The sequence below is a fragment of the Lycium ferocissimum genome, chromosome 11 (assembly GCF_029784015.1).
Source record: "Lycium ferocissimum isolate CSIRO_LF1 chromosome 11, AGI_CSIRO_Lferr_CH_V1, whole genome shotgun sequence".
Taxonomy (NCBI): Eukaryota; Viridiplantae; Streptophyta; class Magnoliopsida; order Solanales; family Solanaceae; genus Lycium; species Lycium ferocissimum.
The window spans coordinates 48,139,980-48,207,025 of NC_081352.1; the positions used below are offsets into that span (position 1 = coordinate 48,139,980).

The window sequence follows — 67,046 nt, forward strand, 5'->3', positions numbered from 1 at the left end:
TACTAATTCGTTAGGATTCATCTAAGTTAAGAAAATAAAATAAGATAAGGTTAGTCATACAAAGCCAAATCAAAATATACCCAACAATAGAATAAAGTAGAGGGGGAGAAAATTAAATGAATCTGGCCCATTTTCAGGCCCAACAGCCGCGAACTGTTCACGTTATTGGGCTTAGGCCCAGTGAATTTTCTTTATATTGCTGCTGCGAATTGTTCCTGTTCATTTAGGCTTTGACCCAGAATTTTGTTTTCTATTTGTTGCGGACAGAACTGATGGGAAATGATCCAAGGAGACTGCGTTGGGCTTTCAGCCCCACGCCGAATGCGGAAGAAGAACGAGTTTCCTCGGACTCGTATGCGGTGGTCATGCGAAAAAAAAAACGAAAGGAAAAGGATTAGTATCTAATCGATAAATATGGCTAAACATATAAGATACAGACTCGAAACGGACAATGATAAAAAAACATAAGCCGTATTTGTGTATATTTAAGTATATGTACACCACTCGGCCAACACATACTCATGACATACGAACAAGGCAACACTCAAATATAGGCAAATCAAGGAATAATCGACCTTACGATAGAATACGACTATTATTGGACTAAGTATTTACGTATAACGGTGGACACTAAAAAAATCAAAGTATCGATTATATAAAAAGAAACATTTAATCGGAACGGAGAAGATTGAAACTTGAGACGATTTGTTTGAAACCAAAGTAGACTATTCTTTTCAAGAGTAGACAAACATAACACAAAGAGGACAAACACCAATAGCTGAACACATTAAACATCTCGGCAAGTGCGGGTTTACTAATCCCACAATTCAATAGACTAGGGAAATCATTTGAAAGCCCTTATCATTTACGGTTCCAAAAACTTCATCGGTATACTTGCAACATTTTGAATTCATATAAATCCTAACCAAACATATTGGCATATTCTTGTAGACATGAAACCAAATAAGGTACACTGGCGGCATGCAAACATGTACAGATCTAAGGCAAGGCAAATTAGTAATATTAAGCATTTAGGCAAGATGTATGTCATGCATCATTTTGGGAGAGCCTGGAGCCACAACAATCAAGCAACAAGATATGTGAAGTCAAGTACATTTATGCAAGCTAGAACTATTCCTATATGGTATCTATAATTATTCTTACAAAGCTAAAACAAGGGAGTACACGAATAGGCAAAGCACCACGATGAGTTTAAGCATGAAACCAGTACTAGGTATCATACCAATATCAAAGGCTTAAACATCCCAACAAAACGAAGGAACTGGGAAACCAAACTAAGAGTAAGCATGATGGTCCCAACAAACAAAGTGACGAACATCACGGCAAACAACGGATTGACTAAGAGACAAGATAGACATATCTAACAATATAACTAAGCATGGTGGAATAAGAAACGGAATCCAGAAGCAAGCAATATTAAGCACATCTTGGACTAAGCTAGGGAAACCAAATCAACTAGACATTCTATTAGGCATGTTGGACTAGGCTAAATAAAAAACAAATAAGCATGGACATTGTATTAGGTACGGCGAACTAGATCACGAGAGAATAACGGATCGACCTTATAACTTAATCATGAGGAATCTTAACAAACGAAATTACAGGAAACAAACATTATGCTAAATAACCAAACTAAACAACTTGGCCAAACAAAGAGACACGCATCCACACTATGTCTAACATAATATTCACCTAGCCAACAAGAAGTTAATACTATACTAAACATGATAACTAAAGCAACCGAACTAGCCAAACATATATATCGAGGTTTCATCCAATCCGACATATGAACTAACGACATACTTAGAGACTAATCACGATAACGATAATTAAAACTAACATCAAATCTTGGAACCGGGCTTCACCCAAAGTAATCATGCACTAGCCATACAAGTAGATGACATTATATTAAACTAAAACGAAACGGACTTAGAGTATTAAACCATATACAATACTAAACTAACCATTGATTTTAACAACTAATCGCAAATGTTAGCGACCACATGATAGACATGAAATAAAACACACACATAAACAAACTGAAGCAAGCTAATCTAACCACCAAACAAAATAGACCCGAATGTAAGCACAATGGTTTAAAGAAAGGGGAATTACCTTCTTCGGGTGCAGCGAAGTGAGGCGTCGAATCTCCGATATACCTCGAAACTCAAATTCGTGCGGTCTCGGACTCAAACGAACACTCAAAATTTAAAACAGAACAGGATTTAGCCTTTTAGACGATATTGGAAGATATTATCAATTAATATTTTAGGGGAATTTAAGCAGCCAAGAACTCTTGTTTTGAGGCGATTTCAAACTTTGATTTCTAGGGGGATTTCTGCCGCTCCAAAGAAGGCTCCTTCAAAATGACTCAAGAAAAGATTATTTATAGGGATCAACTAGGGTTTCTTGGGTTTTAAAAATTTGGGCGGGATTCGAGTTGACTACAAAACGTTGGGTTCTGTTTTGTTCAGAATACCCAGAAGAAGAAAACAACGTCCATTAAACCCCGCCGTACCCGAAAATAAAAAAAGATGATCAACAAACAATTTGGTTCATGAACCGACAAAAACCCATTAAAGATTCCAGATGCGAACAGAATCGGAAGAAGAAGCAAACAAACTTTGACCCCTTTTTCATGGTTGAATCCAGACAGGGGGTACAGGGCATTAATTACCTTTTCTTGTAATAGCCATACACGGCCTGATGAAGGTGAAAGACTACTGCGACTTTACTATCTTGGTCGAGGAACGTGGAGGAGCGTGAGGGAAGAGAGAGAAGGGGAAAGAGAGAGAAAGAGGAAAGAGATAGGGAGGGAGGCGGCGTGGTGAAGAGAAAGAGAAAGAGTAAGGGTTAGGTTTTAGGAAATAAGGGGAAATGGGTTGGGCCGGTCGGGTCGGGTGGAAAATGGGTTGTCCGAATTGAAATGGTAGTGGCTTTGTCCGATTCAAACATTGAAATGGGCTTCAAATTGGTCCGAAAATATGGGCTCTTTTCTCTTCATTTAAATTATTTTGGGCTTCTAATTTAACAACTAGCACAATATATACTATGTTAATTAATGATTAATATGTAGAAAAATAAAGGACTTGGTAAAGTATAATTAATTTAACGAAAATAAAGTGATGACGAACCCCTTTTTGAAATTCGTGATAAAGTAATGCTAGTAATTTTTATAGTAAAATAGTGAAAATGAATAATAGTGAAAATAAAGTGCTTAGCTCGTCAATAAATTTAGAAGCCCGAGTAAATAAAAATAAAGGAGGGACAAAATTGGGTGTCAACAAACCTGGTCTCTTTAAGTCTCCTTTCAATCTCAAGGTAAGTCTTACTATCCTCCCTCTCTTGTTTTCTCCAAGGCATGTTTATCCATTTTTTCATTTGGCTGTTTAGCAAGGCGTTATCTCTAGACAATTCCTCAACTTGTTTCCTTAGATCCATTATAGTGACTGCCATACCATCTCTTGCTTGCTCTAAGTTAACAACTTCCTCATCTAGAGAGTTTTTCTCATTTGTGAGACTATGATATGCATCAATTAATTCATTTGCAAGAGATATTAACTTCTTTCGAGAGTAAATTTTTAGATTTCTTTGAACATCAAGAAGATTTACCTCACTTTTACTCTCATCTTCAGATTTTGCCACAAGTGCAAATAAGGAGTCACATTGTGAAGATTCCCCAGTATTATTTTCATCATCTGAGGTATCTTCCCAACCAGCCAGAGCCTCTTCTACCATGATGTCAGCAGCAGTTTTTGAATTGAACTCCTCGACCGGGACCTGGTTCTTTTCCTTTCCTTCTTGAGCATTTCTACTGAAGCATCCTATTTTTGAAAATTTCTCAGTAATAAGAGTTAATTCGGATTCCTCATTTCCCAGGTTATTTTTGTCCTCATTCTTGGCAACTTTCCTTTCTAGCTCATACGCCTTGAGATCGTCTATAAGTTTATCAAGAGTTATTTTGGCCAGATCTTCAGATTCAACGATGGAACATACTTTCTCCTCCCATGCTTTATATTATCCGTGTATTTTGCGGTTAAGGGATTCTTCTCATATTCTTTACCCGAGCAAAGCTCATCGGTGATTGAGAAAATATGGCATACATGTCAAAAATTGACTCACCATCCTTCAGTTTGAAGAACTCATATTCAGTAGTAAGCATCTCAATCTTTGACAATCTTGTCTTCCAACGTTCATAATATCTTGGTGGCCTATTGATATATTCTTCTTCTTCACGGTTTGGTGGATCAGACATAGCGTGAGATCCTTTCTAGGTGTTACCCTTTTAGAAAGCACCTGCTCTAATACCAATTGATAGAACCTATGAGTCCACCCTTTTAGTTCGCCACACAAAGTTCACTAAAAGCAGGATCTAAAGGACCCGGTCCCTAAGTACATTTTACTAGATAATGATGGAAAGTAAATAATGCAAGATATTTACGTGGAAAACTCCTTGCTCAAGGGATTAAAACCACGACCTTCCCCAGTAGGATTTCCAACTTCACTAAACTGAGCAAAGTGTAAGATTACAAGTTTTTGTCCTCGGAATTAGTTCCTAATTCCACCCCTCACAACACTGATATTGTAGGTGAATCTAGACCACAAATCTCCCCCACAAACAACTCCGCAACCTTCACCCCTTTTACTTCTCTAGGCCGAGAAACTAATACACCTAGAATATAGTACATTCCTAGTGTACCACTCAAAGGCACCCCTTAAGATTTCAAACCACAACGACTAACTCTAGCCAAGGTGTTAACACACTGTTTGAAAACAAGGAGCAAGAAAATACCTACAAACAACCCTTCTTAAAGGAATGTAGGTTTACAATGTAGAGATCATAAAGACTAGACAATTCTAGGACTCAAAACATCTTCCATTGTTGAGATGCCAAATGGCTTGTTCTTGAAAGCCCCAAGGAGAATTGTGGCGGCTGCACTTGTATAAGTCTAATCTTTTTAGGTTTTCAAGTGTTAGTTTGAGTAATGCTCAACATGTTGCATAAATATGAGACCAATAGAGAGAGCATGTGACCTTGGACACACATACAGCTGTGCTGCTACAGTTCTGCCAGACCGTGTAGCAGCTTTACAAACTATTAAGTGCCGTGCAGTGCTCCCAGGGGACCTAATGGAGAACCTGGTCCTTTGCCCGTTTATCAAATTATCAAAACTATGAAATTCTATAACTCATCATAAACCTAAAAAAATTTATTGTAACAAGACACTTTAACAATAATAGTAAGTTAAATTTATAGTGAGAATTAATAACGAGTGAACAAAAAAGAATGAAAAATAAATATTAAATCGTAACTCATAAAATAAATTATTCTTATTTAACATTACACATAAAAATAATTATTAATTGTTTAACATTACAACATAGAGTTATATTGTCAAATATATCTACAGAAGCTCCCTATATAACAATATTTCATTATAATATGCAAGTTCTTTTTGGAACTAATTTTATATGTTATATTCTATCTCCTTGTAGCGAACTTTTTTACCTAAAACAATAAGATGTTGTTAGGATCGAAATAGCAAGGTGTCATGCGAGATAAAACAAACTTTGGACGACAATGAATTAAAAATAAAAGAAAGATATATTAAAAGATAATATCATAATATTGTTAGTTCAATTGATCTATATATGAGAAAACTAATAATAAAGAAAAATTATAAAATTATCGACGTAATAATTACCCTATAAACATGACCTTTTTTAAGGATTACATCATGGATTCTGTTGATTTATTGTACGAAGGAAAGATACTCAATTTATAAAAGTCCAAAGTCCCTTTTTCTCCAAGTAAAAGATAGTTCTTCTTTTATAAGTAAAACGCAATTATGGTTAAGGAAATCCTAATAAGGAAAGAAAATAAAGACAAGCCTCAACACTTGCATCAATATAATGATACACTTTTTGTATTATCTCTCTATAACAACCTTACCCAAGTATTTATGTATTTATTTTTTTATAATAACCAAAAAAATAATATACTCCCTCCGTTCACTTTTACTTGCCCAGTATTCTAAAAATAGATTTTCACTTTTACTTGTCATTTTTAGCATATCAATAAAAGACAATTTCTTTTTTCCTATTTTACCTATAGTATTAATTACTCATTTCAAATTCATTAAAAATATGCCCCAATTAATATGGGTATCGTAGTAAATTATGCACTTCATTTATTATTTGTTAAGAGGTATGCAAAGTCCATAGTGGACAAGTAAAAGTGAACGGAGAGAGTATCAATTATATTCTATCGTAGACATAACTTTGATAAATTTTTTAAGTTCCAACAAGTAAGGTGAAACATTAAAACTCTTGTCAATTCGAAAAAAAAAAAATTAAGAAAGTTGCGGACTCAAGGTGGAATTACGTGGCTTTTGGTGAAATATAACACATATTACAGTTGAAAAATAAAATTAAAAAAATTAAAAAATAAATATTCTTCAAGTTGAGGCGTGAATATCTTGTTTTCTTTAAGGAGATTCAAGCCCATTGCGGTATTATATTCTTCACCGGTCCAACAAAAGATAACTCTGACCTGTCCCCTCCAAGATACAACAGTCTGTGAACGTCGTATGACTCAAATAACTCCGAACTAGTTGAAGTGTCCAAAGCTCCAGCATAAGAACACCTTCCTTCAACATAAAGCCACTCTCTTTTGCAGTGAATGAGTTGGAGACTTAGAATATTTTTCTTTATCTCAACTCTCTCTCTCTCTCTCTCTCTCTTTCCACTAACCTCAAAATATAAACACAACATAATAATTTTATCCACTCCTCATCTACTTTTTTCCCATACAACACAAGGATGAAAGCATCCTTTATATGTATAAGATTTCTTCCACAAGTAAATGTCAAGAAAGTGGAAGGTCATTTGAGGTTTAGTGGGGTAATTAGTAGGAGATAAATGTGGGAGAACATGCTAGAATGGTTACAAGAATAATGACACCACTTTCTCCACTTTATGACCACTAATAAGACATGCACTTTAATATAATATAGATTTTATAATATTAAAATGTTCATAAATCCAACAATCCCCCACTCATTTTAATATTAAACTAAGAAAGTTCACCAATATAAGGGAGACTATTATGCATAATGAATGTGTGCTCTGCATTGAACCTCTACTTAGTAAAATAACGATCTCTACTCTAGAGTCAGTAGTGTGCTCCGCATTGAACAATGACTGCTTAGGGGAAATAAAGTATCACTGATTAATTACACATATTAATCAAAGTGTTGAGTTTTAATAGCCAACACATTACGGCCTTGTGCTATCCCGATTTTCATGAGTGCTTTTGACAACGAATCCAATTCTCATAAGAAACGGCTTACCTCCACACTCACATAGGTGAAATTCTGTCGAGGATGCTCTTGTAACTTTAACACCCCATTCATACAAGCTACAGATTTTCATTAAGAGTTCTTAGAGCCAACCTCCACAAATTATTACAGGATAAATGCACTCACACCACAGGGAGGGAATAAAATAATATAATTGTGCATTTCAGAACAAGTCATCATCTGATTCGTTTTTTCCATTGAACCTGGTTATAGGATCTCTAGTCCCCAGGTTGGGTTTCCTCATATATGACTCAGGAATTTTTTGCGCTTCAATCTTATCCCCCTCGATGTGCTCCAGACCTGTTGTTCTTGTTAAGGCCTTAGTCAGTGAATCTGCAAGATTATCACAAAATTTGACATAGTCAGCGTTATGGTACCACTTGTCAAATATGATCTCACAATATAATATTTTCTCCTCATAGGTCTGGATTCACTGTTGTAATAACGGTTTATACTCTACCAAAAATCATGGTGCTTTCATAATAAATTAAAATTAGAGGAATTGGTTTCTCAAGTAAGATATTTGATTTAATAAATCTCTAAACTAATTCACTTTTTCGTGAGCTGAAGTTAATTAAAGCAATTAGTTCAGCCTCTATGGTAGAGTTAGAAATTATTATTTTTAATCTCCAATAATAGTACCAACTGTTCTCATCTACATAAAAAAATGCCTTTGAGTATGACTAGATAATTTTTATAAAACAAGTCATAAACTTTCATACCAAGTAAATATACCTTGCTTGCTTGTATATGCTAAGTACTTCATACACAACATCAGGCCAAGTGCAATCAATCACATATCTCATTTTTTCTCTTAAGCTAGCATATTCTTTTTTTACTTATCACACAATTTTCACACATTTGAATTAAAAGGAGTTGCAAAATTGTACTTTCCAAATTCTCAACATAATGTGACTGAACAAGTAATTTTTTTCGCATATTTTATGATATTTTTTCATTCCAAGAATGAAAATTATCTCACCAAATCTATCTTCTGTTATTAAAAGCAGAGGAAGAAGCACCACATTTAGTCAAGTGGCATAAGCAGATTAAGACATGTGTATATTCAAGACAAAGCTCCAAAAGTTTTGGAGTTTGAAAATATTAAAAAGATAATAAGTATTTCACACTCATGATTTCACCTCTTCTAGCCACGTTCAATGAAAAATCAAAGCTATCTGCTCTACTATAGAGCTGGTAAAATTTAGAAAATTAGGAATTTATATTTATTTATTTTTTAAAAAAGGAAAAAATTGAGACAGTTTTAATCGTGCTTTAACCCCCTGTTTGGATGGTTGTTGCCCGTGGTTCATTAATGTATGGTTTTCTATGAAACCATGTTTGTATCCATTGTTCTTAAAATTACGTGGTATGGTGTTGTAAACCCGTTGTAATTCCATAATTATATAACCATGAAAAAGTTCAATTTTTGTAACCACGGATTTGGTGATTTTTGCGTGGTTACGTATTTTATTTCTCCATTATATCTCCACCCTCCACCACCCCTACCACTCACCCAACACCACCCCAACTATCCCACCCCTCTGCCACCCATCACCCCAACCACCACTCACCCCCACCTTACCACCCACTACCCCCACCCTCATCCCATAACCACCCACCCCACCCACTAACCAACCCCACCCCACAACCACTCACCCCACCCTACTACCACCCACTACCCCACCCTCATCTCAAAACCACCCACCTCACACCAAACACCCTTCCACCCCCCGCCCAAATGACCACCCCACCCACCACCTCGCTTATTTTTTAAAGTTTCTATTTTATCCTTTACCTGAGTTTTATTGATATATATATAAACTAATTACTAATAAGAGTTAAGGGTATTTTAGTAAACTTACAAGTTATTATACAGTACCATACAATCAAACCAAACAATACAAATGTTATTAAACCACAACAAACGATACAGTCCATCCAAACATTGTGTTCATTAATCCAGTACAATACAATACAAAACCATACTGTACCATACCATACTGTACATTAATGAACCACGAGAAACAACCATCCAAATAGGGTGTCTCCACACGTTCTCCCATAATTGTATAGGGAAAATGACTTTGAAAGGTGATAAGTTTTTGGGCATAATTGCTGGTATTATTGGCATCTTTAAAATTTCACCGCATGTTTTTTCTACTCATGAAGTTCTCAACCCAGCATTTGAATGCAAGAGTTAGATTTCACTTACTCTGAAGGCCCAACTTTGCCTCAAAAAGGTAATTTCTTATTCTAAGTATTTGTTTTCAGGATCTTTTTTGTTTTGAATTGGTATGATTATGTTGTTTTTTGGGTTCTATATTTCTTACCTAGGGTTCTAAATTTGGGATGTCAGAAATTAGAATGGTGTAAATAAGCAAAGAAGCTTTATAATCGGATTCAAAATGTAAAATCTACAGTCAAAAAGTGATATTACTGGATAACTTCTCCTACCTATCCAATGGTTTCAGCAATATTGAGTTAGAGTTACTTAACTTATCATTTCAATTATTTTGAGTTTACACCATACCATTTCGGGGTGCACAATTGGTCTCTTTCTTTTTTGATATAAATGTTGCTAAAAAGTGTTGAATGCCAAAGATTTGAGTAATTGAATATGATTGTTTCTTTGGATAAATTTGCTATCTCTTAGGCTTACTACTTACATGTAGGTTGTTTTAGGAGACTTATTTTGGTGAAAAGACATTTAAACAGGTGATTGAGATTCTGTAAGGAAGCGAGAAAGTAATTTAGATTCCATATGGCTTTTTTAAAGGAAATAATGCAAGACATTAAGCCTAACATTTTGGATGTTTGAATACTCTTGACATGATATTTTCTTATTCTTGAGTGTTTGTGTAAATAATATGTGATAACAAATCCAATACGCTAATTAGTTAAGCTCATTTGTAACAATAAAGTGATATAACTTGTGTGAAGTTTATTCTCAGTTTTTTTAAAGTTTTGTATAGTTTGAACATTATTATTTCTTTTTCTCGGCAAAAGGTTGAGATAAAAGTGTAAACGCAGTCTGATGGATGCAGAAGAATAGTCAATGATGTCGTTAAGATAACCAGTTTTCTCACACCGGCATATTTGGTTTCACAAAGTATGCAATTTGCTTCTCCCTTTTTCCTTCTAAGTAACTTTTTGTATCAAGATCTACTTCTATTTAATTATTGTTCCTACTATCGAAATTTAAGAAAACTAACAACATAAAGTTGTGAATTTGGTAAGGTTTCTAAACAATAGTAACTTTCTTAATGGTAAATATTTTATTGTTACAATTCATTCACACCCTATGTTTACACCAACTAAATTTGAATATAATATTCTTTTAAAATAATCTTTTAGCACTTAATTATCAGTAGAGCTTTGAGGTGGAAAGTAGACAAACACATATTACTCTGGCGATTGTTTGGCTGATCTTATTTGATTTGATTTTGTGATAAAGTGACTTGGTGTTGATTTGTGTCAAAGTTTCAAAACACAAGCATCAAGGTAGATTGGTGGTAGTGACTGGTGGCTCTGCCCCTACTCCTTCCATTGAGGTTTGTCCATCTTTTTGTTTGGATAATTGCGTAATATCTGTAGTTTTGATTTTTCCTGAATCGATTAGTTAATATATTTACGAATTGTATAAGGGTCACAAATCCGCCACCACGTGTTGTATCGCCTCCCATAAAGCACTGTTGTTATTGCTAGGAGATGGAAGTGCACTATTTTTTCCTTTGGTCATCAAGTAGCTATTATATCACTTTAATTATTTCCCATAAGAATTAAGCCTTCTGGATGTTTTAACATTTGAGCTACTTAATTTTGATTGTTGTGATTGAAAAGCTATAAACTTCATTGAATCTGTAGTATATTTGACAATTTCTTATTTATTATTTGACCGGTTGATATGTTGTTTATATGTACGAATTTGATAATCAAGTGCTTATTTTCCATCTTTTTGTGCTTATTTGCCATCTTTTTAAGTCTTTCCAATCATCTGCATAGTGGCAGCATCATGCTATGAAATATCCATTTACTTTATGTTGCATTTGGCTCCATTTAGTTTTTATTCTTTATGGCTGACAGATAAGAAGAGTTTTGGTTTGCATTTTCTGATTTATTTTTTCCTTTGTGATGTCGCAATTCACTGGATCATTCTCAACTTCCGTCTCAAAGGGATCAAACATGGTGGCATTGACTGCTAAGCCTAAATGGAATATGTCAATAGTTCTATTAGTCGTAAAAATGGTTGCCCATTAAATGTCTAAATTTCGTTAGTCTTTATATGTGGGTGGTTTACCACCTTTGTGATGAACGTTGTTGCCTTTTGTTTTGCTTTATGGTGTAGTTGTAAGTCAAAGTAGAGGTAGAAGAGCTAGCAAATGATTTTCTTCTTGAGATTATTGAAAACGCCTTTGAGAAACTTGAAAATGATATTGCCATTCCTTTCAAATATTGTTGTTTTTAGCTTGGTATTTACAAGGTTCTGCTCTTGAGTATATACATGCCACTGTTTGCTTAATTGGAGAAAACGAGATATAGAAACGAAAGCAAAAAGAGGAGGAAGATGATAGTTCTAACCAAGATTTAGAGAATTGGCGTTGGGATCCCTCTCTATTTAGCATAGGTTCTAGGATCATGTTTGTCAGGTCCGTTAGCCTTTCTTAGCTAATAGCTTGGTGACAAAATAAAGGTCTATGACAAATGACTTTGAATAGCTTGAAGGGCTATCACATTTTGGTTAAAAACTCTTGGCTACTTTTATTCAATTGCTTCCAGTTTAGTTATTTGTCATTAGATTTAGGGTCAGGGTAATTCTTATCTTTTATAGTCGTAATGTATGGGTATTGTTGATATTTTGCATTTCTTATTAATAGATCAACTATATTTCTTATCCTAATGAAAATCATCTGAAAATAGCAGTAGTTAACTTTTACTGTTCCTTTATGAGTTTTAGCAATGACGTGATAGGAAGTAGTACTCATGAAGCTCCAAAGCTTTGGTTGTACCTAATCGTGATACTTTTTGTTTTGTGGATAAAAGACATAGAAAAATGAATCTTGGTGTTCAAGTTTTCACAATAACTAAGTTGGATTTATTTCTCTTTTAGAATTCAGCTTCTATACTATTCATTTGATGCAAAGCTTTATTGAGTACGCATCAACAAGATATTTTCCCTTTCTCAAACTTCAATTTAAATTTTCCTTTATGTTAGAATCCTATGATTCTACTATTTATAGTTACATTCCTCAAATTTATATTTGAAAATGAAAATCCCGTTGCAAATGATGTTGGCTTTCCTGAAATTTTATGAAAGTTTCAGTCTGAAGGTCAAGCCTTTTCTCCCTTGAATTTCTCTCATCTCCATTAGTATTTTTATTGCTTCATTATTCAGTATTTTCATTCCTGATAGTTAATTTTTTAAGCATGTGGGACAGTTGAATTGATCTCTCTTTCCTTCAGCTTATCCCATTCATGGTCTGAGCAGTATAACAATGGAAGATATCAATGGAGTTGAAGGTGACATCTCAAGAAAGGATTTTGTAGTTCTCAACTCATTAACTTTGAGTATTATTTGAATTAGTAGCAATTAAACAATTTTTCTTTGTATTTTTTCAATGTCAGAACAATTTTATTGGCTACAGATGTATTATTGATCTTTGTGTAAGTTATTTAGTATGATTATATATCAACTAAATTCAAAATTTTGGCTTATTTGAATTGTTTGTTCTTTTAAGAAAAGATATCAAGGGTGGGTTTGTACTGCATTTTCATTTTATGTAATTTGGGTTAGAACTCTATTATATACAAAAAGAATTTGGGAAGTTGAGTACTCAAATAGTAGTAAATTCTAAACTTTGAGAAGATATTTGAGTTGAGAGTAACTCACCTTTGATAAGTTTAAAAATTGGTTAAAAATAATTTTAAGTTGGTAAAAGTAATAAACTTTATTATTGAAAATAATGGTAATGATATGACTAAAAATTATATTTTCAATTACAATTATAACTCTTTACATGAATTCACATTTAGAGGAAATTTGATAAAATCTAAATGAATACGCGTTTAGGTGAAGAATTTTAATTCATTCCATCTTTGTAAGAGATACATTCGATATTACACAAGAAAATGTTGCAAATCATTACCAATTTGATGAATTGAATTTCGGTAAATGTGGCCTCCTATATCTATTTATGTAAAACTGAAATAGTATAACCTATTCATATATATATATATATATATAATTCCTTAGAGGCCTTGGATATACTGCAACATTCTTATTTCGTCATCAAAGGATAAAGTTTTTATGCTAAAAAGGCATTTTCATGGAATAAAATTTTATCCTCTTTGGTTAAGGTTTGAAACTAAAAGGTTCTCTTTTTAGTAGTTAAATTATAAGTCTTCCTATTCCGGAGAATAATTTTTCTTTCCTTGAAGAATCTAAAATATTATTCACAAAAATATAATGAGATAGCGGGAATAGCTTAAGATATAATTATTCATATATTTCTATTCAACAACCCGAATAAACTTTTCTCTTATCGTGTATCAAATGGTTTAAATTTCCAAAATATGAACTTTTCTCTTATCAAATCTTTCTATTCAACAATCTGATAAAATAATTAATATGATCAAGCAAATAAGATATAATTTTATAATATTTTTTCTCTAACACTTTCCGCGCATCGCGTGGGTATTTATACTAGTATTTTATGTCAAAATGACTTTTACACATATTTTTAGGTTATTTAGCAACACCAACATTAGAGCCAAATATCAACATTGAGCAAAAATAACATGTGACTTATTCCAAGGTGAATATAAGCACTTGTCACACTTTTTAAAACATTCTCAAAGATGTAGAAATCACTTTTCGTGATAAATATTTTTCTCACTTCTTTAGCCCCCACTATTTTGAGAATTTAAATAACAATTTATAGTCATGAAAAGTAGTTTCACTTTGTTCATATAAATATAAGGTAAAAAAGTTTTTGACCTTTCCTCCGCTTGAGTTGAGTAAGTAGGAAAAAATACCCTTCCACCTCTTAAAGAGATCTAGCGACGTTGAAAAGGAATGAAGTTGTGATCACCTATCTTGATATCCGCAATTTTTCAAACTGTAACAAAGGTGAATCTCCTTAAAATTGTTGGTGAAATATACCACATATTACAGTTGAAGAATAAAATAATAAAATGAAGAAAAACAAAAAAATATTCTTCAAGCTGAGGCTTGGATATCTCGCTCTCTTTAAGGAGATTCAGGCCCACTGCGATATCATGTTCTTCACCGGTCCAACAGTATAACTCTGACTTGTCCCCTCTAGGAAACAACAGTCCGTCAACGTCGTGTGACTCAAACAACTCCGAACTAGTTGAAGAGTCCAAAGCTCCAGCATAAGAACACCTTCCTTCAACATAAAAGTACTTTCTTTTGCAGTGAATTAGTTGGAGACTTAGAATATTTTTCTTTGTCTCAACTCTCTCTCTCTACACTAACCTCAAAATATAAACAAAACATAATGATTTTATCCACTCCTCATCTATTTTTTTTTCAATACAACACAAGGATGAAAGCATCCTTTATATAGGTATAAGATTTCTTCCACAAGTAAATGTCAAAAAAGTGGATGGTCATTTGAGGTTTAGCGAGGGTAATTAGTAGGAGATAATGTGGGAGAACATGGAGTCCGGAACCAAAATGACCCATTAAAAGACCAAGTGAACTAAAATACCCAGAAAAAAAAGGTACAAAAGTACCTTTAACGCAGTAATTTACTACGCTAAAGGATATTTGCCTCTTTCCTTTAGCAATATCCTTTAGCGCAGTAAAATACTGCGCTATAGGCCCCAACATAAACCCCCAACGGGTTCTACCACTGGTCCCCTCCACCGGAATTTTTTTTTCAAAAACGCCATTAGAGGGCTTTTTAAGGTGGACCCCACTTAAAATAATGTCGTTTTCTATTAATTTTCATCGGGAAATTTTAGATTCTAGGTATATTCAAGTCAAGGAGCAAGGTTTTAAGCTCGAATTTTGGAAAAAAGCGGCGTACAACTCGATTAAAACAACCCTACAACAATCTTCAATTAAGGTTTTCTACTATGAACTTTTGTTATTATTTTGTTAAATACATTATATTCTAAGCATGTTTAACATTTAATCATCGTGAATTTTGAAAAAAAAAATCATTTTTTTTTATCGGGCTGGGCAGTAGCATTTTGCTATTGTTCCTGATTTTTTTTTTTGGCTAATTTATTATTTGTTATATGTTTATGAATTGTTAATTTGTTAAATGTTTATGAATTGTTAATTTGTTATATGTTTATGAATTGTTAATTTGTTAAATGTTTATGAATTGTTAATTTGTCAATTGTTTATGAATTGTTAATTTGTTAATTGTTTATGAATTTTTTAATATAGTAATGTACTATTATTTGTAAAATATGCCATTATTAATTAATTAGTTGTTAATTGTTTATGAATTAATATTTTGTTAATTGATTATGAAATGTTAAATCTATATATTTTAAAAGCATGAATATATATGTTAGCTATTCTATTCTATGTCAACTAGGTAACATATTAAAACCAAAAATATTAACTACTAAACCTAAATTTGAGAGAACTCGATGAAGCTGTGGTTAAGAACACGATATTTAGATAATTCTGTTCTAGGTCAACTAGGTAACATACAAAATAAATAAATAAAAAAGATTATCTACTAAACTTAAAAAAGAATAGTTAAATTTCTTATTTTAATAAATATGTTCACGAAATAAAAATTATTATGAATTTCATAAATAGATACGTTAACCATAAAATGTAAAGTTTCTAGAAAAATATGTGGTCGACGAATATACTCTTTTGGTCTAATTTTATCGACGAATATACTCTTTTAGTCTAATTTTATCATATTTGTGTTGGCTATTTTGGTCAACTAAAAAATATCACATATTCAAAATAGAGTTCTAAGCAAATACTACTTCTGAATTTCGATTCCCGAACTAATTAACTAAAAAGTCTTTGCCATTACATAATTCAAATCCTCGTGTCCTTACTATCACATATTAAATTTACTGCACATTTAATATGACGAAAGTTATTTTGAAAAATAATTATTTTCAAAAATAATTATTTTCTTCCAATATTTGGTTAGAGAGTGAAAATAATTTTTGGAAAAAACTATCTACTAAAGATTGCTAATAAAATTACCAAATCAAATATTCAGAATCGTGTGAGGCAGAAAATATTTGATTTTTATAGATTCAAAATGAATATTGTATTCAAGATAATAATTAGATATTATTTTTTCAAGTTGCTTATCAATAGAATATAAATAATATTATAATAATCGACAAGAAATATTCGTACAACGCACGTACATAGAGACTTGTTACAAAAAATATAGTAATCTCCTATTATTTGTTAATTATGGCATTGTTACGTTATTTATTTGTGAAATTGTTTATCCCATGTTAATTATTCACAAGATATAATACAACATAATTCACATATTCCCTATAAATGATTAATTAGTTAATATAATTTCTCTTTAATTTCAAGAATAATGAATAATTGAGTTTCTACAGACCCAACTTTTTCATGGATCCGAATGTTCACCCGGGACCCGTTGTTCACCCTAGGCCCGATGATAGATCAATATTGTCTTTGCAAGATAATCATAGGTCAGAGTTATTATGGACTGGTGCTATAGGGATATCGACTAGGCTCTGTCCCCGTAGGCTGCAGAGAGCGCGGACTCTTTTACGCGAGCGCCTCCCACACCCGCATCTTAGAGATATTGTTTCAGGGCGGTATCTATCGTTGCGTGTCCGTTGGTCGAGTACAGCATGATTGGGCGCTCATTACGGCCATGGGGTCGAGCGGTGGAGGTCGGAGACACATACCTTCCATCTTCGCACTGGTGAGACCACGATTACACTTCAGGATGTGAAGGTCCTGTTTGGATTGCGGGTAGATGGAAAGCCATTATACACTCGGTACGAGCCTTCTTTTGGTAGGACATGGGTGACGGAGTTGACTAGGCTCTCCACTTTGTGCACGTGGCGCGGCCAGATCTTGGGACGAGTCGGGTGCGATTAGCGCACTCACACTTATTTGTGAGCATCTGTTGAGGACGACACTCAGCAGGAGGTTGTTGATCGTTATGCCCGTTTGTACCTGCTTATTATAATCGGGGGCATACTGTTCCCAAACACATCGGGTGCCTATGTCAGCTTACGATATTTGGCCTTCTTGGAGCATCTGGACTGCTTGGGAGACTATAACTTGAGGTATTGTTTTGGCGTACCTCTACAGATGCCTATGCCGAGCGTCTATTGGCCATATCAGCGATGTGTGTGGATTTTTTGCTCTTCCAGGTAATATTTTAAGTATACGTTCCTTTAATGTAAACAAACCTCTTGAAACAACAACTAAAAAATCGTATTTTCTAATATCACTTATAGTTATGGGCGTGAGAGAGGATACTGCCTTTTCAGCCCGTACCTAGGCATCACCTCGGTATTGACATGCCCTATGCGAGGAGGTGGACAGTGGGTTTTGATCGGGATGTGGATATGCACCACAGTATTTTTTCATTCTGGGACCAGCTTGATCACATGACGGACGATGCGGTAAAACTATTTAACTTTACATTATTAATTTAATTAAATGTTTTTTCTACTTGGTGATCACTAATTTGTATTTATATTGTATGCAACTATTTATATGGACGCCGTACGTTGTTATATTGGATGGGTTGCAGACCTTTCGCAGAGCAGGTCAGGCGGTGTGGAGGTTGCGGTGTCCATTGATACACCTAGACATCATTGAGGACTACATGCCCGAGCGCGTCTTACAACAGTTTGGGCATACATAAAGTATACCCCCTGACGTTCGTCATGAGCTCCGACACTACCAGCGGGATGATCAAACCGCCATTGATGATGCATTTCTGACTTTCATGGGTGTCCAGCTCTAAAGTTGGCAGGAAAGGTTGGGAACTTTAGCGGTGTTCGGCCATGTGACTCCCATCATGGATTACATGCGCTGGTATCATGGGATCACACGCCGATTGATCGGCAACCTAGCTTGGCTTCCCGCAAGGGATGTAGGATACGCAGCACTCGCGGGCAGTACAAGGCGTTGGTAAGTTTATTATATTTAGATTTATTTAATTGTATTAATTGTTACGTTTTAAAAATAACTTTTTTTCTTGTTGAACACAAATGCAGTTGGTGGCTGTACAGCGATTACGCATATTGAGGTTAGAGCATATGTCTTACCCCGGCGTTGCAGGGCTTGCGGCCGAGATGGTACGGATATCCGAGGATGGTATTCGACGAGGCGGGGGAGAGTTTAGGCGCATGAATGATCTGTTCCCGAAGGTGATATCGGCGGCGCCAAGAGAAGGACGTGGTCTTCTAGAGGGGCTCTTAGAGTCTTCTTCTAGAGGACATGGTGGTGGAGGACACTATCTGGTAGATGAGGGCGAATGAGGCCCACTCCCATTCCGAGAGGCCGTTCCCGTTCTGGTCCATCCGCCGGCCGTTCCGGACCGATGGTGGCGGCTCGGTGGGGCCCCGCCGCTACGTTTATGTCGGCGCTCTGCTTGAGATACACGGGTCTTCATCTCAGCCAAGCCAGAATGCGTACATGGAGGAGCGTGATGACTTCGATTGGGCGGCGTTACGCGCGTCATTAGGTGATGAGCAGCCTGTGAGGAATTTAGACGGACCCAGGATTCTTGACTTCGATGACTTTTTAATCCCGGTTAGTATTTAAAATACTTATTTGATCATTTAAATTACTTATTTAAATATATATATATATATATATATATATATATATATATGTTACTTATTGTTTAGTCATTTTTTATATTTTAGGATTCGGCGCCAGTGGGTCCACCAGAGCGACCCACTCAGGGGTTTTCTCATAGGCCTGTCGAGCCAACGGTGTCTTCCCATGTGACTGTCGAGCCACAGGTAAGCTTTTTATTAAAATTAATTTTATTCAATATAAGGTGAATATTTAAAATACATATTTGATTATTTAAAGTACTTATTTTAAATATATATGTTACTTATTATTTCATAATTTTTCATATTTTAGGATTCGGCCCGGTGGGTCCACAAGAGTGACCCACTCAGGAGCCTACTCATGAGCCTGCCGAGCTAGAGGTGTCTTCTCATGAGACTATCGAGCCACAGGTAAGCTTTTTACTTAAAATCAATTTTATTCAATATAAGGTGAATATTTATTTAATTTTTATAACCGTTATTTGAACTTCGAATAGCATCTCGTCTAGGAGACTACCTCATATTCTGCACCAGACCTATCTCAGGAGCCTACTCAGGCACCTGTTGATACACAAGTTTGATTATTCAACAAATGTTAATGTATTCAATATAAATAAGAAATGGTACTAATTTTTATATATTTTTCAGGTTCATACTTCGGCGCCTGCACTGGCAACTCCCCACGAGGAAGAGGTCGAGTTTTCAGATCCAGCTCAGTTTGAGATTCTGAGCGTGCCAGCGGGATTAGATCCCAGGAAGAAGCACGTTATGCAGAAGGGCACAAGGGCGAAGGATGATCATGGCTTAGAGCGCACTATTATTAAGAGGAAAAAGTGGGATGTAGACGATGGCGAGGGCGGTGGGGATGGTATGAGCCTTAGGCCTAAGGATAGTCTCCGGCATACCACATGTGGGACCCACTAGTATATACAATAATCTTGTACAGTTTAAGTAAATATTATATATTTAAAGCTTTTCTATTTGTATTTATAAATATTATCTTAGTCTTTATTATTATTTATAGAGTGTCATATCATAAATTGATAATTAAAAAAACGTGACACATTCGGAATAAAGTTAAGCATTAATTTAAAAATAACACGAAACCCTAAAACATAAATAACTTAAAGCTAAGGACTACAGGTCTTCAAACAAAAATGGAGTTCGAGCACTTTTCAACCACTAAAACGACAATTCGAATTTTTGCGTATCCTTGATGTATTGAGCCTACCTTATTAATTGCACAAAAATAAGTAGGGTTCTATATAAAATATTGAAGTTCTGAAATCTCAAAGCATGATTAATATATGGCTAAAGTACGTAAAAAAGTGTGAAAATGTAAAAGAAAGAGAGTTTCAGCAAAATAAATAGGTCCTATAGCGCAGTATTTTACTGCGCTAAAGGAGAGAGTGAAAATCCTTTAGCGCAGTAAAATACTGCGTTAAAGGACTTAACCGTGCCGTTACGGTTAAGTCCTTTAACGCAGTATTTTACTGCGTTAAAGGTACTTTTGTACCTATTTTTTTCTGGGATATTTTGGTTCACTTGGTCTTTTATTGGGTCATTTTGGTTCTGGACTCGAGAACATGCTAGAGTGGTTACAAGAGTTACAAGAATAATGACACCACTTTTTCCGCTTTATGGATACTAATAAGACATGTACTTTAATATAATATTTTATACTAATATTAAAATACTCATAAATCCAACAGTGGCAAATGAGTGATCAAACACACGTTTTTTTTAATTATATTTGGTTCAAACACTATATTTTTATACAAAAAGTTAATATTAACGTACAAATACATTGATCAGGTAGCCATTTTAAGAGTAGCAATTCAATACTCTGGATTAAAGGCGCACGATGACCCATGGTTTGATTTCACAGGCACCATATATCACTGTATCAGTGACCAAAACTGAGAAGCATTTCTCTGTTTTCACTTATGTGCTGCTCAACTTCTTGAGCTTGATTAATGTTGATATCACTTCAAAAATAATATTGTATCATATTTGCTATCATCTGCACTTTTTGAAGTTAGGAAAATGCCGAGTCTCCCTTTCTTGTTAAACTCTCCTCAAGATACAACAACATCTTGAACTCAATTATTTATTTTTACAAGTTTCCTACAAGTTTCATGATTTGAGTGTCTTCTCAGTACTTAATACAAATTGAAGAAATTTTGCTTTTAAATTGTAACAGCAAACTTTATTTTGCATATTGCACTAGATTAAACAATGATTTTAAAACGGTGAAGTTGAGGAAGAAACGAGCAAAGAGCGGGAACTTTTGTATTTAATATGCACTTATTCAGTGAGGTAAGAGTATTAATAGGTACAAATTATTATCAATTTTTCGGGTTTAATAGGCACATATCAAGTAAGGTTGAAACATCAAATAGGTGCAAATCTCAACTTAGGTGGCTAAATGATAATAGTGGCCAACTTTAGAAATTCCGTTACATATGCCTATTTTCCTTTTAGAAAAATAAGAAAATTCGGCATTCAACTTAGCATAATAAATGGAATTGAAAAATCAACTTTGTACTATTGAAATCTGGTAGTCAGGGGTGGGCATAGTTTGGACCAACCCGAAATCCAAATCAATTTTTTGTGCGGAGTGCCCTTCAAATGCTCTGGTCTTTAATTTTTGCCCTTCAAATTGGTGGCATTTAATTTTTATCCCTTTCGCCTACTACCATGAGGTTTGGGTTAGAACTCCGGCTCAGTAAAAAAAAGAAAGAGACAATTTCGCAAGGCAGAATTTTATAGTAAATTTAGGCTTGTTCGGGCTAAAGTTAGGCTTTAAGACAGAGTTTTGCCTTCAGGTTAAGGTAGAGTTTTGGCATGCCTGAATGCAAAACTCTACCTTAAGGTAGAGTTTCCCTCAAAACTCTACCTTGAGGTAGAGTTTCAAACTCTACCTGAATGTAGGCAAAATTATGCCTCTCTGCCTTGCGAATCCAAACTCTACCTTGCGGTTTTTTTAAAAAAATTTTACTAAGCAGGAGTTCAAACCCGAAATCAAGGGTTCTAGCGAAGGGCAAAAATGAAAGACCGCCCTAAAATAACGGCATTCCAGCGAATTGCCCAATCCTAATTTTTAAAATTTTTGGTTAGGATTTTTGGATTATGGATTGGAATGCGGATTTTATTTTTAAAATTCATGGATGTTGGATTTAGTATTATGAATATTTGGATATCCGAAAATCTGAAATTTTTATACCTTATATTCAACCCTACCCTCATATGTGTCTAATAGGCCAATAATACTAATAAATCCAATTTCAAAAGGTCTACTAGATTAATACCCTATGGGATATGACCCTACCCATTATAGTAATAAGTCCAAATACAGAATTTTCTACTGAATCAAATATAATATTGGCTTTTTCTTACATTTGGATATAATCTTATAATTATTTTATCTTGCATTGCCTGGAATGCTTTTTGCAGCAAGTGCCATTGTGCCAGGTGATCAAACTAACTCAAGTTATCCAAGAAATTCTTTTCTTCCCCCTGTTCTTACTATTATAGAGTAATAAAGATCTAGATTTTCCTCTGTGAAACTCAAACTTGAAAAATATTCTTGTGTTGAAGTAGAGGAAGATGCACTTTTGAATTTATGCAGAAAGTATATTAACTGCTTTGGTTTCTCGTTCTAATTTGGTTTCACATTATGCTAAAACATATAATTTGATAACCGGGACACATGAATTTAGTTACAAATAAGCCTGACTTAAAGTCTCAAACGTCAAATCCGAAATATCCAAACTGATTAATCCGAAACCGAACTTAAAAGATCCAATCCAATCCGAGCTTATTTGGATTGGATTTGAATGGTAATTTCTTCAATCCGAAAACCGAAAATCCAAACCAAAATTTTCATATCCAATCCGATACCGAACGCCCACCCCTATTGGCAGCCCACATTCATGTTTTGATTTAATAATTTGGTAAACCCTGTTTTAGTTTGCATTTCCATTCTTTTTCTTGGTTTTCAGAGTTTTAGTTGCTAAAATCATATAACTATCAATTGGGTGACATTGGGTTTTCTTGAAAACACTATAAGGATAGATCTTGAATACTCCCTCCATTTCAAAAATAAGTGGTGTTTTAGCTTGGGGACACCTCTTAAGAAAATTACTTATTCTTACAAAAGTAAGATGTATTTTTACTAACTTACCCTTAAAAAAGATGTAGCTCTTTAGTAGTTTGGTTATGTAAACTCTTTATTTAAATAAGAGTAAATTGGAAGAACATCGTTAATGTCTTCGTGAATATGTGAAATACCACTTGTTTTGAAACAAAATGAAAAGGTAAAAACACCACTTATTTTGAAAAGGAGGGAGTATCAATTTTGGATGTGTTGGAAGATGATTAGAGGCAGATTTGAGATGATCCTTAAATTGTAAACTCAAGGTTCAAGAACACTGCATTTGTGTATCCCCTTGTATATCATCATATGTATTAGTTAATATCGCCATATGGAGCTTGAATATCAATTTGGAGGTGTTTGGAGATGACCTAAGGAATATTTTAGATGATTTTTAGATTAAAAATTTGAGGTCGAAGAAGACTTCATATCTGTATCCCCGCTGCATATACGTGTATATCACAATATTTGTCAGTGTATATCAACTGTATATCAACCTGTACCTGTATATCCTTTTTATCTCATGCATATCATATATATCTATATTTATCAATGAAAAATTTTGTGTGATATACACCGATATACAATATGATATAGTCATATTGCATTGCTATGGAATCTTCTGAACTTGTGATGTTGAAAATCTTCTAGAATCATTTTGTTTAGTTGCAAGTTTTATGAAATTTCTCGAGGAAACTTCCATACTTGTTGTAATCAAAATTTGTAACTTAATACTCGACCTGCACTATTTTTGTAAGGCCTTCAATGACTGAATCCAATTCGCCTTCTTTATTATTATTATTATTATTTTTGAAAAACTGAGCTCTACATATTTGTGTGTATTTGAACAACAATATAGTTACTATTTGAGGGATAGATCTTTTAAGTGAAATCAGAAGGATAATCTTCTTTTACTATTATCTCCTCTGTTTTCATAGAGATTTGGCTATACAATGTCAATTTTTTAAACCTCAATTTGTTTTTTCGAACCTTAATTGTTTAGCTAAACTTTGACACAAAATGCGTCGACAATTATTGAGTCTTGTGTATAAGGTGTGAATATCCCAAAAAAGAATGACATAAGGACTCTGGAAAAGAAAATAAGAAGGCCCAACCTTTTTTGACTAATTGAATATAAGCGAACTTTCTAGTAAATGCAAAATATAAAAGAGTTAATTATAAAGAGAACATGAAAATATTTACATGGTATAATAAGCTTGTTTTTTAAAGCATAGGCACATTTATTTTTCTGTAAATGTAACCAAAGTTTAAAAACTTCCGCTTCTACGTTGCAGTCCCATCTTTTCTTTTGCATTTTGTTTCCTTCTTTTTCAAATATAGCGCCTCTATGAGAACTTTCACTAATGCTAATTCCAAACTTATTGCCATTTGAAGGACAAGAGAGTATAAATTTGAAAAATTTGACGTTTTTTTTTTCTTTATTTTTGATTTTGAGAGATTTGGTGGTATATATCTTTAATTATTGTGTGTGAAGTCAGGTGCTTCTATTTTGAGAGTTTTGCTTTTTAAAAGCAAGTAGCTAAATTTAGATTGCGAGTAGTTTGAAGTTTGAAATGTTGTAAGTCAACTTTAAAATATTGGCCTAGAATTCAAAGCACTACATTGATTTGATTAAAGTTTGAAAGTCAATGTCATACTAATGGTTTGAACCAATTGCTGCAAATTTCTTTCCAATTCTTTTTCAACATACCCATTTTTATTTAGTTGTCCTCCTCCTCTTCAAATCACGTTTTAGGCCAGGGCGGAACTACAGGGATGCAACAGTTAAATTAGTAATGGAATAATGGAAATATTGACAGTATGCAAAGTTTAGGAAAAATGTTTTCCTCGATGGTAATAAAATTTTGAAAAAAAAATGTCAAAACTTTTTTTTCAAAAATATTAATTTATTTTTTCGGGTAAAAAACCTTATCCAAGTCTCACATCTAGGGCTTTTGGGTGTGTAAAAAAATAAAAAAAAATTTCTTTTTTCTCTGCAAAAATATTAATTTTATTTTTTGGAGGTCGAAAAAAATTAAAACAAATGTCCAAAAAAAAAAAAAATTTTTGATTTTTTTATTTTTTTTTAACCACGCATCCAACCCAACCACTTTTGGAGCGGGCCACTGGGGGCACCCACCCCTAAAAACTTTTTTTTTTTCAAAAAAAATTTGTTTAGTTATTTTTGAATTTTAAATTTTGGAAACCCATACCAAAACACACACTGTCTCTCTCCCTAACCCCAACATTTTTTTTTTTGAAAAATAATTTTTATTTTTTTTCAAAATGGGGGGTCGGGGGTGGGGTGGAAAACCAAAACAAATGTCAAAATTTTTTTCTCGGAGGGTAGGGGTGGTGGTGGGGTGGGGGTAGGGTGCGGGGGTGGGGTGGTGGGGTTGGGGAGTCAAAACCAAAAAAAATTGTCAAAACTTTTTTTTCAAAAATTTAATTTTTTGGGGGGGGGGGGGGGGTAGGGTGCGGGGTGGGGGTGGGGTGCAAAAAACCAAAACAAATGTCAAAACTTTTTTTCCAAAAAATATTTTTTTGGGGATGGGGTGGGGGTAGGGTGCGGGGTGGGGGTGGGGTGGGGGTCAGAAAACCAAAACAAATTTTTTTTTCAAAAATATTAATTTTTTTGCGGGGGTGGGGGGTAAGTGCGGGGTGGGGAGGTAGGGCTCGGGGTGCAAAAAAAAAAATTCAAAAACTTTTTACGGGGGGATTGAAGGGCACCAACAAGAGGGGGCAAAAAACCAAAAAAAAGGTCAAAACTTTTTTTTTTTTCAAAAAAAAAATTTTTTTAGGGGGGGTGCGGGGTTTCGGTGGGGGGGGGGTGGTAAAAACTAAAAATAATGTTTTTTTCAAAACTTTTTTTTTGCAAAAAAAAAAAAAAATTCAAAAACTTTTTTTTTCAAAAAAATATTTTTTGGGTTGGGTGGGGGGAAGGCCATTATGTGGTTGGGGTTTGATGGTTGGTGGAATAAGTCTATTATCATTTTTTCCAATTTTGAGGAAAACGTATTCCAAAAAAAAATATTTTTAAAATTTTTGAAAACGATTCTCTTACTTTCATAAGTCACACCCTAAGTCCTAAGAGATCACGTTGTTAAAGCAATGGAACCTCATTGATTTGGATCACGGAGAGGATGCTAAGAGCAGCACCAAATTTTTTTATTTAAAACATGACCATAAATCCCTAAATTGCACTAATTTTTAATTTACGGTTATATTTTAAATAGAAACTTCATGACTGGCTATTTATGCAAATGACTGAAAAACCCTAAAGGCGCCAAAAAAAATTGAGACATTTCAAAATAGGCGCGGAAAACAGGTCATATTCGTGATATTGAACAGAATATGACACATTCTTGCAATTTCGCTCTTACCAGAACATTGTAAGTTTCCTTAACACTTAATCTTTGCTTTACTTCATTGATTGACCTGAATTTTTGTTTGGTCATGAAGAAATAGTGAATCTCTTTATAAAAAATGAAAATGTTTAATTCCTTTCTCGTCAGCATATAGATCATCTTGAAGATTTTTTTTATTTATTGATAAGTTGATTAGTGGATTTTGTGTGTTTTAATTCTTTGCCAATTTATCCCAAGGGTTGTATTAATTGCTTATGCAGATCTTCTTAGTGGCAAAATCCAAGAATTATACAAAGGTTTCGCGTTTACCTGCGATATGGGTGTCTCATATTGTGTGTCTTAAGCATATATACATGTGTGCATATATACTGATGTAATAGCATGAATCTAAGTTGTATGTATGTATACAACGTTGATGTAAATGTTTATGTCCATATTATGCTTGATAAAATGCCAATAAGAGCATAATCCATAGGACATGAGTCTATATTGTGCCGTGCATGATATGATACATGTTGGAGTTTAGTTTGGTGACAATAAGTTAAATGGGGATTGACTTGCAAAGTTTGCTCTATATGTCTCATAGATCCGGAGGCTGATACAAGATTTAAACTCTATGGGTTCAACCTTTAAGGTTCTTAGCATTGCACCCATTATATTTTTTAAAGGCTTAACTTATGGGTTCATATCTAATATTTTTAGTGAATTTTTATACATAAATTTGTATTCTGCGTCAAAAGGATTGGGTTCAAATGAACATGGTAATATTAAGCTACATCCGCCCCTGTATAGATCAACATTATTAAAATGTTCTATGTTAAAATTTTTTAGGCAAAGGGCTTTAGAAGTGCAAGAAACTTTGTTTTCCAGCAGAAGTTTTGTACCTAAGACAACTTCAACTTTTCCTGGAAAATTTGGATCTTGGGCAGCGTGGTTTTAGTTGAAGTCTAGCTTGGATTTGAAGTTACGTTTTAAGCCTTTGAGACTAATTCATATGGAGAACAAAGAGAGCATCAGTTCCAGAGGTGCTTTAATTGTTTTAGAAGGGCTGGACCGTTGTGGGAAGACATTGCAATCTGGGAGGCTGTACAAGTACTTGGAAGATCAAGGGACACTCAGTTGAATCGTGGAGATTTCCTGACAGAAACACAAGTGTTGGGCAAATGATTTCTTCTTATCTTGCTAACCAATCACAGTTGGACGACCATGCAATCCATCTTCTCTTCAGTGCAAATCGTTGGGAGAAGAGGTTTGTTCTATTCTCATAGCTTGACTTGCATTGCTTATGTGTAATGTATAAATTATGATGCTTAATGTGTCTGATACACAAAGATCAGCTGTCGTGTCAGAATTCAATAGTTGGTCATGTTCCCTGTCAAAAATACTTAGGCATATGATATTTGTCATTACCTGTTCCATACTTTGGGGATATTTGTAGATGAAATTGGTTAGCTTATTAACTAGATCAATCAAATGGCTAGCCAGCAGGCATATATCCTCCAAAATTGATATGCTGGCTAGCCATTGCTGAACTGATTGTTTGAATGCTGGGACATTTTTTTTTTTTTTTGACAATTGAGAAATCCCCAAGGGCCAGTATAGCGCATCGTTCCAAAATTAGTGTACAATGGGCCCGCCCCTCTACTTTTCTGCACTTAAATACCAGACTTTTGTTTGGAAGGGGTCAAACCCATGACATGCGCGCCTAACCCACACATCACACATTGTGCTTTTGCCACTAAACCAAAGCCCTGTAGGCATGCTCAGATCCTGAGACTTCTTTTATGCTACTGGAAGAACATGTGTCACTTAATCTAGCTGTATATTAGTTGGTTTCTTTATCTAAATAACAGAAAGCATGAAAAGTATTTTGGGATCTTCAATTAATAATGTTAGAAGAAATTAAAAAAAAGAAGAATTAGTTAGGTTGTGGTGTTGTGCAAATATTTGGAGATGTTTTTTTTCCTCAGTTAATTCAACATTTGTACTTCAGGTAACATGGTTGGAAGTTCTAATCAAAATGGATAAGCAAATGATAGATGCTTTCTTTTCTAATTTTATATTCCCTTTGTAGTTTGTTTGCAAGCAAAGGCGTTGATGAAAATAGACAAGTATATGGCAATACTTGAATTCTCGCTTTTGAAATCCTTAAATACCATTGAATCCTTTTTTAAAGTTTTTCATTCTAGGTCATTATCTGAAATCATTTGACTGAAAATTATTTTTTTCTGTCGAGAAACTGCAGATCATTAATGGAGGAAAAGCTGAAGAGTGGAACTACTCTCATTGTTGACCGCTATTCTTATTCTGGGGTGGCATTTTCATCTGCTAAGGGACTTGATATTGGATGGTGTAAGGTAATCATGTCTTACTTCATCAATGTCGCAATTTCAAAATCTCTTAGCAAGTTTAACACTAAGATCTTTTATTGTAGGCTCCAGAAATAGGGTTGTTAGCTCCAGATCTGGTTGTATACCTCGACATATCACCTGAGGTAGTTTTGATTTACTTTATTCTTTTTCACCTGCATAAAGTTGAGAGAGATACCGTCAATGCAATTTTCTCATTTAAAGTTTATCTTTGGGATAGATGTGCATCTCTTGAGCAATCTCTACTCTGTTATTTAGGTTAGCTGTACTATTTTACTTGATCATTCTATATTTTGCAGGTTTCTTATTGCTTGACATGTTAACTGTTCTTTTCCAGCAATATGTTTGAAATGAAAGATATGCTCTCCATTGTTGTTAATATGACTGTCTATTGATGATTTGATTTTATAATAACTAGAAAGCTGCTGAAAGAGGAGGTTATGGAGATGAAAGATATGAGCAGCTTGAGTTTCAGAAAAAGGTGGCTGGATCTTATTTGGCTCTTCGTGATTCCTCGTGGAAGGTGACTTGTTTTCCATTTGTCTACGGAAATAGAAATGGTTGTTTAAGAAAATACAGTAACTAGTCCGTAACCTAAAAGGTTGTAGAATGCCATCATATTTTCTGACTTGGCAGTACTTTCTGAGTTAGTTTGGATGTTTTCTGATAATCAATATAGCATGTCTATGGTAACTAAGCAGAAACATAATCTGACATTGACTAAACCCACTGATCAGATTCCGATTTGATCTTCTTTAAACACATGAATTCACTTGTTTTCATGAACCAAATACAACAGTTTGATCAGATTGTGAGCCCAAGCCTTGGTGATAGCTTGCTCTGTTGATGTAATTTCTTTGATTTATTGCAGGTTATTGATGCAACCCTTTCTATTGAAGATATAGAGAAAAAGCTCAGAGAAGTTGTTCTTGACTGTATGACCACATGCCACAAAGGGGAACCATTATCTCAGTTATGGCCATCTTCGGTCTAGTGTGCAGAATATCTGCATGAATGATATCTGTAACATCTTTGTTACTTTGTATTATTGAGTTACATTTTGTTGTATATTTTATCTTCTACAAGAATTCCTTGGAAGTGCTTCATATTATTGAAAAAGAAACATAATATTCTTTTCTCTTCCATTTGCTCCGTTGCTTTTCCTCCTCAGTTTTCTCTTCCATTTGCTCTGTTGCTTTCCCTCGGTTTTCTCTTCCATTTAGGATGATCTGATATATGAAGCAGATTCTTGGTCATCATCAATTTGTGTGTGTAAGTAATTCACAGCTGTCTTTTGGTTCAAAGTTTACTTGTATTTTGTGGTGATGATCAAGTTAAATGAAGATCCAAGATATGCCGTAGATACAGGGGTGATTTTGTTAGAGAGTGCTGTGCTTGGATGCAAAAAAATGGATGATAATGATGAAACACTCCATCTATTTTATGCTCCAGTATGTACATATAGGACCTCGCTTGCGCTTTTAGGACTTTTATAGCTTCTATGACTTAGCTTATGCTATTTTGAATCAATCAATTAATCAAACAAAAAACATACTTTAGTCTTAAATTTGCTTCACTTTTCTAATTGATATATAAAATAATAGACTTAAATAATTTTATAGAGGCTCTCCTTTTTTAATGAAAGACCTTATTAGGCTCTTCAGAGTATCTAAATGAGTCTTTAAAAGTTTTTTTTTATTATTATTATTATGAAAAACACTTACTCATAGCAAAAGCCTCACAAAATTTCTGGACTCCAGTATTATCTTCAAGTATTTCTGATGCCTTGTATTCTCGATCAGTGAGGTGATTGAATTGCTGATTCCAATTGGGTTCTGGAGAGTTTCGAGGGTCAAGACCATTCTTTTTATTGGTTAGTTGATTGATTTGCTTGAATGTAATTATGGACAAAGTCGGCCACTGGTCTCTAGATGTGAGTCCAATACAGAAGTGGAAAAGACGCTCCTTTTGTGGAACAAAATATGTGATTCTGTGGTATATCTAAGCAAATGCAGGGCATTAGGCTATTGCACAAGTCCAACAAAGAACACAGCCAATTACAACTGCTGATGATTCATTACAATAATATCAACGTCCAGACATGTTCTTATTTGATTCCCTTGCTATTTACATGAACTTTTTTACATCAAAATTTGGTAAATAATATACTATTTCATATTTTGCAGTCCTTGATCAACAATGCAATTACATGAGTAGTTTAAAAGTTCAATGTCTTCGGCCTGAGACCATTTCCACCTTGTTTTTTTCTTGATTTTCCTCTGCCAAACAAAGTTATCCTCCGAAAGACCTTCAGCAACCTAGTAGCATATCGTCGTTGGGAAGAAAGATTCACAGAACCAATGCAGCTTGTCACTTGTCCAATGGTGTTTCTCTTCTTGCTTGGTGTTCTTCCCTCTAGACCATATGGTTTCAAGCTGTGAAAATTTTCAGAAACTGGTTCAACTTTCTTGGAGATTTTTTCTGTTTTTTTAGAAGTGTGCTGTAGTTGAAGCGATTTTTTCAAGGACATCAATTCTTCTTCAAGGTTTTGGATTCTGAAGCTTGTGGATTCATATTCCTTCCTTGAGAATTCAGACCTTTGCACTGCTGAATCTTTTAACCAGAAGCTTAGCGGTTTGCTGCACCCTTCGCTTCCCTCCATATATGGACTCTCAACCAAATTCTGGCTTTTGGAGTTTGGATATATTGTACTTGAGAGGCTTCCAGAGTACTCTCCACAATGAGCATGTCGGAAGGAGTCTGAACATTCTTTAAAAGCTTGCTGTGTGTTTAGTTGCTGAACAAACAGCGCCTGGACAATAAGTCTCAATGGCATCAATTCATTTTGAACTGCATCAATGCACACTTCTTGCGAAAGTTTCTGGCAATTGAGGTATTTGCACACCATTCCTTTCTCTTCTTGGGACATATCTGGATGTGCCTGGATCGATAAAGCAGATTTTTTTTCTTTAGTTGAGGATAAAAATTCGAACAGTAAATTGACAGCCCTTGGTTTTTCTACTTAGAGGTGTGATTTGAGTTTAAAATTGAAAATTGAACATGACTGTCTGGTCAGACAATTAACCTTAGCTAGAGCTGATCGATGGACATGTAATGTAGTAAATTCTAAAAATGCATTTAACACATAACAATAAATTTGGCAATCTGGTTGGCTTTCATTGAAATATACAGAAATGCACCTTTCAATTTAAATTCTGTCGAAGTTCTACTTTTGAGCTAGAGATGTAGAAAACTTACCATGAGAAAAGTGCTTAAAGCTCCATAGAGATGATCGTGAGTTTGCCTACTGGACAATGGAACAGTTTCAATGAGCTCCAGGAATCTTTTAGAACTCCATTGTGGATCAGTAGCTATCTTGGTTAGATAGACATCCCAAAGTTCAGCAACAATGTAATTTCTTGGTGAAGGTGTATGAGTTAACTCCATACTGAAGGATACATATTTTGAAAATATGCTCTTCATTATTGATAGCTCAATGCATGAAGAAACAGAGTCATTGCTGCTTTCAGGGAGGAGAAAATCTTCCACTTGAGCCAAGTATAGTAGGGATGCAATCTGATCTTGCAGCTTTCCCCTACTTTCACTTCTTAAACCAAGTTGAAGTGATCTTGAAAGCAAAGAGAAGTAAAATCCAACTGGGATTACTTTACTAGCTTTCTCTCCCATAGGCAGCAAGTCAAGAATTCCTTGAAGAATCTTAGAAATCTTTTCATTAGTATCATCATCATCAACAGCAGCATCAGCATCATTGTCAGCATTCTGCCAATACTGGTGTGTTTTTTTAGAAAGCACCCATTTGATTGCATAGAAAAGTACTATGGGGCTGACATATTTTTCCTTCATCCCTTGTCTTCTCAGAGAGGATATTATCCTCTTGAAGAACGGAAATGGCAAAGCAATAAGATCTTTAATCCACAAATCTTGGCTGAGAATTTCCTTCACTGTGTCATTACTCCAAGGCTGACTAGCTAAGGCCTCCAATGTAACAACAGGATGGTCCCTTCGCCTTTCGGGGTCGAGAATTTCCATGCAGGCCATGAAGGCAAGTGACTCGATGCAACGGCTAACAATCAGCAACTCCTCGGCCAAAGGAAGCAACATTTGGCACTTTTGCAGGACTATCAGAGTATCGTCCCAGCTTTGGAGCACTACCTGGTTCAAGTAAATGTCGAAACGCTCACAAAGATTGCCACAGCAGTACTCTTCTGTCATTTCGAGGAACTCTGCTGCACATCTTAGTGCTGCGACATTGAAAGGGTCAACCAACGTGGAGGATCCGTAGATGAAAAGTGCCATCATTTCAAAAGTCTCTGCTCCTCCAGGGAAATTTCCTGGTAATTCAACCTCATTTGATTCATTCAGTTCTCTTCTGAAGTATCCACTCTTCGAGAACAACGGATGCTGCAACATTAAAAAAGAAAAAGAAAAAAGAAAGTGAGCTAATTGATAATATCATGTATTGAAAAGTGGTGCTTAGTTGATCTCACCTTATGCAAATTAAAGGTTCTATCAGCTATCCGAACTCGAACAATGACAGGCAAGCCAGTTTCATGACTCCTGAAAGAACATTTCTTGATAAGTTAAAAACATAATGAAAAAATAGAAAGGGAGTGTGGAAACTAATAAGTTACCATGAAATGATCTTGATCTTAAGCAGGGCACCAACATTAGGAGATGAAAGTGGACTAGAAAGAACAGAAAAGTCTTTTGGACTTGAAGAAGTACCCATTCAGTTATGAGCAGCACAGCAGCCAATAATAAGACTTGGGGGTGGAAGTGAGTGAGAGTTTTAATGGCAGATGGACCAGTTAATGCATGATATCTAGTCAAAGAAGAAACATTTGTTTCTGAATAAAAGCATAAATGTTGGAAAATCCAGCTCAAAGATCGAAGAAATAGTACTAGCAGAAGGGTAGCGTGCATCTAGAATCCAGAAATCCTGTGAAGCAAGAAACCAGTATGGAAATACATTAAAAAAAGTCAGCACCCAAGGGTGCAGCGTTTTGGTCAATGAAGTGGGTAGAGAACCATAAGATCTCAAGTCCAAATCCCAGCCGAGGCAAAAAATACCACTCCCTCTATCCAGTTCAAGAGAAAAAGAAAGACTTTTGAAACTTGTGGTCTCAAACGAGCTTTAGAAATTTCAGTTGCTATAAATCATTTCATTAAGAGTGAAATGTGAAGTTTAAAATCAAATTGATATGAAATATAGTCATTCTTTTTAAGACTGACTAAAAAGAAAATAGGGTCACATTAATTGGGACCGAGGGAGTAGAGCTTCAGCGCAAATTTTGGTGGACAAAGTTACTCCGTAGTTATGTTGGTGTGAGGTAGCATGTATACAGTGGAATAGTCGAGGCGCGCGTAAACTGACTCGGACACTACCCTCATTTAAAAAAAAATAAAAAAAGGGTACATAAAAAGGTGCATACAAGTTATGGATTGATCACTGATACTTGTGCACAAGTATGATCAGTATAGTAGTTTTTATTTTTAGTCAAAGTCACAAGTGGGACTCAAGAAACTCCTAATTTTAAGGCTTCAAAGACGTTCGAGGTTGAAGTTTGAATATGTGGCCATTTTCTTGGCTTTTGGACTGTATACACACGTGCACTAGAAGACTTCCTCATTGGAAGTATTGAAGGATGCTGCATTCTCCCATACCTGAAAATCGAGTTTGTGAAACATTCAAGAATTTTATCCGTAGAAAAATGATACTATATGATAATCAACATTCCCAATGAACTTTCTAAATACTAATATTAGCTTTTGAAACTCAATGCATGTATACGTACACTTCTCATAGAGGTATTTTTATAGTAGTATTTTGTTTTGTAGGGATATATTGAACTTTTTTTCCCGGAATTCACTCATACGGTTATAAACGAGAACTGAATTGTAGTTTCTATTTAATTATTATCATATTTATATATCACTAATTTAATTTTCTAGAGCTTTAAAACTTACACTCTTTTTCTTTGTTGAGCAAAATTCATATGACATTTCAACACAATTACATTCTTCTAAACATTTTCATACTACTTTAGAAACAAAAACATTTGAACTTCTTTTACCATGTCTTTTTTGTTACTATCTGTTCCTTCTGAAATTAAAATATTTTGGGGCCAAAAAGCAGCTTAATATATTAATTAAGAAATATTGTCAAATTTCAGGTTTAAAATTTATCATAAATTCATAATATACATTATGTGAGAATAAGAAACAAAGAAAAAGGGATATTAGATTTGTAACTTAATTACAAATATTAGTTGTTTGAACAAATTGAATTTCATTCGAAATATTTGATGTTTTAGAAAACAAGAATATCATTTTTACTTATTTTTTTTTCTTCTAATATCTATTCTCACTTTTTCAATTAATGAAGTAATTAATCCCCTATTAATTAAGTGAGAACATCTAAGTTTCTGATGCTCTCATTACTCAAAATTATATATTTAAGCTTTTGTTAATTAAGAAAGATTGTTTTTCTCTTTGGTCATGCATCCGGTCCTAAATATTAGTTGTTTCGACAAATTGATTTTTATTCGAAATAGTCATTTATTAGTACTTATTTTGCATATATCTATTCTCACCGTTTCAGTTAATAAAGTATTAATCAAGTGAAACATTTAAGGATCCATCAATGATACTGTAAGTAAAATTCTTTCTCACTCAATATGTACTCTTTTTGTTTTTTTTTTAACTCCTTAGCTTGCATATTTTTTTACATTCCTCGAGTCTCGAAACGATATATATTTAAGATCAACCAGCATCAAGTATTTTTTTATTTAAGTGTTAAGTGGTGTGCAAAAATTTAAAAAAGACAAATAATATAGACCGGAAAAACTAATAATCTTACTACTGCCATCCTAGATATGCACCAATTCCTTTTTGGTAGGGAGCGTTTTTTGTTTTACTAAGCCTTACGCAATGCGAATTCAAATTAATCGATATCCCAAAGCAAATAGCGAGCATCGAGTGAGAAACTTTTGAAAAATCATGCACGAAGAACTCATTGAGGAAATTCGAGTGTATTCGGAAAGACAAAATGTGGAAAATTGAAGCCAAACCACAAATTAAGATAAGAAAACTATGGAAGAAAAGGTAATTAGCTGAAGTAGAGAAGAAGTTTAGAGGGTGCTTTTTGTAACATACGATGAGCCAACAACAACCAAGACGGCACGGCTTGTCAAATATAATAAGCGGGGGGTTGCTTTTGTTTGAAGTATTTGCTTTGCTTACTACCAACACCTCTTAATCCCAATAACAATTTTATCCCTTTTTCTTCTTGTTTCCCTAAAAAATCTCTTATACGGATGTATATGTATATTTATACATACATAAAGTTTGTCTTGAATTGCAGTATTTTTTCCCTTTTATTTTTCCAATCAGACAGGACATGACACATTTTCAACTTATTGAGTATCCGATCCTATATAGGATGATTTGGAGGTCAAAAAGTAGGGTAGAAGGTAGTAGGTAGCCGTGTATTGTAGGACTTTTATGAGGGAGAGGCAGGAGCTAGTCTCCTCGTCTCCTTATTTAGTAGTCTTACCAAGTATTTTCATTGTATCTTATTCTTCAATTTTACTATTACTTGTTACTTCGATTGCTTTGTTTATTTTGCTATTTTGCTGCTATCGTTTTCCTTTCTATCCTGCTTTGATTACACTTCTTTTGTGCAGAGGGTCTATCGAAAACATCATCTCTATCCCACAAAGATAGGACTAAAGTTTGCGTATATTTTACCCCTCCCCAAACCCCACTTGTGAGATTACATTGAGTATGTTGTTGTATTTTTCTCAGTCGATATTAAATACAGGCAAACAACAGATATGGGCTTAAGATTTTAATTAATTTAGTGAATATAGATTATGGATCAGCACACTAATTACTTTTATTATAAAACAACTCAACAATATACATGTTCAAATTTTAAAATTACTATGAAAAAAAATGGATTGATTTCTCAGATGGTCGCTCAACTAACTATACTTTACTATGTCCGAAAATCTCATTTCTTCTTAATTCCAATTTCTTTCAATAAAAAAAGTGACTTTACAGATAATAATTAATAGTAATTAAGTGACCATATGAGAAATCACCATCCTTTTCTAGATTAAAATATAGAGTTTTTCCGCTATTTGGTCCATGAGTATCAATCTCATTTTAGTTGTTTAAATATCAAGAGTCACAAGCAGGAAAAATTATACAGCTCTATTAGTGAAGTTCAATATGCATGTGCCTTTTACACCCAGATAATCAATGTGCAACGAATTAATCTGGTTATTATTTAATTATTTATTTAAAAATTCTTGGAGCACTTGTGAGATTTCATTAGCATAGACACTTGGATGTTTTATTTAAAAATTATAAATTACGTGATTTTTTTACTTTGTATGTCGCACTTGTAGGATTTCTTCTCCTTAACCAATACAACTGTTTTTATAAAAGAAGAAAAACAAAATAACCTTAGAATGAAGCTAGGGAACAATTTGTCACTAACTGCCTAACCTCACACCAAAATTTAGCTCAAAGGAAAAATTTGTCACGATCTAACTTCACCCCAAAATGATCTCAATTTTTTTTTAAGCTGTTCATAATTAAAAAATGAGGATAATTAGATGGATGTTGTTATTCAAACTGTGCTCAAAACAATAAACGTCGTTAGTAAAAGAATGTTCAAACAACGAAATAATATTTTAATAAAATCGAGAAAAACAAAATGACAAAAATAGTATCCGAGAACATAGAATTTATTGTGTCCTTAAGGAATTCAATCCCCTCAAGTACTTAAGGTTATGGATTACTTCCTTCCATGATAAAATGGATAAACCTGTCAAAGGAGTAGCGGTACCTCAAACGGCTATGACTTCACGCGAACTCAAAGATGGCAATGAATCACACAAGACACTTTTATTTTGTAAAAGTATGCCGAATGCAGATGGTATGCAGAATGTTTTCGACAAATGCAGAAAATGAGGTATTGCCTCTGTATTTATAGCCATTGTTTTGAGCGAAATTCACGCGAACTTTTCCGAAAATAGAAATGTCCGTTAGGAATTATTCCGCGAATTTCTAAATTAAGTTTAGCACGGAAAAATGTCGGTTTGATGTCTGTACTTTCTGTCTTCACTATTTTCATCATAGCTTTTTTACTCTTGTACTCATTGTTTTTTTGGGAAAGAGGGTCTATCGAAAACAGTCTCTCTACCTCCACAAAGGTGAGGGTAAAGTTTGCATACACTTCATCCTCCCAGACCCCACTTGTGGGACCGCACCGGGTATGTTGTTGATCATAAGTTGCCCAAAACCTCCTATTCCGTCCAATGTGGGACTTAGGTGCTACACTATGACATCACTCTTGCCACAACACATTTAATTGCTACTTTATCCAGAATCCCATTAGTTAGATTCACAATTTCATTGGTGGGGGCATAAGAATATGTACAAGTAAACACGATGCAGCTCACCGAAGTTCTATAGAAGTTGCAGAAGTGAATTTGTTACTATAAAGAAGCAGAGTCGTTCAAGGAAAAGGGGTTTAAGCATACATATTTTGCAAATTGGAGTAAACAAAGTCTATGCGCATAAATTCTCATAAACTCCTATAAATAACTCCATATGCGTCTATCGGCCCATAAAAAAAAAGTACAAGATAGTGCTTTGGCCCTTTCTGGGAGATTGCATCTCAACTTTTGCTATCAATACTATTGCTTCTAAGTGAAGGCGAATTCAGGACCTAGAATTATTTAAATTCTGAATGCATGTGATCTTATTATATGTATGCATTTCAAAGTTTCTTCTTACATGTCTATATCTATTTTGAGCCAAAATTTTGTTTCCATGTCCTACACAGGAAACAATCACTGGAAACAGTCATGCCTCTATACATATCAAAATTCTGAATCCGGTGACAACCCAAGAAAAGAAATCATTTTAGAAATGCATACAGCGTTACTGAAGAGTGTTATCATTTGCATAATGTCGAAGTCACGATTGTTAATCCTCAACTATATGTCAAAATCATTGAAGTTGTTATTTGCATGCCTGGATCTGTAACATTGGTCCCTGAGTACCCCCAATATAAAACAGATACTTTGATGAAAATGAAAGGAAATCATTTTGTTTCCTCTGAAGAAACTTGAATAATTAATCTAAGTGCAGATATAGAATTGGATTTCAATTTAGTGGAAACATGGAACTTATTGTATAGTATATGTTTTCAATATGTAAGGTCTGGATCTCAGATATGAAAACAAAAAATGATACTACTAATTAATAAAATACCAATACTGAGATAAATTTATACTTGAGGTGAGAGTGAGACACCAAGACTGTTTCTTGTACCTGGAGTGATCAAGGTAGAACTGAAAGAGGAATTCAAGAAAGAGTTCAAGTTTTATGCATTGACGATGAAAATATTCACAGAATTAGCTCACTTATAAGACAACTAAAGATAAATCTCTATGATAAATATTAATTAATAACTTGCTAAAAATGGTAGCTAACCTGCTACTATAATATATAGGTTGACTATGCCAACCAACTGTATAAAAACCCCGTGCACTAAAAGCGTATATACATTCTAACTTAAATCCTTACAGAAATGATTTTCTGAAGAAGCTTGAGGTAAAAAGAATAATAATCTCAATAACTTGTACGTATTTAAACGAAGGGCGTCAACAGTTGAGATCATTCTCATATTAAACATCAAAAAGGAATGGATCCTTGAGCAAGTCAGCTGCAGATGGTCTTGCTCTTGGTTTCCCAATGCACCTTTCTATGAAGGCCTTCAATTCTGGATCGCTCACTTTCTTGAAAGCTTGAGGCATTATTCCAGATGTCACCTCCCTGTATACCTTCACTACACTGTCACATTCACTATATGGTATTTCCATAGTGGCCATTTCTAGCAAACACATTCCAAATGAGTAAATATCCACCAACTCTATGTAGCTCTCCTCATATAGTTCTGGTGCCATATACTCTGGTGTCCCTAGCAAGGTATGTGCTGCATGAATCTTCCCCACAATTGTAGCCAATCCAAGATCACCGATTTTTACCTATATAAACATCAGAATTATGATATTTAACGCGCCGTTACGTAACTAGTAGAGGCAAATCCAAAATTTTAAGTTGTTAGGTTCGACTTTTAAGATTCTTAGCAGTAAAAATCACTGCATTTTGGAATTTGGGTACAAAACTTAGTATTTGTTGACATTTTAGTGATTTTTCAGGTGGCCGATTCAAAGGTTGCATCGGCCTATACAGTCACCCACCCAACCGCTTAAACTAAAAATATGTGTATAACCATATATAATCAGTGTATAATCTATGTATACCGGCTAGGAAAAGTAAATAGTGAATTCGGCCATCTATTTGTATAACTCAGTGAATCCTATATGAGTATGTTCTGTTTATTTAATGTATGTTGAAGGTTTCGTACAAAGTATTGACAGACACCTATGTTTAAGGATTAGGATCTCTGATTCTCAATAACTTCAGATGACAAAAAACAGTAAGCTAAACATTCAACAGATTTCAGTTCACATAAACTGAAGATAAATTGAATGAGTTAATTACCTTTCCAACATTCTCATTGATAAAGATGTTGCTGCAATTGAGGTCTCTATGAATGACACAAGGTTCATGTGTGTGTAGATAATCCAACCCCTCTAGTATTTGCCTAGACCACTTCTTCAACGCCTTGATTGAAACGTGACGATGCTTCTTCCTATAATCCCTCAAATTACCAGAAGCACATTCCTCATTGATGAAATTGAGGATGTTATGTGCTTTGTCTTTCCAGAAATGATATAGTACTATGATGTTCTCATTCTTTAAGTTCTTCAACGGCGCTATCTCCGAATGGATTTTCTTAATGATGTAAGGCGTGTCGCTAAATTTGCTCAATTTAATCTGATTCCAGGCCATATCTCTGCCTTCTTCTAGGTCAAATGCCCTGTAAACTTTCTTCACAGCACCAAAGCAAGGAATCAAAGAAATGAAGAAAAGTTTAAGAAAGTTCTCAACCCAATCTTCAAATATTCAACCCGAAGTGTGGTGCAAAAGCCCTAGCCTCCAAAACTTGTGTTTTCTACCAAAGATGTGTTTTCAAGTGAGCTTGGTCGAGTTTTGTATGAGTTGGGAACAAAAAATGTGAAATTCCATTTTTGCCCAATTTTGCCAAAAAAGACTCTTCGCGTTCGTGGCTAGACCTTCGCGTTCGCGAAGGTTTATTGACCCGTTGACCATCGTGAGCACAGTCAAGCTTCGCGTTCCCGAAGGGTATTTCTGGCAGAATTTCCTTTTCTTCGTTTTAGCTCCTTTTTTGTCTCGTTTTCACTTGGTTTGATCCCAATTCTCTTCATGATTCAATGCACCTCAAATAATAGCAATACACACCAAGTATAGCCTCATATTATAGATTAAGAACGCAATTTTTTTTTTTTTTGGCCAGATTAAGAACACAAAGCCCAAAGCAAAGAGACTAAAATAAGTGGTAAAATCATCACTTATCACTAGCGAAGGGCAAAACTTAAAGACCGCCAATTTAAGGGGCAAAAATTAAAGAGCAGTGCTTTTGAAGGGCATTTCGCACAAAAAAATGGAGAATGCATATCAAACAAATGGGTGTCATTAGCACAAATACCCTTCTTTTGGATTGGTCTTTAATTTTTGTCCCTCCTATCTTATTGTTTTAGTTTTTACCCTTCAACACTTCAAGTTAATAACAAGTGGACGAAATTATCCCTCCCGTCCCACATAGCATAGGTTTCTTCTCCAACTTTTCTTCTTCCCCAACTCCATCTTTCTCTCCTCCTTCAGATTTCAAACTCAAGAGCTCTAAGTGTCAACAATGGTGGATTTTAAAATTTCGCCATCTACTTCTCTATAACAGTTTGAAGCTTCCATTGCATTATCCAAACAATTTTTTCTTTAGTAACTACCCACCAATTAGGTAACTTCACTTACAGATCTAAAAATACAATAAGAAAATGGAGAAAATCGAAAAAATGATATCATTAAAGCTATAGAAGTGATAGATCCAATTTGAAAGTCAACCAAGTTGAATGAAATTTGAAGAAACCCCAAGACCCAAAAACAAGCAACAAAGTAGATCCCCAAGCAATTCACACTAAAAAGGATAAAAACACCAAAGAGAAGAGATATAGAAATTATGCCAAAAAAAGACTCTCAGCAAGTGCTCAATCAAAGACACCTGAAAGTAGAGTTGAGAAAGAAGAAAAAAAAAACACTCCCATATTATTATTATTATCTCCCATCACTAGGCCTTAAGACCTAATTTGATTAATTTTGAAATATAAGGATAGGCCTATACTTGACTAACTTTGAAATATAAAGTTATGTCTTAAGCCTAATTTGATTAAATTTAGAATCTAAAGTTATGTTAAGTCCTAACTTGACTAACTTTAGAATACAAAGATAGGTCTTAAAGCCTAAGTTGACCAACTTTGAAATCTAAAGTTATGCGTTAACACCTAACTTGACTAACTTTGAAATACAAAAATAGGTCTTAGGACCTAACTTGACTAATTTTAAAATCTAAAGTTATGTCTTAAGACCTAACTTGACTAATTTTGAAATATAAAGATAAGCTTTAAGACCTAACTTGACTAACTTTAAAATATCAAAATAGGTCTTACTTGACTAACTTTGTAATCTAAAATTATGCCTTAAGACTTAACTTTGAAATATATATTTTTTTTTAAAAAAAGAAAGAAATAAAAGGGAATTTTTTGTCTAAATTGACCAAGTCAACCAACTTTAAGGGGTCGTTTGGTAGAAAGTATAAGTCTTATCCGTACTTAATTTTTATATATATCTTGGAATAAATAAAATTTATACATCGTATCAAACAAAGTATAAAATACATCCCAAATAAGGAGATATACCTTTTTATACCATCTATCTTTGACTATTTTATACCATCTAGGAGATGATATAAAATAGTCCCAAAATATGAGATAAATTAGTCCCGGGATCGTAATCCCGGGATAATTTTGGCCATGCACCAAACGACTAGTAAGAGTGAAGTCATCATTTCTTTTACTCCTTAAAAACCAAAGTTACAGGTTTCTGACAATTATTGCAAGTAAATGAATAAAAACGGTAAAAAAAAAAAAAAACAGTCACCAAAAGGTTTAATGTGCTGAACTTCGCCTCTTTCAAGTTGCCACTCTCCATAACTTTCCAAAAAGAATTAAAAAAAAAAAAAAAAAAAAAGAGAAATGGGGTTGGTTTCCTTGTTCTGGACCATCCAAACACAACTAAGAGAAGAAAAATTCAGTAGATTCAGTCCAACACTCTTCTGGTATATTTATCAATCTGTAAAGTTATAATTTTTGTGAATATAATTAATCGATTGTTTGATTTAGTGAAATGGGGTTGCTTGATATTTGTTTAATTTTTGTGGGCTTTGGTTATTTAAGACAAACACGGTAGAGTCATTTCACTATTTTGGAAGTTTGTTCTTGGAGGCTATTAAGAGGAGAGCTCTTCCATCATTGATAGAATAAAAATGAGGGTGAAGTTGGAAAGCTAGCTATTTGGGATGGAAGGGTATTTATGTCACAAAAGTTTCATTAAATGAGGGCAAGGCAGAAATTAAATATTTAAAAAATGGGAAAGGGCCAAATATACCTCTGTACTATTGAAAAAGGGTTAAATATACTCCTCGTTATACTTTGAGTTTAAATATACACCTCTGCTAGTTATATTATTGGATTAAATATACCCCTTTTTTGTTAAAGTTATTTAAGGTGGACATCCAATCCTACTTGTCAACACATCTGATGAGGTGGATGCCACGTGACATGCCACCTCATCACTCTTATCCATTTTACCTCTCTCCTCTATATGTATTTTCTTTCCCTCCGCCATTATTTTCACCAAATTGAGACCGAAAAAGTATTAAAAAATTGTTACAAAATCACTAAATTCAAAAACCCCAAAATCATAGAGTCCGGAACCTAAATGACCCGACAAAAAGCTAAATAGATGAAAAGAAATTGCATTTAACGCATAAATTTTATGCGTTAAAGATTAACAACCGCTACACACTAACAGAGCAATGTGTTATGCAAAAAGGGATTTCCAACAAAATGGCTCCTAACTCCTAAGAGTCTGCCTCAATTTCATTGAGGAAACATTTAATGATTGAGGAATCATTTAGTTATGAATAAAATTTGAATATTATTTTAAATAAGTATTCCCTCCATCTTAAATTATTTATCTTTTTTTTTAATTTTACATGTTCCTTAAGAAATATTAATTAGCAGGGTTATTTGACCAACTTTATCATTATTTATGTCTAAGTTATAATCTCTCTCCATTAAATGTTCACTTTATTTATGTGTCATCCCCATTAATGACAAAATTCTACTATGGATGAAATGGTGAACAAATAATTACTTATGCCTTGAACTTTTAAAACGATAAATAATTTGAGATGACTATTTTTAATAACCATGATAAATAATTTGGGACTGAGGGAGTACTTCTTCATCAATTTTTTTTTTAAAGTCTCAATCAAATCATGTGCAAGCTAACTTACATGAATTAATTAGGTAGTAAAAGTTTTAACAGACTAACGTAATTAATTCGTTGTAGCACCCAACATAATTCTATAGAAAAAATATTAATCTATGTAACAAATTTACCTATTAAAATATTATTTTGCGAGATGAAAAAATTAAAAATTACTACTCCAACTAAGTAGATAAGTTAACGACGTTCTATAATGAAATAAATGAGTAGAATAAGAAACTTTAATTAGATTATTAGGAAAAACTCTTTGCACAAGCAAAAATAACATAGAGGGATAACTTTACATACATATTTAATGCAGGTAATGCAAAAAATTAGTTAATATAATTTAGGTATTTTACAACAAATTCCTAAAAGATTTTTTATGTTTATATTATAAATAAATTTTTTAAATTATAATTTAGAATTTTTTTCTTTAATGACAATTATAGCAAAGAGATGTTTTGTCAATATAAATAACGGAATGAATATTGTCCAAGGGTTTGTGGTCCCTTTCAAGTGTCAAAATACAAATTTTGGTGTGAATAATTATTAATGGCAGTCTATATAATAATGTCAGTACCAAAATACAATATAAATTAACTACGTTCTATGAGGTATACCTTCTCAAAGACACATTTATCACTAGAAATAATATATATTTTTCTATAGGTGAAGTTACTACATATATTAAAAATATAAATCAAGATTTTAAAGTAGTAAAAAGAAAAAACAAAGAGGGTAAATATTGTGATTATTGGAAAATTGTGTTTTGACACTTGAAAGGGACCTCAAGAGTCTTGGACAATATTCATTAAAATAGTCAAATGCCCCCTCAACGTTTGGCCGATTTAATTATGACGCACCCAATCTTTACGGGCGACCTATTACCCCCTGAGCATTTTAAAAGTGGAATATTTAATATGCTTGCTGGTGAAGTGCACGCGCTTGACACTTGGAAATTTCAGTTAAAACTTTTTTTTTATAATTTTTTTGATTTGTTATCTATTTTTTAATTTTTTTTTCTTTTTCTTTCCTTTATCTTCTTTCCTTTATCTTCCTCAATTAAAACCTATTTTCTTCCTCCATTAACACACACACATTCAATTTCATCATCAATCATAAATATCTTTTCAAGAAATCAACCAACCCATTTTCTTCCTCCATTACACACACACATTAAATTTCATCATCAATCATACATATCTTTTCATCAAGGGAGTTTGATGAAGTGGGTGACTGGGTGGTGGAGATGGTGTGGCGGTGAGGAGGAGAGAAGGGTGGTTGGTTTTGGTGGTGGCATTGTCGTCGGCGAAGAAGGGTAGGGAGAGGGAAGGCAGTGGCGGCTTGAGGGTTGTTTTGGTGGTGGTGGCTCGCCGGTCGTCACTTCCGGCCAGCGGTGGAGCGGGAGGGAGAGAAGGAGACGAAGGAAGGGGGGAGGGGTCATTGTGGCAGTGGTGCAAGCAATGGAGAGAATGAGACGAAGGAAGTAGTGTCGTTGGGGCAGTGGCCACTCGCTGGCGATGAAGTCTGGCGGCGGCGGCGGCGACTCTTGATGAAAGAAGAGAGGGAGGGAGTAAAAGTAAAAAATAAGGAAAAACATTTTTAGAAATGAGATAGAAAAAAATATGGAAAAATTAATTAAAAATACATATATTTATGAAAAGATATATTAAAAATAAAATTTTAGTATTTGTTTTTGGTGCTCACTCTCTCAAAGAGAGTGAAATACACTCACTTTGCCATGTAAGCATTTAGGGGTAAATATTCCATTTTAAAATGGTCGGGGGGTAATAGGTCGCCTGGCAGGTTGAGTGCGTATAATTAAACCGGCCAAACGTTGAGGGGCATTTGACTATTTTCTCTATTTATATTGACAAAACATCTTTTTGTTATAATTGTCATTAATGAAATATTTTCTAAATTATAATTTAAATTTATTTATAATATAAATAGAGAATCTTTTAGGAATTTGTTATAAAATACCTAAATTTTTTTTTTTTTTTTTTTGGATTACCTGCACTAAATATGTCTATAAAGTTATCCCTCTATGTTATTTTCGCTTGTGCAAATAGATATTAGAGTTTTTCTAATAATAAAATTAAAGTTTCTTATACTACTCAATTATTTCATTATAGAAAGTCATCAACTTATCTACTCAATTGGAGTATCAATTTTCACTTTTTTCATCTCGCAAAATAATATTCTTTATAAGTAAATTTGTTACGTAGATTAACAATTTTTCTATAGAATTATATTAGGTACTTTGCTACAACCAATTATTAACATTAGTAGTTAAAACTTTTACTACCTAATTAATTCATGTAAGTTAGCTTGCACAGGGTTTGATTGAGACTTTAAAAAAAATTATTTGATAAACAAGTACTCTCTCCATCTCAAATTATTTTTCGTGATTATTAAAAATAGTTGTCTCAAATTATTTATCGTTTTAAAAGTTCAAGGCATAAGTAATTTATTTTTCTCCATTTTAGTAGATTTTGGCATGAATGGGGATGACACATAAATAAAGTAAATAATTATCGGAGAGAGATTATAACTTAGACATAAAAAAGAATAAAGTAGGTAAAATAACCTTGCTAATTAATATTTCTTAAGGAAAGTGTAAAATAAAAAATAAAGGGGACAAATAATTTGAGACAGAGGGAGTACTTATTTAAAATAATATTCATAATTTATTCATAATTAAATGACTCCTCAGTCATTAAATGTTAAATGTTCCCTCAATGAAATTGAGACAGAGAACCATTTTGTTGGAAGATCCCTTTTTGCATAACACAGTGCTCTGTTAGCGTCTAACGGGAGTTAAAGCTTTAACGCATAAAATTTATGTGTTAAAGTACAATGGTCACAATTTTTTTTTTCATGCAGTACTTTGGTCTATTTGACTTTTTTCGGGGTCATTTAGGTTCCGGGCTCAAAATCATACTACTACAAAGAAAGAACGGAATTCTAGCAGGTGTCATCAACTCAATCACACTCTAAACATTAAGACACGATTATTTTATACTTAATGAGGTTATGGTTTCCAACATTCCATAGCAACTCAAAGATGAAGTCTGACAACAGTGATTTACTTAATGCAGTAATTATTTAATACCGTAAAAATGGAAAAACTTTGGAGATACATATTTATCTTGATTTTCTACTTTAGAGCTTTTTCCATAACAAAATTTTGATTAAGTTCTTCACCTGAAGTGGGAAACAAATCCAGGTGAATTAAGCAATCCAGAAGGAATAAAGCCAGTACAAAAAGGAGATTGAGCCACTATTAAACTCAGGGGTTTATTCTTGTCACGACCCAACTCACGGGTCGTGCGGGCACTTACCATATTTCTATCCTAGTAAGCGAACCCTCACCAACTAAACCAACATTTAAACAGTTGCGACAATAACTTTTCAAAAATCATAATTTTAAACTAAAAGCTTCGTACAGACTCTATTTTGAAATACAATAAAACTGAAAAGAAATTCCCGAGATCTAGTCTAGACAGGTACAAGAGCTCCTACTGTACAGGAAGACAAAATAAATGACATAGCCTCTGCCTGGAGTGAGATGAGCAAGGCTGTAAGAGAATACCTGATAAATCCACACGACGAAACTTCAACTAAAACCTGCAACATATCTACACCCAAAAAGGGCGTAGCAAGAGTAGTATCAGTACACCACACGTACTGGTAAGCATCATAAGTCGACTAAGATTAGTTCACGCAACACAATATAAAGTCAATAAGATAAACAGATAAGTCAATGAACCTTAAGATTCTCAATAAAGATTATTACACCCTCACCACTTACCTTCTAATTTCTACCCTCTTTGTCCGTAAAGGTCACCTACTCAAGTTACTTACTACAATACGATACACCTAGGGAATGGTTCACTGAAAGTCCTTTACTACATTTATCTCATGTTAAACACCCCTCCACACACAGTCTCACATCAATCATAAAGCTAAATAAACAATACCAGCAGCAGTAGTACACACGTGCATAACATAGAAACATGAGATGTAATGCAATGCAGAATGCGATAAAAGGGCCCAACCACACTGTACATACATGCTAGCTGATGTCATAGCTCAGTAGTCATGACCTGCAGGGAACCCATGATGTCCATGTACCCTCGTTCCGGATCCACTTCTCGGACCCAAGTCATAAATCCTCCGCCCCGGAAAGAACCTCGATCGCGGATCCACATCATAAGGAATACTCATATCTAGCTTAACGACCCAAAAGACCAAACAATTCAATTTCCCGTACTCAACCTTTCCGGCTACCGGTATTTCCTTAAACTCATGCAATGCAATGCTATGATGCAATAGATCAACAAGTCATAAACCATGCCTTTGATGGGCGCTATGCTGGTCCGACTTACTCGGACCTCTCGGTACAATTTCTTATTTACAAGAAAGACAACCATGTGAATAATCCAATACAACCGGAAAATAAGGCGGAACTCACCCCCTCCTAGAGATGCATTAATGAAACACGAGACACCCCTTCATTGATAGTAGTACTCACAATAGTAAACATTCATTATTACCCTAACTATTATTAACACAAGATTTTAGTTACGTTATAGAATATGTCCAACCCAACTCCATGTCCGAAGACCTAATCATGCAGTCTCCCATCAATTCTAAAAGTATATACGATTTACTAATCAAAGTCTAACTCAAGTAAACCATAACCTACCTGTTGACGAACAACTAATTGAATCTCCATGAATTGCTCGTCTTCCTAGCTTTCATCCGAATCCTTGAGAGGTAATAGTCGTAGGGAATTAGTCTTTTCCATTTATATTAGACAAAACGATAGAACGAAAATACATAATAATTACAACAACTTGGCGCACAGATTTGGTCTTTCCAATTTGGTTAAATATAAAAGCAACTGATTTAACGATATGTACTATTTACCTTAAAAGCAAGTCAAGAGGAATTAAGGAAATGAAAAAAGAAAAAAAAGGAAAGAGGCAAGAAGCGATATAAAACGGCTCCTAAATTTGTGGAGTCAATTTGTAGAATTTACTATGTACGTGTGTTGTGCTGTCTATTTACAGCAACAAGCCAAAGAATGATTAAATGTTGTTAGTTAGGCTCGAACCCTAGTCACCAAGGAGGAAACAATTGCCCTTTGCCACTGGCACTGTTAAGCCATTTGTTACACTGGGTGGCAGTGTATCTACTTATACAATTTGATATGTATGTATACATATATACATAGCGTTTTCACAGAAGCTTGCGGGTGGCGTGACATCCCCACAGGACTTAGTAGATCCACCCCTGAATGGTGGGGAAGAAATTAGAAGGGTCTCTTTTTCTTGGCACAAGGGTTTTTCTTTCATATGGAACCCTAGGAGCAGCTTTTGGGAGTCTTGTGTTGGAAAAAGAGAGAAAAATAAACTAAGTGACCAGAAACGGGGTTACTACTCCGCGTGGACCGCTGCGGAGGTCGGTATGCCGCTATAGCGGTACCGCTATGGCGGTCCGTTGACCGCTATAGCGGTCCGCGTCCTTCCCTGGGCCACAGTTTCTAATTCTTCCCGAAATTAATTTTTCCTACTCTTAACCCTTAAAACACGCCATGGAGCTTATTATTTACGATCCTCGACCTAGATTGGGCATGGGTTCGTGAAATATTAAATAACGACCGGACGGGTCATTACAATTCTGCTTATACCCTAAATTCCAACATTAAACTTTGGTGGCAATGGTGGTGGAGGGAAAGAAAAATTTTGTGGTGGAAGAACAAATAGAGAAGAGAGGTAAAATGGGTAAGGGGTGATGAGGTGACACGCGACGTGGCATCTACCTCATCAAATGTAAGTGCCAAGTAGGATTGAATCTCCATCTTGAACAACTTTAACGGAGGAGGGGTATATTTGATCTAATAGTATAATTATAGGGATATATTTGGACCAAAAGTATAACGAGGGTTATATTTTACCTTTTCCAATAGTACAGGGGCATATTTAGCCCTTTTCCGTTTAAAAAACGAAGAATAAAAATGAAAGACCACACCTTTTAAAGGACACTCAGCGCAAAAACATGAACAAACGGACCGTGAAAGCAGTGGGCTGTTATTTCGAGAAACATACAAAACAACATGAATTATCTCAAAGATTTTCTCTGTTTTCTTATAACTCCGCACCCATACAAAAAACAGAAAAGGAAAATATTGAGGCAAAATCAGAAAAATAAAAATAAAAGCAAAATGGAGGGGGTCTTTAAATGATTTCATTTTTGCAAGCAATCTTTGCTTTTATCTCCAATCAAAAATAAAATGAAATCTTTGGTTTTCTTCTTCCCCCCTTTCCTTGGTCCTTCCTCAATCCACTTGTCTATTTTTCAGGTGGCACGTAATAAAGTTTTTGTGGTACCCATTGGACCCCATACTTTCGAAATCAATTATACGCACATGGGTGTCCCTCATAGAGCCCGTTTGGATTAGGACATAAGTTGGAGCTTTATAAAATTTGTTTTATTTTTTTGTTTGGTACGTAGAACAAAATCGTTTGTGTTTAAAATAAGGTCCTCAAAAAAATAATTGAACCCATTTAACTTAGTTTATCTAAAAAAAATAAAAAAAATAGTAAAAAAATAAGTTGGACTACCCCAACTTATTTTTTTTATAATAAGGAAAACTTTTTAAGCCTATAAAAGCCAATCCAAACGGGCTCATAATTTGTTTTATCTTCTTTCTCATCCTCATTAAATTACTTCTCTGTATACTATTAAAAGTCTAAATATTTTTTGTTTTTGATCTTTCTTGTTATCTAAGATTTCATGAACTCAATAGTTGTTTAAGGCCACTTTGTAACTGCGAAATAATCACAAGCCAGCCCTGCAGTAACGAGATTGTCTAAGAGGGTGTTTGGATTGGTTTATTTTAAATGTTTATTGGCTTTTAAGCACTTTTTTAATTTTTGTGGTATTTGACAATGATAAAAAGTGCTTAAAAGCACTTACTTTTAGGAGGCATGAAAAGTACAAAAATAAGCAAAAAGTTAAAATTTGGGTATTAACAACTTATAGCTTTTAGCTTATAAGCTATTCCCTCCGATCAAAAAAGAGTTATTTAAATTTTTTGGATAAAAAAAAAAATCCATTTCTAAAATTAAGAAAGAATTAATCTTGTTTGTTCATATTTACCCCTATTAAGTGTTATATGATCAAATCCCAATACCTATTTAATTAGAAGTAGTTTAGTCAAATTACCTATTTTTATTTAGAAATTAGTATTTTCTTAAGGGGTGTGCAAATAGTTAAGTGAACTCTTTTTTTGATCCGGAGGGAGTACTACTTTTTAAAAGTCAATCCAAACACCCTCTAAATCATTGTTAGAAAAAAAATATTGGCTATAATGATATTTGCAGAAAATAACAAAAATGGTCCTTTATATTTGAACTTAAGTTCAAAGTAATCCCTTAAATAGTTAAATATATTCATGGGCCGGGCCTTTACATTCCAATAGGCTCAAGTGCATAATTAATTTTTTTTGGCCGCTTTAATCCTTTAAAGTTGTCAAAAGTGAACTTTTGGTTTTTGTCAAAAGTTCTACAAACTCTACGGTTAGATTTAATAAAATTGTGTAATTTTTTTTAACATGAACTCACATTTGGAAGTATAATTTTTACAATTTTTGCTATTTATGATCTATTTCTAGTGTTAAGTACAGCTTTTTGAGATGCAATTTCTGCTCGATTTAGGGCATTTCTAGTATATGGTGCAATTTTTGAAGAACCAAAACTATTCATAAGTATATTTAAGGTTAAACTTGCCAAAACATAGGGAATCATATTTGTCATTTTCTCTAACATTTGCTGGCTGCAACTTTAATCCTTATGTACTAGCCAATCATTTCTAAACTTCTATATCCATTCTTCTGTATCCTCCCTCTTTACACCTGGAAAATGAATAGTAGCAAACTATAAGAAATGAAAAAGAGAGAGAGAGAAGGGAATGGGGAATCAATCTAAATATAGAAAATATGGGTAATGTCCCATAAATACGTGAAAACGCGTGAATGCACCGAATATGAGAGTTGGCATTAACTAGGACCCATCCAAATGAACCATGCTTTACCTACCAATTCATTATTTATGTGTTGCTTCATATTCAAACTGCTCCACAACCTCTCAAGAACCAAGAAAAAAATAGATTCATATATGCATTCTATTCTTTTTAATTCTTTCCATTTTTGTAGAAATACTCAGCTAGCTACTTAAAGAACTTGGTATGTTCCTTTCTTGTTCTATTTAGAGCTGCTACTCTTTTTGTTCTTACATTCTTGTTTGAGCTGAGCATGTTCAAAGTTGCTTAATGGTGTTTTTTACTTGAAGATCTGTTACATATTATGTGAACTGGGACTTTGCAGGTATATTGTAAAGGGGTTTTGGTGTTTATTCTTTTATCACTGCTCCAATGGGGAAACTAGCTTTGCTTCATCTGCTTTGTGGAATCTTGACTTTTTTGGCTGTGGTAAAAGCAGAGGATGCTTATAGATACTTCACATGGACTGCCACTTATGGAATGGCTTCTCCATTAGGTGCTCCGCAGCAGGTTAGCACTATCTTTGCTTTTAGTTGTCTAGCTGGATGCTGTTTACATTATTCTGTTTGTCTTGATATGAGTTAATAAGGAACTTCTTTTTGTTTCTGATCTTTGAACTTGTAGGTGATACTTATCAATGGTCAATTCCCTGGTCCTAAGCTTGATCTTGTCACTAATGAAAATGTCATCCTCAACTTGATTAATAAGTTGGACGAGCCATTTCTCTTGACATGGTGAGTTTCCTTTCCAATCTAGCCATTTTTGTACTCACATTTGCTTGAATATGGCCATAACTTCTTAAAACCTAATTAGGGTGTGCTTGGTATGAAGGAAAATGTTTTCTTATAAGAAAATTTCATGGAAAACAAGTGGGTTTCTTAGTTATTTCTAGTGTTTGGAAAGTAAGCAGAATATTATCCTAAAAGCATTTATTTATAATATAGCAAAACACTATGGGGGTGGGGGTGGGGGTGAGGAGTGGGGTTTCAGGGGTGGCGGGGGGTGGGATGGTCAAGGGCTAGGGGTTCAGGAAGTTGGGTGGGTGGAGAGGGATAATGAACTTGGAATGTCACTTATGAAACTTGTTGTCCCTACTTCCATTAGGGTACTTTCATTAGGAGAGTGGTTTTCCTCATTTTTAAGGAACTTAATGTTCCCAAAACAATTTGTCCAACCAAACATGTCCATACAAAACACACCCTTATTGGCAGTTAATTTTGTTTAGTACACTTACTTCTTTTAAGATGTATTCGCCTTTAGGATTGTGGCAACTGATTTGGATGCTGCATTCTCTTGATATTTCTGTTGCTTGAGTGTTCATGGATAGAAGAGCTAGAAAGTGTAGAGTTAAATTTAAATTGCTTGTCATGTTTAGGAACGGAATCAAACAGAGAAAGAACTCTTGGCAAGACGGAGTTTTGGGGACTAATTGTCCTATTCCTCCAAACGCAAATTACACTTACAAGTTCCAAGCTAAAGACCAGATTGGAAGCTATTCATACTTCCCTTCAACTCAACTGCACAGGGCTGCTGGAGGTTTTGGAGTACTTAATGTTTATGCAAGATCTGTAATCCCTGTTCCATATGCAAAACCTGATGGAGATTTCAGTTTACTTATTGGTGATTGGTACAAGACTAGTCATAAGGTGAGTCTACTGCCTATTTCTTGCAGTCTTTTCTATAAATTTAGCTACCATCAGTTACATAGGCGGAGCCAAAAGATTTGAGTTTATGAGTTCTGAATGCTAAAAAGACAGCTTACTTAGTTATGCATAAGTTATACTACATATTAATCGAATTTCTTAACAGCAAATACAGAGTTTTAACCAAAGATACTGGGTTCAGCTGAACCCATAGCTGTCTCTCTAGTTCTGCCTGTGATATATGCTAGGAGTAACTTATTGAGGACCCTAATTCTTGGATCATCTAATGATATATATTAATGTCTTCTTTCTTGATATATTTGAAACATCTAATGAAATGTAATTTTCATTCCTTTCGACTATAATCTAAAGATTTTGATGCATATGTGATGTTATCATTTTTAAGAATTTTGAGAAAATGTCAAACCAATTAAGAAAATGCTTGTTGGAATTATTTGAAGTTTTCCATTGCTCTCATGTTGGAAGAATTCTAAATTATGTAAATATTCTCAATTTCTTCATATCCTGGGTACTTGCAGGCATTACGACAAATTTTGGATTCAGGGAAGTCTCTTCCCTTCCCAGATGGTCTCCTTATAAATGGGCAAAAGCAGTCAACTTTCGCTGGTGATCAAGGTTATTCTCAGCATTTCAAAGCTATCTTCTCTAGTGTCTTTGTTTGTTACTGAAATTTTATTCACCATCAAAATGTACTGCTCTTTTATCCGCTAGAAGTAACAACTCATTAATAACGGTGAACTTGCTGTTGCTCTTCAGGAAAAACATACATGTTCAGGATTTCAAATGTGGGTTTCAAGACTACCATCAATTTCAGAATTCAGGGCCACAAGATGAAGCTGGTCGAGGTTGAAGGATCCCATGTCATTCAAAACTTATACGATTCTTTTGATGTCCATGTTGGTCAATCTTTATCTATCCTTGTCACATTGGATCAATCTCCAAAGGACTACTACATTGTTGCATCTACAAGGTTCACAACGACTGTTCTTACTACCACTTCAGTGCTCCACTACACAAACTCTCAAACACCCGTATCTGGACCTGTGCCAGCTGGTCCAGCTGATCAATTTCAGTGGTCTTTGGTGCAAGCCAGAACAATCAGGTAGACATTATCCAGTGTGCACTATTAGACTGCCTCTCACACCAATGCATTACGGCCTCTCAAGGTTTAGAAAAATCCTGACTTCTTTTGTTGCATTTAGTCATGTAACTTTTTCATTTGATTCACCTAGACGTTCATAGATCTCTAGGTGAAGGGCAACCTTGAAAATTTTACCAATAACACTGGTCACACTAAGAACACTTCAGACAGTAAACTATTTGTTATGCAAGGGAAATGACACAGTCTCCTACTCCAGTGTACTTAATGGGGATCATTATTATGTTGCACCAGCTTAGCATTATAGAGTCAAGCATATAATTTGGAATGTGGGAAGGAAAAGTTCACTATTATGATGGTTATAACTCTTCAATAACCTAACTAGTTGTTTTCCTTTTGAAGGTGGAATCTGACGTCAAATGCAGCTAGACCAAATCCTCAGGGTTCATTCCATTATGGAAAAATTACACCTTCAAGGACAATTTTACTTGCCAACTCTGCACCACTTATCAGTGGGAAGCAGAGATACGCTGTCAATGGCGTTTCTTACATCAATCCTGACACCCCTCTGAAGCTTGCTGATCACTTTAATATCCCGGGGGTTTTCACTTTGGATTCCATTCCAACTGCTCCAACAGCGGGTTCTCCAAACCTAGCTACAGCTGTGCTGCCATCTTCTCTCCATGAGTTCCTCGAAATCGTTTTCCAAAACAATGAAGACACAATGCAATCTTGGCATCTTGACGGTTATGATTTCTGGGTCGTAGGGTATGTTGTAACCACTAAAAAGCTTTCATTACACCTAGTGTGAGGTAGTCTTTGTTTTCTAACTCTTCCTACTGTTAATTTTTGCAGTTTCGGAGCAGGTACTTGGACACAAGGTAGTAGAAAAGGGTATAATCTTGTTGATACTCTTACTAGACATACTACACAGGTAACTCTAATTCACCCCATGGCAATTCAACTGTTTAAGGACATTAAGTAAACAGTCCAACTAATATACACCAACAGTATAAAAAATGTTACACTATCAGGCTGCTTAAAATTCAACTACAAGTAACTTTTATAGCAAAGTTTGGAATGGTAACCTGCAAAGCATGCTTGTTACAACAAGTAAAACTGTACTGATATTTTAAAAATCTTTTACATTGTCAGTATATGTAAATTTAAATCGTTTAAGTGAAGTACGATCGGTTCATGAAAAGCTGAATAGCAGTTTTAAGCTTCAACATGAAATGTTTGTTGCAGGTTTATCCTAAATCTTGGACTGCTATATATGTCTCCTTGGACAACCAAGGAATGTGGAATTTAAGGTCTGCAATGTGGGATAGGCAATATCTTGGACAGCAAGTTTACCTCAGAGTCTACAATCCAACAGCCAGTTTAGCTAACGAATATGGCATACCTACCAATGCTCTCCTCTGTGGCAAAGCTGCTGGGCGACATCTTTAATTGGATGAAGATTATTAAGTTAAATTTTCTTGGTCATAAGAGGTTGGCTACAAGAGATGCGGCAAAGAAACTACTTGCTTCTTATGTTGTACTACATAACAAGCAAATCAAATTAACTTATGAGTATTTTGTTATTGTTGGCCAAGTTTTTTATGAACTAGTTCTGAGTTCCTGCCAGATAGATTCATCAAAGGCAGCTGGGAGTCGGTTCAATTGAACCTATCATTTTTAAAGTAATATACAAAAACTAAGTATTGTACCATATTCTCAAAGAACGAATCTTAAACCCATTAAGTTTGAATTCTGAATCGAATCTTTATACGATGATCCTGCAATTGCATGAGGCAAATAATCATAATAGAATATAATTAATGAAAGGAAAGAATTTTCAATTTCTAAGAATTACCAAAAGTGTATGGATAACCTCTATTAAAATGAGCATAACAGTTTCTCATAGACTTGTAAAGCCCAATATTTATGAAATCTTGGCTGAACATGCAATTGCTGTATTGAAGGAAAGCTAAAAGAGTATAACCTAAATAGACATTCCATGATAAATGATCTCTATGGCATGATATAGAGTAAAAGATGAGTTTTTTCGACAATCAGTGTGTCAGAATCATTCAAAGGGTTATCTGAAAGAAAGATTTTGTAGTAACTTAGCATGCGTCGTTCTTTAGGTATATCTGTAATAAAAAAAATTGAATATGTGTTAATTAGTTCTATCTGAATTTATCATTGTTAAGTTATATGTGTTCATACTTCAATTTTGTTTTTCAAAGATGCACTATTGGTTGCCACTTTTTTTTTTTTTTTTTTTAATTCAACCGGCCACTATTCATTTCACTTCAAAAGATAATTACATTTGAAGAAGAGGGGACATGCTGCCAAACTCTTCCATATTCTTTGTAACTTGACAGCTCAAGTTTTCCTCACTATGTAAGAAACAAAAAACAAACCAAACTGCACAACTAATTACACGTATTCAAGGTGGGTCGAATGAAATTTCTGCAGCCTTTCTTTGTCGAATTCTGAAAGATGCCATTTCCAGCCTGTCGAGTTGCATCAAACCTCTGATTTGTCTTGGTAGTCCTGAGAAGTCCGTGAAGATGTCCTGAGAAGTCCGTGAAGATTAGATTCTGTTTGTGGACATGACTAATGGTGGCTAACTTGTCCGCAACTTTATTGGCTTCTCTGTAGCAATGTTTAATAATCACTCCCTTGTCATTCACTATGTCCTTGATGCTGTCCACAATTTGTGAAATTCGCCATGGAGTTGTTGTCTCTTCGTTTACAGCAGTAACAACCAAGTTTGAATCAGCCTCTGCAATGATTTTGTTCAAGCCCTTTGCAACACAGTGTTTAAGCCCTTGAAGCATAGCTCTTCCTTCAGCCCAATTACTAGTTCCGGGCCCTAAGTACACTGAATATGCCATGATTAAGTGACCATTGCAATCCCTTATGACTCCTCCAGCCCCACACATCCCTTCCATACAACTACCATCACTGTTAAGTTTATAGAAAAGAGGTTGTGGTTTGATCCATTTCACTAGTTTGTAAGATCTGTGGATCATTGAGACATCAATGATTCCTTTAATCTTCTCCCAAGTGGCTTCCATTCTCAATTTCCCAAACTTCTGCTTGACTAGTTGTGATAAGTTGTTAGAAACCATGTATGTTGACCTGGAAACTGATGGAAGTTCATATCCATTTTTGTTGGCACCTCTAGATCTCCACAGTTCCCACATCACCAACTGAGGCAGTGTTTTCGAAATGAAGGCAGCTATTGTGTTGAACGTTTTGAGATTCCACCAATCTTGAAGAACCTGTAACAACAATCTATCCCTACAGTTTATGCCAAATGGAGCACAAAAAAATTGCCAGATCTGTTAGGAAAATCTTCTGAACAGAATAAATGCTCTGTGGTTTCCAATATGATGTCATTGCAGCACCCACACCTAGTATTCATTGTTTTCCCCATTCTACTCACTTTTTCGTGAGTTGGGATCTTGTCATGAATTGCCCTCCACACAATGAAAGCCATTTTGAAAGGTACTGCTTTGTTCCAGATGGCTTTGTCAATACTAGATATATCCTTCTTCTGCCTCATCATGCTCCATGCTGAAGATATTGAGAAAGTTCCCTTGCTATTTGCTGTCCATATTGGTTTATCAGGGTCTAGCACTACTTCAATCATATTCAAAACAGTCCTGATTGATTCTGGCCATACTATCCTCGTGATCTCTTCATGCCATTCTCCATTCCTCCAGACTTCGTTCAATTTTGCATGTAGTGGCCTCACTCCATCTGGTAAGTGGCTGTATAATGGACCAAAGGATGTCCAGTTATCAAACCAGAATAAAATATTCCCTTCACCTATATTCCAAACTAAGTGTTGTTCCACTTCATATCTTACTTTGCATAGAGATCTCCACATCTGAGATTCACCACTTCTGACCTGCTTTGTCAACGGATGAGACCATCTAAAATATTTTGCCTTCATAAATTGCCTCTATAGAGTGTCTTTTGTTTTGAGATTCCATCATATTTTGGCCAAAAAAGCTTTGCTGATATCTTCTAGTTTCCTGAAGTTCACCCCACCTTCTGCATAAGGGTGACATAGCTTTGCCCAAGATGCCCAATGATATTTGGCATTATCATCTTTAACTCCCCAGAAAAATCTTGCCAGAATTTTTTCTATCTGTATAAATACACCTTTTAGAGGTTGAATTGTGGCCAACAGATGCATGGGCATGGCTAGCAACAGATGTATTATAAGAATAGCTTTCCCTCTAGGAGATAAGAACTTTGTTTGCCATCCTCTTACTCTGCTAGTTACTTTGCTTATCATTTCTGAGTAAAATGTTGTGCTCTATCTTCCCATAGATAGAGGACAACCTAGGTATTGAATTGGCAAATCCTTGTTCTGCATTTCTATTAACCTGGCAACTTTATCAATGGCCCTCTGTGAAGATCCAGTTGCTAACACAAAGCAACTTTTGTGTTTGTTAACAAGCTGATTTGATACACTTTCATAGCAGGTTAAGGTGTTCATTATCCTCTGAATTGTGCCTGTTTTCCTGCTGGAGAAGATAATGATGTCATCTGCAAAGGATAAGTGGTTTATCAATGGACCGTTGGTCCCCATTGAAAACCCTTTGAAGCCTCTCTGATAGATTAAGTTGTTCAGCATCACTGATAGGATTTCAACACTTATTACAAACAAGGAAGGTGATATGGGGTCACCTTGTCTCAATCTATTTCCAGACTTAAAAAATCCATGCCTCTGGCCATTGACAATAACTGAATACCAGTTAACAGAGATATGCCTATAGATGAGCTCAATCCATGCTTCTGTAAACCCCAACTTCCTCATCATTTGACATAAGAAAGGCCATGCCACTTTGTCATATGCCTTGGCCATGTCCAGCTTCATAATCATATTCCCCCCCTTTTTTCTCCTTTTCAAAGTCATTAATTATCTCTTGTGATAAGAGAATATTTTCTGATACATGCCTGCCTCTGATGAAACCAGATTGATTTTCAGATATGATCTTTGGTAGAACTTGGATTAATCTGGCATTTAAAATTTTAGCTATGATCTTACTTGAGACATTGCAAAGGCTGATTGGTCTCAAGTCTGTAAGCTGTTGAGGGAATTCTACCTTTGGTAGCATGACTAGACAAGTATGAGAGATGAACCTTGGGATTTCTGCTCCTGAGAAAAAGGCTGATACTGCATTAAACACATCCTCTGAAATAATAGACCAGCTTGCTTGATAAAATAAAGCACCCAATCCATCTGGACCTGCAACACTATTATTTGAGATACTGAAAACACCCTCTCTAACTTCTTCCATGGTTGGTTTAGCTATCAACATGATGTTGTCTTCCTCTATCACCCTTGGTCTAATACATTCCAGACTTCTGTAGTCCCCTGTACTGTTATCAGTATTGAAAATATTCTGGAAGTACTCAACCAAAGCATTTGCCACATTTTCAGTGCCTTCTCTCCATTGCCCAGTTGTATCCTGAATCCTTTGAAGGTTCAATCTCTTCCTTCTCCCTTTAATCACACTATGAAAGTATGCTGAGTTCTTGTCTCCATCAGTCAACCAATTTGCTTTAGCTTTTTGTCTTAGAACAGCTTCTTGTAACTTGAGAAATTGGACATATTTGGCCTTGGCTTCATTCAGTTCAGTCCTATGCTCAGGAGTATTATCAATAGTCAAGGCCTCCTCTAAGTCACTGAGCTGCTTTTCTAATCTTTTCGGCTCTTCATAAATGTCTCCAAAGGTTTGCCTTGACCATTCACTCAACCTTTTGCTGGTTTTCTTTAGTTTCTGGTGCAGTATCCACATTGCATTGCCTACCACTGGTTCTTGCCATACCTCTTTAACCACTTCTTCAAATGTTTCATGCTCCACCCAAAAGTCGAGAAACTTAAAGTATCTAGGCACATTTGCAACCTCTTTCTTCATTGTGATCAGCAGAGGAGCGTGATCAGAACATACTCTAGCCAAATGTTGCACTGTTGTTTCAGAAAACTCATCCGACCAAATTTCATTGTAGAGCAGTCTATCTAGTCTCATCCAGATGGTAGTAGATGGTCCTCTATTATCACTCCATGTGTAATAATTGCCAAAAAATCCTGCATCTTGTAATCCACATTCATCCATACAACCAAGAAAGTCAAGGCTCTTGCTTATTCTGAAAGGATTGCCTCCAAGTTTTTCTTCACCAGATGTTATCACATTAAAATCACCCATTACTCCCCAAGGTCCCTGAATTCTGTTTGCCCAAGCTTTCAGTTCCTTCCATAATGGAATTCTAAGATGACTTTTACATTTGGCATAAACAATGGTCAAGTGCAGGGGAATGTTACTCAATCCATGACTCATTTTGACAGTGACTTGTTGCTCAGTGTCCTCTAAAATATCAACTGCATGTTCATCCGTCCAAAACAGCCAAATTTTGTTGTTGCAATTAAAATAGCAGTGTTGCATACCAAGTTTGAGTTGATGTCTTACTATCTTAGAAGACCTTGCCATTGGTTCTTGTAAAGCAATGAAAGTGAGATTGTTTTGAGTTTTGATGGACTTTAGCCTGTCCGAGGCTTTTTGGGCCTTCATGCCCCTAATGTTCTATGAGAGTGTATTAATCATGGGAAACATTAGGGGTTAGGTCCTTTGTCTTTGAATTGTGTCCCCTTGTTACTCTAGGTGATGGCCAAATGGTTTTATCACCAGAGTTTGCTTGTGAACCTCTAGGTGAGAGGTTGTTGTATTGATTGATTCTCTCTTGGACATTCTGAACCGATTCAGTGGCATTAAACTGTAGTGCCCTTTGAGGTCTCTTCGCATTTTCATCATCAGACTTGACCTCTATGTCCACTTCTTGCAAAGATCTCTACATCAATTTCCTCGTCTATTTGCTTTCCTCCTTAAACACTGGTGGATGGTCCCAATTTATGGAGTAAATTAGGACTAACAGAGTGCCCAACAATATGTTCCTCAGTATTAAGGCCACAAAATTGCTCGTGTCCTTGCAATTTTAGCACTGGCCAAGGTACTTCAATTTGTTCAAATTCCGGTACATCTTGCAAAACCATTTTGGACTTCGACTTCTGCTTCCTTTTACTGGTTACTTTCTCCAGTTGATCATTAGATACATTAACTAACGGATTTCCTGTTAAAACAATGGCCTGATCAGAGATCACTGTCGCCGATTTCTTACTTCTCTTAGTTCTCTTTTTATTTCTTAGCCGTAACTCGCCTTTACTTTTTCGCAAATAGCTTTAGGCTTCCTTCCTCTTTTTGATTTCATCGGGATTGCGGTTGAACCGCTATGAGAGGCTTGTTCATCGATGGTAGCATGCACTGAGCTCACCTCGATGCCAAATGCTACCATCTCTGAGTCATTAATCTTTTCAATGCTGCCATTTGCTATCAAATTTCCGTTGTTAGAGTCAACCTCATGGCAGCTATTTCCATCGGTGATTCTTCATCCAAAGCTACGAAGGCATTCTTATTTCCTTTGTTAGTCATGATTTGTGGAACCTCGACTGGTTTCTTCTTTTGTCCACCATTCTTCTTGTTATTGTTCACCTCAGTCCACTCCCCATTCTTCTCCACCACTTTAGATCCTTCTACTGTAGGTTTTCCCCCCAGTTGTTCCATTTGCTATATCTTTGGAACGTTGATTCCGGCATATTGCATCTGAGTGACCCTGCATCTGGCAATAGTAGCAGAAATCTGGGATTTGGTCATACTCAATTGGCTGAATGAACGTCTGAATTCCTCCATGGCAGTCCATTAGAGCCACTTCAACTTCATTGAGTCTAGGTGCTGTTAAGTCTATTTCAATCCTAGCCTTTGCAGTAGTAGGCCTAGTTCGAGCCAAAGTAGCTTTATCAAGCGCAATAAGCATACCTATTGGATCGAGAATTCTTTCCAGCGCAGGCCAATCATGATAGTGCCATGGAAGATCTGGTAAGGTAACCCATACTGGTGTTAGGGTGGACTCCATTTCGGCATTAAAATTCCGAGTCCATCTTCTGATTCGCATCAGCATGCCACAGATTGGCATCGATTTTCCACCCCCATAAAATCTCTTAAAATCATCTTCATCAGTGAAATCTATGAAGACGTGTCTCCAATCCTTGACCCCAATCCTAAAAGTGCCCTTCATTGGCACCAATCGCTTGAATTCAGCCCTTAATTTGTCAATTTGGGGACGAGCTCTAGGAAACTTACCCACAATAGTAAGTCGACATTTTTCTGCAAGTAGTTCGTCCTCCTCATTAGTAAAAAGTACCCGTGCTCTACCATCAACGAATTCATATTGTCGTGGTTCCAATCAAACCACCCGCTTTGTATTTGTAGCAGTTCGACCTCCAACCGAAGCAAAGATACGTAGTTTGTGGTAGTTTGGGAAATGGTGGGGTGTCACTCGAACCTAGACGAGGCCCAAATGGGGCACTCGGTGTTGTTTGGTTAGTAGCGTTGACAGGGATGGACATTGAAAGAGAGTCTTAGGCCACCGCCCAAGGTGACTAAGGGGAGCGCGTGTCGGGCGCGTTCTTTTGTTTTTGTACTTAGACGGGTTATTAATTAAACATATGAACACAATTTGATTGCCGGTATCCTAAAAATTTATCCAAGAGTATGGCCTGTTAAAACAATCAAATCAAGACATCTCTTCAATCTATTTTCATTATGGTTATACTTTAATTGTGTTCTTTTGCACAAAAAAAAAAAAAAAGGCTCTGTTTATTGATTAACTTCCTATCCAAATGCATAGTAGTCCATTTGCCATTTATCCAATATTTATCTTGTTTTTATGCCTTATCGGACAAGTTGGCTATGATCAACATTCAACAGTAGGATTTTGGCTTATCAATTTATCTTCTTTCTACATTATCTAAAAAAACATTTGTTTATCTTTAAAAAAAAATAGTTTGCTCGATAAAGCACCATAGAACTGTATGTTGCTAGATACAACTTATGTATATTTTTTTAAACAAGATCTAAAAATTGGTCTCTTGCTATTGAATACGAAAGTAATCAATCTCCTTGACAATTAATTATCCTCAATTAATTAACTATCTCTAAAACAAAGAATTAAGTCTTAACATAGTTATACTTAAATGATGTATCTAAAGTATATTTTCTTCACAAAATATAGAAATTGGTCTCTTGTTGCTGAATAAGAAAGTAATCGATATTCTTGACAATTGATCAACCTCGATTAACTATATCAAGTTTTTTTTAAAAAAAAAAAGTTTGAATATAGTCGTACTTAAAAATTGCCAAATTGGTCAATAATAAAACTCTACTACTACTTTCTCTTGTTAAAAAATAAATGTTCACTTTAACCTTTAGCAGACCATTTAAAAAAATACTAATTTTTAGGAAAAAATAGATATTTTGACTTAACTATCCTTAATTAAAATTTGCATATTACTATTAACTTAACACGTTGTAATTTGATCACTTAGCAATTAATAAGAGCATATCTGAAAATATAAATTAATTCATTCTTAACTACGTAAGTAGGCACTTATTTTAAACTAAAATAAAAAATTTAAGTGGACACTTATTTTGAACATGAGGGAGTAGTATGTATTCCCATTTTGCTTGGATAGTGAAAATTATTTCTGGCTTTCCGATTACTGGACATTACATACAAATTATTTAATTTTCAGAAACACATCTATCTGCAAAAAAAATATTTAAAATTAATTTAACTAAATCCAGAAGTAGTCCAATATCAAACAGAAATTTACTCAATAATGAAATTCCATTAATTCTGATCAAAGAAAGATGTGTACACTTCAAAACCCTCTGTTTGGATGGTTGTTTCCCGTGGTTTATTAATGTACAGTATGGTGTTGTATTGTATTGTACTATAGTAATGAACACAATGTTTGGATAGATTGTATCGTTTGTTGTGGTTTAATAACATTTGTGTTGTTTGGTTTGATTGTATGGTACTGTATAATAACTTGTAAGTTTACTAAAATACCCTTAACTCTTAATTAGAAATTAGTTTATATATATTAATAAAACTCAGGTAAAGAATAAAATAGGAACTTTAAAAAATAAATATATAGGTAGTGGGTGGTAGGGGTGGGCATGGTATGGTAGATACCGATACCATACCGAAAACGAAATTTTTTTTTCCGCAGTTTCGGTATTATGGTATTTGGTATGCATTTTTAAAAAGTTTGGTATTCGGTACGGTATGCGGTATTCATAAAGAAAATACCGAAATACCGAACACCATACCGAAGTATATAATTACATATACAATTCATATATCTTAATATTATAATACTAACAAATATATAAACTAATTATTAGAATACTAATTGTTTAAACGCTGGAACTTTGGCTACACTATCTTGATTTAAATGTCTTTTTTGTGTAATTGATTTACGAAGGGGATTGCTTGTACTTTCTTTTGAATATTTTTTACATGTTTAAGGTGTTTAGTATATAATAATTGAAACGTTTCTTAAGTAGTGGAAGTCATAATTCTCCACGATATGAGTAAATGTAAGTCGAAGTCAGACAAACTATGGTACCGATTTACCGTACCGTAAAATACCGAAATCGAACCTTAAAATACCGAACCATACCGAATTAATTTGGTACGGTAATGGTATAGTATTTTTAGAAATCGAAAACTAAAATTACCATACCGAAGTTTCAAATACCGTACCATGCCCACCCTTATTGGGTGGTTGTGGGATGAGGGTGGGTGGTAGGGTGGGGGGTGAGTGGTTGTGGGGGTGGGGGTGGGTGGTGGTGAGGGGTAGTGGGTGGGGGTAGTGTTACACCTTGGTAATTTCATGTTATTCGCATCGTGAATAGACTAACATAAGTCTAGGGTGTACATGAAGTCCCTATAAGTTTAAGAAGGATATTTGAAAATTTTAAGAGTATACCTTAAGATTCCAAAGGCATTTGAGGCAAAGGAAGTAAGTTCGTCGGAGAAAGTTAAGGTTGAGTCATGTTTTGGGAAATTTCGTATCATTTGAGTTATACATTGCTTAACATGACCTTGAGGAAGAGATATAGAGCCCCATGGATGGTTAATGAAGTTTTATACAAGTGCCAAGAAGGTTCCATAAGGATTGGAGGTCAAACGAATCAAAGAGAACATAATTTTGTGAAACCGGGAGATGCAGGGGCAGTGTGCGACCGTGTGCTGAGCTGCACACTGGTCGCCAACTCCCTATTTTGGGTGAGTTCACTGCCCAACATCATTTTTTGGCAGAGGAAGAGTGTGCAGCCGCACGTAGTGCAAGGCAAAGATACTCTTTGCACGTTGTGGTCGGGGGGGGGGTGATTTTGCCACCTTTTTAAATCCCAAACGACCCCAACCTCATTTCTAACTTTCCACACTTATTTCCCCACTTCTCTAGAGTCTTCCAAAGAGTTCTTGGAGGTTCTCAATAACTCTATACCTTTCCATATCATCCAAAGAGAGAATCAACATCAAAATCTCAAGGTAAATCCATGGAGAGTGATGGTTCTTGCTTCCTTTCAAGGTTGTGGTGAAATTGGTCTTGGAAAGAGAGTTGAGTAAGGTGAAATCC

General features: G+C 34.9%; 4 protein-coding genes across 4 annotated transcripts; 2 read left to right on the forward strand and 2 right to left on the reverse strand.

Moving 5' to 3' along the window:
- The first annotated feature begins 26,585 nt into the window (after positions 1 to 26,585).
- Positions 26,586 to 30,223, forward strand: LOC132037052 (thymidylate kinase-like). Its single transcript, XM_059427485.1, is given in 7 exon segments — positions 26,586 to 26,735; positions 27,543 to 27,816; positions 27,818 to 27,960; positions 28,957 to 29,068; positions 29,146 to 29,205; positions 29,499 to 29,603; positions 29,952 to 30,223. Coding segments are annotated over 6 exon segments (654 nt in total). The 5' UTR covers positions 26,586 to 26,735; positions 27,543 to 27,705; the 3' UTR covers positions 30,075 to 30,223.
- A 915-nt stretch (positions 30,224 to 31,138) lies between these two features.
- LOC132036952 (BTB/POZ domain-containing protein At5g48130) lies at positions 31,139 to 33,997 on the reverse strand. Its single transcript, XM_059427368.1, has 4 exons — positions 33,733 to 33,997; positions 33,589 to 33,658; positions 32,339 to 33,502; positions 31,139 to 32,021 (listed from the first exon to the last, which is right to left on the reverse strand). The coding sequence occupies exons 1-4, from the start codon at positions 33,828 to 33,830 to the stop codon at positions 31,299 to 31,301; spliced, it is 2,055 nt and encodes a 684-aa protein (XP_059283351.1). The 5' UTR covers positions 33,831 to 33,997; the 3' UTR covers positions 31,139 to 31,298.
- Positions 33,998 to 39,684: 5,687 nt separating this feature from the next.
- LOC132038429 (probable serine/threonine-protein kinase WNK11) lies at positions 39,685 to 44,008 on the reverse strand. Its single transcript, XM_059429100.1, has 3 exons — positions 43,906 to 44,008; positions 40,688 to 41,142; positions 39,685 to 40,167 (listed from the first exon to the last, which is right to left on the reverse strand). Exons 1-3 carry the CDS (start codon positions 44,006 to 44,008, stop codon positions 39,808 to 39,810), a joined length of 918 nt encoding a protein of 305 aa, XP_059285083.1. The 3' UTR covers positions 39,685 to 39,807.
- Positions 44,009 to 52,602: 8,594 nt separating this feature from the next.
- LOC132036174 (L-ascorbate oxidase homolog) lies at positions 52,603 to 57,216 on the forward strand. The gene is made up of 9 exons (XM_059426440.1): positions 52,603 to 52,910; positions 53,052 to 53,236; positions 53,351 to 53,460; positions 54,102 to 54,372; positions 54,909 to 55,005; positions 55,147 to 55,492; positions 55,892 to 56,257; positions 56,345 to 56,423; positions 56,738 to 57,216. Exons 2-9 carry the CDS (start codon positions 53,099 to 53,101, stop codon positions 56,939 to 56,941), a joined length of 1,611 nt encoding a protein of 536 aa, XP_059282423.1. The 5' UTR covers positions 52,603 to 52,910; positions 53,052 to 53,098; the 3' UTR covers positions 56,942 to 57,216.
- Positions 57,217 to 67,046: the final 9,830 nt, after the last annotated feature.

Excerpts from the sequence above, each read along its gene's own strand:
- LOC132038429 (XM_059429100.1), bottom strand. The coding sequence starts at position 44,008 with ATGGCGGAGGGAAAGAAAATACATATAGAGGAGAGAGGTAAAATGGAT. Across the intron at positions 41,143-43,905 it reads CTCATCAGATGTGTTGACAA|ATTGGGTTGAGAACTTTCTT; the intron begins GTAGGATTGGAT and ends GAATATTTGAAG. Across the intron at positions 40,168-40,687 it reads TCAATGAGAATGTTGGAAAG|GTAAAAATCGGTGATCTTGG; the intron begins GTAATTAACTCA and ends ATGTTTATATAG.
- LOC132036952 (XM_059427368.1), bottom strand. The coding sequence starts at position 33,830 with ATGGGTACTTCTTCAAGTCCAAAAGACTTTTCTGTTCTTTCTAGTCCA. Across the intron at positions 33,659-33,732 it reads AAGATCAAGATCATTTCATG|GAGTCATGAAACTGGCTTGC; the intron begins GTAACTTATTAG and ends ATGTTCTTTCAG. Across the intron at positions 32,022-32,338 it reads CTTTAAGCACTTTTCTCATG|GCACATCCAGATATGTCCCA; the intron begins GTAAGTTTTCTA and ends TTATCGATCCAG.
- LOC132036174 (XM_059426440.1), top strand. The coding sequence starts at position 53,099 with ATGGGGAAACTAGCTTTGCTTCATCTGCTTTGTGGAATCTTGACTTTT. Across the intron at positions 53,461-54,101 it reads GAGCCATTTCTCTTGACATG|GAACGGAATCAAACAGAGAA; the intron begins GTGAGTTTCCTT and ends TGTCATGTTTAG. Across the intron at positions 55,006-55,146 it reads AACTTTCGCTGGTGATCAAG|GAAAAACATACATGTTCAGG; the intron begins GTTATTCTCAGC and ends GTTGCTCTTCAG.